General features: G+C 35.8%; 2 protein-coding genes across 5 annotated transcripts in view; one reads left to right on the top strand and one right to left on the bottom strand.

Moving 5' to 3' along the window:
* The window catches only part of SNRPG (small nuclear ribonucleoprotein G), a 4,889-nt gene extending 1,140 nt beyond the window's left edge, over positions 1–3,749 (top strand). Inside the window, exons 2-3 of the mRNA XM_088238166.1 lie at positions 138–285; positions 3,621–3,749. Of these exons, the coding sequence (XP_088094292.1) occupies positions 138–285; positions 3,621–3,674 (202 nt within the window). The 3' untranslated portion in view covers positions 3,675–3,749. The remainder of the gene's footprint in view (positions 1–137; positions 286–3,620) is intronic.
* Positions 3,750–18,200: 14,451 nt separating this feature from the next.
* Positions 18,201–71,729, bottom strand: Tdg (Thymine DNA glycosylase). 4 transcript variants are annotated; one of them, XM_088238045.1, is made up of 9 exons: positions 70,983–71,729; positions 45,080–46,195; positions 39,150–39,309; positions 32,637–32,768; positions 31,431–31,661; positions 29,135–29,328; positions 22,765–24,816; positions 20,352–20,443; positions 18,201–19,735 (listed from the first exon to the last, which is right to left on the bottom strand). In XM_088238045.1, the coding sequence occupies exons 1-9, from the start codon at positions 71,033–71,035 to the stop codon at positions 19,191–19,193; spliced, it is 4,575 nt and encodes a 1,524-aa protein (XP_088094171.1). In that variant the 5' UTR covers positions 71,036–71,729; the 3' UTR covers positions 18,201–19,190. The 4 variants fall into 4 exon arrangements, with proteins under 4 accessions (XP_088094171.1, XP_088094179.1, XP_088094188.1 ...); XM_088238053.1 differs by having other exon boundaries at positions 22,765–24,804; XM_088238062.1 differs by lacking the exon at positions 70,983–71,729 and adding an exon at positions 69,983–70,900.
* Positions 71,730–72,089: the final 360 nt, after the last annotated feature.

The following is a 72,089-nucleotide window of genomic DNA, read 5'->3' as shown; positions in this document are numbered from 1 at the left end:
GTTTTTTTTAAATATTTTATATTCAGAACCTCGGAATTCACACGTGATTTATAATAATGTCAACATTGCAAATACTCGTTCAGCGTAGATTCTATAATATTTCCCACATTTGTTTTGCTAACCTCAAATTTTTCCAGGTTCATGGACAAAAAATTGTCTTTGAAGCTGAATGGCGGAAGAGCTGTAAATGGTATTTTGCGAGGATTCGATCCTTTCATGAATCTGGTGTTAGATGAGACTATCGAAGAATCTAAAGATGGCAATAAGAACGTCATTGGAATGGTGGTAAGTGAAAAATGGTTGTTGTAATATTTACGAAATAATCAGCATCACCACTTCGTTGCGTATTGTTGTGAAATGTCGAACCCAAGAGAATGAAGAAGTTCTGTGTTTTTTTTTGTTTATCATCTAACAAACTAAGCCCAAAAAATATTTTTAATTCTTTTGTGTATGGTGAATCTGGGTAAGTGTAACTAATATACCTAAGTTTCAGAAGAATATTTTTTTTAAATGCCATCTAGTTACAAAAGGTCATTTTAATAACTTCGACAATAGGTGGCATTTCTGTAGGTCTCAAAATGCTTCATTAGTGCTAGTTTTGCTAGCAAAACCCTAGAAAATATATTTCAATAAAAAAAAAATTGAACCTTGTTTCAAAAGAAAAACGAATGAATTTTCAGAAGTGCTTCATTTAAAATATAAATCAATTTTCATATTTGTTGTAGTCAGTATTTAAAGAAATTTTATATAAGTTACACTTACTGTAAAACAAGGGTAAGTGTGTCCATACGCTTGTTTTTTAAAAAAATATTTTACTGATTTCTCAATATTTTGACAAAATGGTTTAAAAAAATATAAATAAGAACAAACATTATTTATTTAACTTTTTGTTCATAATGTTATTTGTACATTGGTGGGCTTATTGCCAAATGGCAATTTCTTCCAACCAATAAAATAATATTATTTATTGTGTATGCAGACAATTGGTAGAATTCCACGTTTAATTTGGTAATGTATCCAAAATATGTTTGTTTGAAAATGTCCTAACAAGACGAAACGTGTCACAATATACCCTTTGTATATTTTATAAAAAATAAAGTAGAATTACAGTCCAATAAACTTGTTTTATTTTGGATACATTACCAAATCAATAAAATAATAGTTTTATTTTTATAATTCAAGTTACAGAACATATTCAATAGAAAATAAAGATTAAAAAGCTAAAGATTTATAAAAATAGAAATAAACATATTTGTTTATAAATTACCATAAATCAAAACTATTACTCAGTATGAAAAAAGAAGAAAGAGTAATGGAGTAGAGATTAAGGAAGAGAAAAGAGATGTTTCTTCAGACGTGATTTAAACAGAGATAATGTAGTAACATCTTTGATGGTGGATGGGAGATAATTCCATGATATTAGATTTGGAGTCGATATATTATAATATCGTTTTAAAATTTTGTAAAATTATTTTTAATGTAATTTTAATTTCATCTCTTCTATTTATTGCCACACTTACCTTGATTCACCTTATCGTCGCTATGATTTTTCAAAGTTTTGTAGTTCCGAAATTACTGTGCCCATGACGTCACGAGTTGTCGTCTGTGAGTTGTGCTATTATTTAAAAGTAGAACTCAAAGACACCTACACTAGAACGACATTAGCTGTCAAAATACACTGAATATTGAAATTTATTGCTACCTGGAAACAACATATAACTACGCTATAATTTGTTGGGTTTTATTCACAAGAACGACGTGTTAAAGTGCACTCACAATGCGGCACGTTGAATAAAAATCTTCAGTATAAAATATATCAATGTAAAAACTACCCTGTTCCCTTGTCCTAAATGCAGTATTTTTTCAATGCACGGGCAATGCACACGACATCTGTCTATTAATTTAGTTCCACTCCTTCAGACAATACAAACTGCAAGCAAAAAACATCCTTATTTCAATGTACATAAGGTTATATCAGGTTGGGGAAAAAGTAATTTCGTATTTCGCGCTGTTTTTTTTTTTTAACTAAGTATATCTCATTAATTATTGGTCACATCGGATCATACGATACGGCGTTGCAAAGGTGTGAGTGTATACTACAAACGCTTCTTTGACAGTATTGCGCTTGGTGGGTTCAGTCGTGAACTATCATGCGTCTAGTATGGAGGTCTCCAAGGAAGAAATTCGCCATATTTTACATTTTTACTACCTGAAAGGTAAAAATGCGCCGAAAGCGACCAAAATTTTTTGCGTAGTATACGGGGCCGATACTCTTCTGGTTCGTGCTGCGCAACAGTGGTTTGACCAATTTCGTTCTGATGTAGTGGAGGTGAATGATGCACCACGCTCTGGCAGGCCTGTCGTCGAAAATGTCGATAATATCATGGAAAACATCAAAATAGACCGCCATGTTAGCAGTCGTAACATCGCCCATGAGCTGAATATCGATCATAAAACTGTTTTGAACCATTTGCAGAAGGCTGGATTTTAAAAAAAATCTATGTTTGGGTGCCACACGAGCTGATGCGTAAAAACCTCATGGACCAAATTTCCATCTGCTAAATCGCTGCTGAATCGCAACAAAATCCACACATTTCTGAACCGGATGATGACTGGTGACGAAAAGCCAACGAAGCGGCCCAGACCGTGGCCAAGCCAGGACTGACAGCTAGTAAGGTGTTGTTGTTTGTTTGGTGGGATTGGCAGGGAATACTCTACTATGAGCTGCCCCCTATGGCCAAACCCTCAATTCTGCCCTCTGCTGTGAACAACTCGACCGTTTGAAGCTGGCGATCGAACAGAAGCGGCCGCCCGCATTGGTGAATAGGAGAGGAATCGTGTTTCATCAGGACAACGCCAGGCCGCACACATCTTTGATGACGCGCCAGAAGCTCCGGAAGCTCAGATTGGAAGTTCTTATGCATCCACCCTGTAGTCCGGACCTGTCACCGAGTGTCTACCACCCGTTCCTGTCTATGGCCAACGCGCTTGGGGGGTACAAATTTGACCTCGACAGGGGCCAGTGAAAATTGGTTGTCCAAGTTTTTTCCCAATGGGGACAAGGGCTTTTACAAGAAAGGCATTATGAAGTTGGATTCTCGTTAGCAACAAGTCATCAAACAGAACGGCGCGTATTTGACTTAAATCGGACGATTGTAACACTTATTATAAAGCATTGAATTAAGCGAAAAATACAAAATTACTCATCTCCAACTTATTATTTGGAGTACATTAATATCGGTTTGGCGGAAAGTAAACAAGCCTCAAAAGTTGAGAGTAAACATACTTAAAGGAAGGGAGCAGCATTGAGTTTGTATGTACCCAGTAATTTTATCAAAACTCAAAAAAACATACCCACGCTAGTTCTTATTACTGTTTTTTTTTTTTTAATTCAGTATCGTAGTAATCAATATTGATTATTAAAGTCTAGCAGTATTGGAGTATGAAATATATTGAAGCTTCCATAGAAATTTAGTACTCTGGTACTTTCGGTTCTGACCACCACTGCCCTACACAATCAGTCAATGGTAACTTGTACCTCTTCACCTAAATGCCAAAGAAATATGAATTTTTAATTTTATCATGGAATATTCCACTAAAATGTGTATTTTCTATTGCAGGTCATCAGAGGGAATAGCATCATAATGCTGGAGTCATTAGATCGAATAACATAGCATTAATTCAACTAGTTTGTTTACATACTTATTATCTCTTTGTGATTTACCCAAATGCATCTCTTTCTTCATTAATAGATTTTTTTCTAAACCTTATCCATGTCAGTTCATCGTCATCTCCCTGTCCGCACCCTTCTTGTGCCAGTCCAGTTGCTCGAACACAATGTCCGCACTTGTCGGTGATAACCGTCGCGGTAAACATTTATCTCCGTAATTGTTTATCATTTTAGCGATTCCAATGGAACATCGATTAAAATTTATCAATCGGGATTATTATCCTTTTATATTATTGCCACACTTTAACCTGTTGCATGGAAACACCGAATATGCTACTAAAAAAATACAAATCCTATAGACCCACTACAAATCTTATATCAGGTTCCAGATACGAAATCCCTATTTTGTTATGGATCCCAACTTGTCGGAAAGAGTTCAAAGACGAGCTACAAAGTTGTCGCCGAGCCTAAAACGGCTTCTATATGCGGAGACTGGAAACTGTCGGTCTCACAACGTTCCAGGATCGACGAGAAAGGAGTGAACTGATAGAGACATACAAGATACTCAACAGTCACTATAGCTGCCCAAATTTGGATCCCACATTCAAGTTTATACAAGACGCTAGTCTTCGAGGCCAGTCCCAGACTGGACATAACCAGCTTCTGACTTAATCCACAGAGCAATATGATTGTTGATGATTGGAATAAGCTGCCACAAGAGCTGATCTCAACATGTAGCCTCGATGGGTTCAAAATTAGGACTAGATTTGTTTTGGAAAAGTAAAGTGTGCCAACAACTGACTTACGTGAAAATGGATTTGAGCTGCTTACTTAAAATTAATACAATAATAATATTTTTATATAATTTGGCACCATTGAATTATTTATATTCATTTAAGAAGAATGTTTTTTATCAAATCGTAATTGTGTGTGCACAATTCATCGCGGTCACACGGCGTTTGGCCACATGATCGGTCAAGTTTTTTAAGGACTTTATAACAATGTCGGTAAACATATGTGATTGAACAACAGGGACAGTGGAATATTGCCGTGTTAAACCAACTTTATAAACAAATATTTCACTTCAACCCTGCCAGGAATCAAACTCAAGACCTTAGGCATGGTAGGCGAACACGCCAACCACTACACTAAATGGATTCGATTTCTTTTATTATTGGAGAAAACACCCAACTGTTCTGGTTATTAAAAAAAAAAAGAAACAATTATTTTTTAAATAAATTACAACTGAGATAAAGAATATTTTATTGAGGGGAATATAGAAGTCTAGGCATTTACGAGGCTTATGACCTGCCATTGGCTGGTTTAAGTGGCTACTTTACACACTGTAACATTCACCATTCCGCTTATGTTTGAACATCTCTATTCCTCCAATTCTTCCATTTGTTGATCTTTGTCTAGTTAAAGAGCCGCAACCTTTATTGATGCGGGTGAGATTCTGACTAAATTATTTCACCTACATGTCGAGGCTATACTGACAATGCATTAAGTCAACAGTCTTTATATATTCAAAGTATTATGAAATATAGGTGCAAGATGTTGATTTAAAATTTTATGCTATGCCTAGAATAAAGATTACTCTTTCGAAGCTTTAAAAAAAAACAAATAATTGTGGGAGAAATAATACATTGAAATAGAAAATCTTTTAATGTGATTACCTTGAAACTAGTTTTAATGACTCAATGCATTTTGTCAGTAAAGCCTCGATATTAGGCAACCTATCCCAGGGGGGGTATTCTGAATCTTTTGTTCTAGCTGGAGAACGGTTCATTTGGGGATAATTTTTTTTATGTGACTACACTTTGCGTCAAATAATGGCCACACACTGATACGTCAAATGATGCATAAAAATGTTTAAAAAAATGGAAAACAACAAATATGATTTGGCCAATTCAGCCTTATTAAGTTTTTTGCCTCTTAAGGCCGCGATAATATTCTAAATGAAAATCATTGTTTGATTTCATGTTTCCATATTTGTTAAATGACGTTAAATCATCAGTGTGGCCATACATGAAGCAAACTGTAAACGCGTGCAAAAAATATCCAAATTAATCACTCTGGGGTAGAAAAGATTCAAAATATCAGCCCAGCTGGTTTTGTCAACAATATTTTGAGTTTGTCCAAATTGATATTAATATAGAAGACATTGGCACATTAAAATACATTTTTAGAACGACTAAAATCTTAAAAAATAAAATATAGAAAAAAAACAAATGGGAGCTTACTTCTGCAGGGGAGAAACGAGGAGAGGGGAGTCTGATGGACCGTCAACCGCATGGCCGCGCCCCCCTTGCTTCTCCCCTGCAGAAGTTAGCAACCATTTGTTATTTTTAATATTTTATTTTTACAAATTTTCTTTGTTCTAAATATTTTTTTAAATATGCCAATATGTCTTCTTGCCCATATTGATCATCGTGGTTTCGGATGTGACAGGGTTTAAAGAACACCCGTATATTAAATAAATAATGATACCCTAAGTAGGTTGAACCCAGTTCTAGAGCATGAAAGTTTTGACTATCTCAAAATATTAAATTATTTTTTTAGTGAGAGGGTTTTTCAAGAAAATAAAATAAAACACAGATTGGCATAATACAAATGACTTTAATAAGTCATACAATTTAAATTTATTTTACATCACTTATCTAAAAAAAAATGTTTTCATTCATCATTCATATATTATCATTATTATTATTACTATAATATAGAAATTCAATCCTTACACAAATATGTAAGATGTAAATTTTTAAACATAGAAAATTATATTTTATTACACCAAAGTAGAATGCTAACCTCCGAAAAGTTCGTTAAAATTTCTTAGTTTATTTTATTCGCTAACTTAACAATAAGTACTGTACAGTAAATTACTGTTCGGGCTCCAATTTTTAAATTTGTGTTGAACCAAAAATTCAACATTGTACTTTTCATATTATCTTGTAATTGAATGTCCTAAATAAAAAAAACAAATCGGACAAGGGAAACATGCATTACGTTCACAACACATTTCACATTCAAGTATAATAAAACAACCACGAAGTGATTTGGGTTAATTTACAAACACGTGACACGCAATTTCATTTATTCAATAGCCAGAAAAAATATTAAAAACGAAATTCCGATTTAATAAAATGGCAACACATTTTATACGAAAAGAAAATGGCTGCAAATTAACAGCTGAGAACTGTTAAGCATATATTTATATATTTTGTTGATAAACAATTTCAAAGTTACATATGACAATATGTAAATCAAGCTCTTTAAAACCATAAAAGTGTGCGCAGAGCCGGACAGATAGGTTCAGTTAGCACAAAAGAATCGGACACTCGCCTACAAGGGGGAGAGAATTATATGATCATATTATTTTACGAACATGTATATTCCCGACCCTTTTCAGTAAGTCACGGGTGCTAGCACCCCCTAAATCCAGCAATGAGTGTGCTTTAACTTGTTGAATGTTCGATAAATCTATTAATTTTATTATGACTCAAATGAGAATCGAAAGGTCACAACATAAGATTATTTACAATATTAATTTAAATATTGATCAGTTATTTTTACAGTGTATGCAGACAAAAATATGTTTTTATTTTATACAAATTTCCATGATCAATTAGATTTCAAAGGTGATTTAAGCCAGTGGGGTTTGAGATTTTAATACAGTGTAAATTTAAAAATACGGTAATAGATACAAAGTCAAAAAATCACAATTATTAAAATGGTTAAAACATCACACTAATGACAAGATTGATCCATCATACATTTAAATGGCAAATATAATAATATATTAGTCAACATTTTTACCTACAACTTAAAGTAATACATTCTTTAAAATGCCCTGTAATTCTAACGAAAAATAATTCATGTAAAAACCATAATGTATATGTTGTCACATAATACCATAACCATAATAATACAAATAAAATTGCTGACATGTAACATTTAACAGAAGACGTCGAAGTAGTGTGTGAGATATCTTACTTGCTTTACTGAAATTTGCAAAAAAATATGTTAACAAACAACCGTTTGACGTACCGTCTGACAATACAATCTGGGTGTACCAAAAATTTATTTTTGTTCGACTTTCGTCATGATCAGACGTGAAGCCATGCAGAAATTCGCCATTGTATAATACAATTTATGGAATTAGCAGATTATTAACTATATTTCTAGATTTTGACAGCTGCCAGCTAGTGTTGTTTCTATGGTAATGAGTTAAACATAAATAAATATGAACTGAGGAATTGGACGATGACAGATGCCGGAGATGCCAGATATGGTAGTGGACTGAAATCAGGAGTGTCGGGGATTGTTCCAGGTGGAGGAGGATGAAGCCCGCTCCACGGTGGACAGGGAGGACCCGATGGGTACTTAAAGAAGAAGCAGGAAAATGAAAGATTGCACGAGTATTGTGATTTGCTATCTCCTTTTTGGTGATACTGTAGTACCGCCATAACTATCAAATATTTTTTTTGGCAGGGAAACCTAGAAAGCGTTCTGTTAATACATTGCTTACGATTTTAATCAACCAAAATTACCGCTATCAGAAAAATTATCATTATTTAATGTAATAATAGCAATAATTTTACTTAGTCCCTGTATCAAATTTATTGCTGTAAAACATTATTGTAAAAAAAATGAATTATCACTGATGGATATCTTAGATGTAGCTAGTACAGGAATAAATTGTACATTTACTAAACATCATTGAATAGCTACGTTATGAAGTTGATTTAGTGCCATTTTAATACCGGTTCTGACTTTCAACCTCAATATCTCAATTTATGTTTTTAGCAGGTTTATGATTTTGGCATTGACCTGACAATATCATAATCTCTGTAACTACTGATTACGGAAATACAATGTTGAGATGATTGGTGCACCAATGTCGATATCTGTGCAGAATTGTCAAAATTAAGACATGGCACAAAACAGTCCAAGAAATTGTTAAAAGGCATCGTTTGCATAAAGACACACAAATGTAAAGATATTTCATAACTGTGAAATGTATTTCACTTTGAAAAACGGCTAAATTTTTTATTAGATTTGGGCCCATGTAGCATGAAAATGTTTGATCCTAACAATTAAAAAGCTTAACTAATATTTCATAGTTACAGACCAATTTAGTTGTTTTATAATACCAATAAATTTTACGTATAAAAAAACTGCAAGACTTTTATTTATAAAAAATGGGTAAGCAAATTTTCTGGTTCATCTAAAATCAAAATATATCAAAAATGTTCGGTCATTCAAAAATGTTATACTAATTTGTTCAAAATACGAACACATAATCGAACAATTTATACATTAATAACCATAGATGAGTTTGCTCACAAATTCCTTATGTATTGAAATCTAGTCTGGTTAGACTGTTTGAATGAGTTTGTTATCTATTTGACCATGTTACCTGTATAATAATTATTAAATATTCTAAACATCAAACTTGTCATTATCTTTAAATGTTACATATGCGCAATTTTTACAGTGTAACAATTCAGTATGTTTTTAGATATGTTATCTATTGCAAAAATTAACTTATATTCTGACAACAGCTTGTGTACAATTGGCGAAAAGTCATTATTTCGTTAGTAATATTGTGTTACGGATATCATTGTAATTTTTTAGATTAAAATAAAACAATTTTTAGAAAAATCTTCAAATAAATTACAGTTGAAATCACAACAAGTTAAATCGTGAGCATAGATGAAAACTTGTCTACTCGGAATTCTTGTTTGCTGGCAAATCAAGATTTAAGTTTTTACTACTATTTAGTACACTTATGATTTTTAGTTTTTTTTTTGCTTTACATAGTACAAAGCATTAGCAATGTATCGTTGTAAGTATGGAAATTTTCGATTTTGTCAACATTTCCTGGAGCAGATGTTCATAGACTGACTCAATCAACATACAATTATGAATTTTGTATGACATAAGTGGACTTGCTTTTTTTCAGTAAAAGATACCATCCAGCACTAAAACATAATTTAAAAATTGCAAAATTTGGATTGGTCACTTTTCTCTGTATGCTCACGGAATATCATTATCATTAATATGATTTTCAGGGCACAATTGTTTAAATAGAAGGCATAGGGAGATTTACGAGCGAAATAATAAATTTCACTATTCTTTAGTACAGATTTATAATATCATTAACCATACAATCAAAATCGTTCCAACTTCACAAAAGAATAGGCATTGTAATTTTGGAGTGTTTTTTTCTCAAAAGAACTTACTTTTTGACAAAGTAAATGAAATTTTGATTTCGGACAATTTTATCTGTACAGCGATATTATTATTCGATGACGGTTAATTTTTAGTACATTGCATTAGTTGTAAACTAAATAAAATTGCCGTATGATATCTACACTCTAACAATGACATTTGATGGTGGAAATGTAATAAAAGTTTAATATAAATCCAATTTGTCTAAATAACAGTTATGCATGTAGTAAAATAGTGAATACTTCTATTTAAATACAAAAAGCACCATAAGATAAATAAAATGCAATAAAAGAATGTGTCAATTGACTATATTATCTACAATTAGGCCTGGCGGAGTTGTAACTCGAAAACTTATCAACAAATGATCAATTAACAAAGGCTGTGTTAATTTTTCTACAATAATTCAAGTCACGAAAAACAAAACTGATTTTCAGATAAAATACATCTTAGTGTTGCGCATATACAAATGGATACATTCTGAACATAATATTTAAAGTATATTTTACATACTTGGAGTTACTAACCGATAAGTAATTGAGTGGAACTTTCTAGATGTACTAAGAAAAAAGTTACATGAGAAATTGAAAAAGATAAGAGTTGCAAAATCATTGATATTTTTAATTACTGCAATGCTTGTAATCTGTTATGAAATGATTTGATAGTTTAGTAGTACTTTATGGTAATACTGCCTTTAGACATATTCAGTTATTTAAATTTCAACTAGAGCCAGAGTATATTTTAGATCTTCTGTCAAAAAGTCTTATTTTGCAAATGAAATACTTGAATAATCTTTGTTTGAATTTTAGTCAACACCTAAATATCATAACATCATTATTTTTGCCATATGACAGTGAAAGATGTTAAATCTTTTCTTTACATGTCAAAAGCGGAAAAATCGTTATCTGTTATGTTTTCTAATACATAACAATTTTCATTCACAATACGTATCGTACCTGAGCAATAATAATGGCACAAGTCCAACATTCTCATTTTTAAATCAAGTATACAGAAATGTTCCTGAATATATTTTTTATCGACACAATTAACAGCATAATTTTTTTTAAATCATGTGGCCTTAAGTACAAAAAGATCAATGTTAATCCATAACTTTTTACTCAAATTTAAGAAATAATAATGGCACAATAATCAATAATAGAGCGGGTATGTTTATAACTGCTCTCCTGTAAAACGGAGTTTTTTTTATTGGTGCCACTGTTATTTCCGTGGTGTGATGTGTACGATTTCATTTTTATCTCAATTTCCAAAGAATTAAATAACTCCAAGTTATTATTTACAAATTAATTTCTTGATCAGGGTTGATAATGTACACGAGATTAGTTGCAGACGTTAGACATGATTACCATAAAGTAAATTTAAAATACAAATCAACTTGGCGGAATAACAAAATATAAAAATCATAATATTAACAAGTCTATTAGGTAAACAAAACTGTAACAAGTCTTCCTAATTGAGAAATTGGCGTGGCAGCTTGTTATAATTAAATAATATTTCTTATGCACCATTGTAAATCAGTCCGAAATAAGTGGTAACAAAATTGTAGGTAAAACAGATCTCTACAATAACAAGTGCAAAAATATACACCATTTGAATACAACGAATTAAGGGTTATTTAACTTTTTACCTATTCAGAAATTGGTTTAAATTATTTTTGCAATATGTTTTTGAAGTCTGACTGTGATTCTGACTTATTATTTGATTTTTCATACGATTTTTCTTTGCCCACCAATTTTTACTTTTACTAGAAGATTATTAAAAAATGGCTAACGCAGCAGTTTAAAACTGCCGCTCTAAAACTGCCTTTAACTGTATATTTTTACAAATGGCACCATAAAAAAATGACTGACAAAAATGTTTTTTTTTAGAAACCGAATAGTTTGAAAATTATTACTATAAAATCTGGAAAAATCTTTATTTTTAATCAGCTTCTTTGGGAAAGTACTGTTAAAAATATTTCCATAGACTCGTTCTTGCCCATGGACAGTGCTGTCTCAAGGTTGCTTGGGTGATTTCTTTTTTATAATTTGCATATTTAAATAGACGAGAGAATACTTCCCAACATTTTAAAAGTTCTTTCCTATTTTTTTTGGCCATTTTTGCATTCAAATACTTTATTGCACACAACATAATCGATTATGGTGCATAAAATTCAACACAAATTAAAAGTAACAAGCTTTTCTGTTATATTTTACATAATAATAATTATAATTTAAGTTTAAAATATTGCAGCGATACGTAATTTCTTATTAGGAACAAAAATGTTTTTTCTCTCTATATTTGTATACATAAATTTGAGCAAATTTTTATTTACATGTTTTTATTGACAATTTCAAAATAGGGTTTTTAATATATATGATTATTATGACTGATGTTTTAATACAATAACTACGAAAGATTTACTAAATCCCCTTTTGAAATATTACAATGATTTAAATTTGATAAATTAATGGAGGAAACATAATAGTTTTAATTGACAACTGTTTAAATAAATATTTACATTGATAAAACGTTTCATTAGATTGTAAAATTTAAGTACTTTATATTAAAATCAAAATGTTAGTAAATAAGAAAAAAAAATTCCCAATATAACTTTCCGTTTGCCAGGTATACAAAAATAAACCACCACTTTTTAAAAAAATCCTGCCGGGGATGTTTTCCATCGTTTTGCCATGTGGTTAAAAAATTCCAATTATAAATGAAACTAACAAAAATAGATTTAGCCAAAACAAATTTATTGATTTTTACATTTATAAATATTACAAATACAGTACAATATAATATATAATAATGTAAGGAAATATCATTTAAGTTCTCTTCCTGTTGATTGACGGATGTAATTCAATAAAAAAAAAACATTTATATTAAATACAGAAAAATACAAATGAACATATTATTCGAAGATTATTAGTACGCAGCAGCCTTAAACATTTAATTCTCGCGAATCGTTCCAACGGAGAACTCAAACAGGGAATTTTTTTTAAAGACTTTTGAGCGATTGTCTTTCCTCCACGACCGGCGGCGTTTTTTTCTCTTAACTACGAGGGAACTACTTGATGGACCTAGCGCTTGCCAAATGCAACAATCACATTATATTATTGTAAAATAAAATAAATACAGCCTCGAGACGACCGCGTCGTGGGGGAAAAAGAAAGAAAACGCGTATTTGTGCGACATTTTCTCCTCCGCTGGTAATTAGTACTTTTAATTTACGTTTAGGAAATTATTGAAATAGTTATGTACACAACTTACGCGCCTATTCATTTCACACAGTTACGAGTAATTTTTACAGTAAAACAATCCAATTATTATATAATAGTTTTAATTTCTTCATTATTTGTGATAAAATGTTAACCTAGCTTCGTTGACTTGTTTGAAATGTACATTATATTTTACTCCTTTTGATTTCCTCATCAAGTCTTTTACTAAACGGAGATTTTCATTTTCTTAACCTACGCGCATTTTATTTTCTTCCCAAAAGACTATCCGATTACAACGGCTATACGCCGCGGGCCCGGTTCCCAGTGGAGACATTCGGGACAATCTTATAAAAAAAATATCAACGCCTTTCATTGCACATTTTAATTCGGACACAGTTCATTAAATATAATGATAACTCTCCACTTGACATACGGGAGAAGGATCCGATGCACTCCGCTGGCAAGCTCGGGACCGGGGCTGACTTTACGGGGTATTTCTCTAAATCCGCTATTGACATAAAATGGACACAAGACATAGTTTTACGCGAATTACCTAATAATTTTTATATCAATTCATTTACTTCTGTCTCCTCGTTACAGGAGAATCCACCGTTCCTAGAAAATATAGTTCCCGCAGTAAAATGTATCATAGAAATTTACAAAGACGTTTACCATTAGTTTTTTTTGTTTCCTAGCTTAAAAAGAATATCGCAAAATTACGTATTTCGTTTTTCGTGTACACCGCACGAAATTAAGTTTTTTTCTGTCTTTCGATTTCATCGTGAAAAATATTAATTAAAAAGATACTAATTTTATAATTTAAGCAGCTATAATCCAACTTAGTACAAATCATTGAAAATAAAGCGTCGCTTTTATATCAAATATCGATACTAGAAATATTTGTGAAATTAATTCTGCAATTCTTATTACGAACTATTAAAAAAAAGTATATTTTTGGTAAAGCTTATAAAGAAATCTAAATTTTGACAGTAAATTTATATAACTTTAAAAGATCTTTAACTTAGGGCTAGAATCAGGCATTCGAGATCATTTTAATTTTTAATTATTTAAAGAGAATTTTGAGCTTTTTTATTTAGGGATAATATTTTTATGATGATGCAACGGGCCAGTGAAAACGCGCAATGGACCAACCAAACTTATTAAACTGTAATTTACAGATTAGTATATAAAAATAATATTGCATAGCCTAGCGCATGCCGTATAAGGAAAATATATCAGGCGGTTCAAATTGGAAGTTGTAATTGTCGTAGGGAAATAACCAGTTTCACTTTGAATTGATAAAATTTCATTTATCTATTGATTTCTAATATCTGTTACATGAATATTAGAATAAATCTATTTTAATATAAAAATCAATTAGAAAATTAAACTAAAAAAAAACATGATTTAATTAACACTTGTGAATTTTATATGGAAACTGGTAGATTTGTGATTTTAACGTAACATGATTTATCATTTTAAGTTTATTATTAGAAAAACGCATAAATTAAATTGCAGAATTCAGACTTATTATTTTATGTTTATAGACATTTTATAATTAAAACATGTTTATTTTAATTTAATTATAAACTGCGGGTTATAGACATCTAATTGTTTCAAAAAAACACACAATATTCACCACAATTTTACAATACAAGTTTCAAAGGATTTCGGTAGACCATTTTAACGTTTTATCACAAATTCTACAGGTAATCATTTCAAAACTCGTTCATTGTAAAATTTGATGGAATATGCACTATAATACAAGTAAAATAAATGGATAAACAAATAATTATTTAACAGGTATCTCTCAAATTTAAAACAATGCAAATAACGAGGATTTTTAAATCAAAGAGTGGTGTAAATATATGGTACGCTAGAACGATAAAACAATATGGCATGTAGGCACCTTCCACAACCATTCAAAACATATTTTAGAAACTGGTAAATTGTAATATCGAAAGTGATATCAATCATTGTTAAAACAATTTTTACATATTTCAATGTTGGGTTAATTCATGTATAAGCCCAAATCAATTTAATAAACTGGTAAATTTGTATAAATGATTTTAAATGACCAGACAGCGTAGTTGCCAAGAAGAACCGAGATAAGTTGAGCCGCTTTCCGCAAGCAAAAGTACACGTTTGAAAATAAACTAGGCCCAGTATACTTAAAAAAGTCGGTGAATATTGCCATTGACTAGAAACCATGCCTGTGACACAGAAAAGTAGCCAGAAACTGAAGTGCACGCAATGATCCATGAAAAGACAGACGCTCGGTACATGTCTAAGAAACAGAATCAGAAATGACGAAATTAGGTGCCGAACCGGAGTCGTGTCGAGTTATGGCAGTGAGCAGGACATTCGGCGAGACAAAATGATGACATGTGGACACCCAGAATAATAAAGTGGAGACCGTGGGCAAACGAGGTGTTGGGAGGGCACAAAGGAGTTGGGCTGATGACATTGCCCCGCCCCGATAGCAGGTAGAGCGTGGATGAAAAAAGCAGTGGACAGAAAGAGGAAGAGGTGGAAAAAGCAAGGCTGAAGAAGTGAAAGAAGATTTCAAAACAAAGACAAACTACAAAATTATTATTTTGGGTCAGTGAATTCGTACGGTATCTCTTTGATTCAAAAATCCTTCGCAGATATAAAATATGTTATTAAGCTGCTTATGATCATCTCAAGCAACAGAATCTAAACACACATCAACGAGTTAATATTTAAGTACAGTTGGTGAAAACGGTATTATGCTAATAAAAATTCACTGTATTAAAAAATTAATTCAAAACTTATATTTAACAATAAAATAAATGTGTCAAAATGCATATTAAAAAGTGTTGGAGATATTATTTAATGTGCTATATATATTTATTTATTCGTATGTAGTTAGTTTAATAGTAATGCTCGATAATTAGAATAATATATATATGTTATGTAAAAGAAAATATTGCTAATGAACGTAACATCTAACAATAATAGCAAATAATGTTACTTAAGTATTTACACTCAACAGTTCTATATAAACGGTACCCTGTGACATCGATTTAATCAAAAATGATCTTTTTAACATCTCTATTTCAGCTACTGATCGCTTCATTTCTAGCTGCGGAATATATCCATGACCCTCGACAGACCTTAAACTGTCTCTTTTTCACAGCATTCAAATTCATATTCAATAATATTATACATGTTCAATTATTATGTATCTTTTTCATCCGCATGGACACGGAGACAATATGTGTTTCACACTCGATGGCTGCTCTCAAGTAAAAGTCCTTTAGGATTGATACAGTATTAAAGATAAATATTTTCATGTCCATAAGAAATTATTTTGAGTAACTGCCGTGGATGTATTCCACAGTTTTGATCAGAGAACGGTTTAGGAAGAGGGATAATTATCATTCGGAAATGTAAACGTTTGAATAAGGTTACATATGACCGTATCAGAGTAAATCACAATAACTATTTTTACAACGTATGTTATTTACAGAAGGAATTATCTGGTGTCAATCACAGAGATACTATTGACTTAAATATTTGACATTTTTAATCAATATGGCTAATTATTTTTTTTTAAATATGCATTATTTCCTAAGGGCATTAGGGAAAATAAGGTCTTTTCACATTTTTAAATAATTATTATTTTCAAATAAGCAAAAAATTACGCTGGTAATGGTGTAATTTTTATGCGTGAAATTGGTTTAATTTTCTAGAATAGGTTAAAATACGCATATTTTGAATTACCTGAAAACGAGGCATTTTACGCCCTACGGGATAGATATATGCAATATTTATTGAACGCCTGTGAAAATCTAAAAAATAAAATTGTTAGGAAATTCAACAAGTGTTGAAAATTGCACTTAAGCCACTTTCCTAGGTAGTACTTGATTGCAAACATAAAAATAGTTTAAATTGAACACATCAACGGAATTATTAGTCATAATGCCATATGATATCTCTGTTTTGTTAATGACGATTCCATTTCCGCAATAAAAAAATAACACTATTATAAAAACACAGTAATTGAGTTTTTAGAAAATTATTAAGTAGCAATTTAATAAATGCGGTAGTTATCGTGTTTTACTCTGAGCCAGTCATTTTTGCTCTATGATTTCTATAATAATCTATTCGGATATCACTTTTTTATTTTAAAAAAAAAAAGGAGTTTATACATTTTGAACAACTTTGAAAATATCACAGCAATAAAAAAAATGTACAAGATTTTAAGTACATTATTCAGTAAAGCAGATTTCGTAAGCGTTAAAAAACCAAATATTTGTAGGCACGGACTGGATCCCACCCTCTAGGATTGGCATATATTACACCAGAGATGGAGAGCATCTTATTAAGGAAATTAGACCATCCAATGACAGGTAATAAGCCCCCGTAATTGGCTAGGCTTTCATGTTCCCATCTCAAAGAGGTTCTTCGTCATTGTTAAAAAAGATTTAAGAAAATTAAATCCAATAGAAAAAATGTCTTTTATACTCTAAAATATTTTTTAAATTATAGACTTATGAAACTAATGCATTATAAAAATTTGCCAAATAAATCATGATTTAACAAGGTAAAAACATAATTTTTCTAAAGCAATTTGATTTGAGTATTTCATAAATCAAAACACATCATTACAACTCTAAAGAAAAGCTGTGACACATTCAAACAGTCAAAATGTATTCATTAATTGAGTTCCCACTAGATTACACTTTGACTACTTTATAATTAAGTTTAAATCCACCTAATTAATAACTTTATCCAAAAGAGAATTTTGTACATTTGTATTGTAAGTTAAATCTGTCGTGTTTGGAAGTAGGGGGAAGATATTCATGGAAAGAAACACAAAATAATAATATTACTAAATACATCCGAGGGACGATGGGGTAAATCGATAGATTGATCAAAATTTTCGACTAGTTTCAATTTCATACAAGACTCGGTGACCGAATTCACAATAATTACTAATAATAATCACCGCGCGCATTGACGCCTAAACGATTAACAAATATATCGCACCCCAGAAGTACACTGCCGTGAGTCTAAATTTGGCCGTTTCGAGTTATGAATGCAGTTTGACCACGTTTTTATTTTTATTTTCTTAGGAAAACAGTGACGCATCTCTACGATTTTTTATGAGCGAGATACACTACAAACATAATTATTCTTTGAATTCAATAGAGTATCAAGAATAACAAACAAATGATCAAATACCGGGCATTACAATGTCAATATGCATATATTAATTTACAAGAATTAATATTCCGACGTATGAGATATATTACTCAGCTTCCTAAATTTTCTTGCACCACAACAGGCGCCAGGAGACCCAATTACAGCGGTGAATGAAGAAGTTCAGTGTCTTTTATTTTTCAAAAAAATATTAAACTAAGCCAAATTTCTTTTATGTTTATTTTTATATATCGTATTACAGCGCTACGATTTTTTTAAGTTTTGTATTTCTGAAATAACTCCGAGTGCGACATCAGAGGTTGTTTTGTGACAGTTCTTCCGATCGGTTCCTTTGCGGTGACCAAACCGGACATCCTTCAGAGCTCTCATATCATCGGATGGTTCGTATGAACCAATGACGTCATTCAAAGTAGTGCGTTTTTATTGAAATATTTTTTATTATTTTTTGTACATTTTCAAGAAATTTTGCTCTACAATTTAATGCTTTAATTTTTACCGTGCGCAAGAAAACTTTTTTGTATCTAATTTTCCGTAGGGCTGAAGTTCCTCATTAAAGCACAGAACACCCGGGCTTAAGAAAAATCGGTTGAACTCGGAACCTTCCGTGCGTGAGTTAAGCGTCTTAAACCACTACACCACCAATATTTTTAAAAAGGTTTTTTTCTCTCATGCAAAATGGCAGACTTGTGCTTACTGTAGTGTGCTTCTGGGGGTGTGATATTTCTATAATAACAGTAGAAAGAATAATTATAAAGTTTTAAAAATCACCGCACGGGTAAAATGTTAATGTTATCACATCGCGTCGGTTCAGCAGAAGCCGACGCGTTCCTGTGGATAAAATCACCGCACGGTCAGTGTCAAAGTCGTCACATCGCGTCGGTTTAGCAGAAGCCGCCGAAGCTGACGGACGACGCGTCCGCCGCCGCGTTCTTGTGAATGTGGTCGAGCACGTGCGAGGTGAGGTACGTGGGCATGTTGGCGGCGGCGTTCGGGATCGCCGGCGGGTACCCGTTGTAGTAGGAGTAGTTGGGCGCGGGCGCCGCGGGCCCCGGCGCCGCGTACGCGTACTGGCCCGGGTAGCCGGGGTGGTACGCCCCCAGCGCCTCGGGCAGGTAGCCCGGCGTGGGGCGCATCAGCTGGCCGTAGCCCCCCGGGTAGCCGACGAAGCCGCCGCCCGCGTAGCCCGCGTTGGCGGCGGGCGGCGCGTAGGGCGCCGGCTGGTAGGGGTAGGGGCTGTACAGGGGCGCGTACGGGCCGTCCAGCGCGGGCGGCGCGGGGGGCTCCGGCGCCGGCGCGGGCCCGCCCTCCGCGATGGAGGGAATCTGGTCCACGAGGGACTCCAGCCCCGACAGGCTCTTGGAGGACACGTCCTGCTGCTTGGTGGTGCCGGGGGAGGGTTTCACCGGAGATCCGTAGTCCACGGGACCTGAAATACATTTATATCATTAAAAAAAAATATTAGTAATTACATTACATTACATTTTTTTTGCACCACAACAGGCCAGGAGGCCTAATTACAGTGGTGAATTACATCACAGAGCACCCAGGCTTGAGAAAAATCACATTTTTAATTTTTGTGTTCTCACCGGGAATCGAACCCGGAACCTTCCGTGCGTGAGTCAAGCGTCTTGACCACTACACCACGGAGGCCGAGTAATAAATTCCTTAACAATATTGTTATTAACCACAATGTTTTATTTTATTATTAAATAATATGGTTTTCTATTTTCATTCAATCATTAAAACTGTAACATTCCAAAAAAGAGACTAGCTCTTTTGCTAGGATTGCTCCAAGGTTTCCAATTCCTTATTATATGTTAAGGCTAGTAATATTATTATCGACAACTTATATAGCACCATTTTTGTAAAAATCAGGCCTCAAGGCCGCTTTACAAAGTAATTCTATTAATATTGATTTTAATTAGACTTAAAATTTAATCTATAATGTTTATTTTGTCATCACATGCTACATACAGACAGATTTTTTACAATGGCCAAAGTTAATGTTTCCTCGTAACTTATTCTTCCGGATTAATGTTTACCTTGTTGGGGTGACGAGTGGTCCAGCGGCAGTCCCCTGAAGGCTCCGCCCCCTTGGGAGAAGGGAGGCTGGGAGGGGGGAGTGGACCCCATTCTGAAACACAAAGTTGCATGTTTAAGATTATCATCGAAGATAAGAGAGCGAGCTATCCAACAATTTTTCAATTTAAGGCCAGTTGTAGTAAAATCGATTCAGTTAAGTTGTACCAAAAAAGATTCATTTAAACTGGGCACAACAATCATCTAAATTTAAACCCTTTTAATATATCAAGCCATAATCGGCAGAACAACGCAAGCGACATTTTTGGCGAAATGCGTTTTTTAAAGGAAAAGTGTTCCTTATTGCCCCCTGCACAAGTGTTAAAATCATCATAGCTTTATAAATTCTCTTGCCACATTTAAGGATATTTATTTTTATTTATTAAAAGAAAACCACAGCCATTATAATTTTAAAAAATACAATATTTACAAATAAACCAAAATTATAAGCCAATTATAGTTTTCTATATATTACTCCGCATCATTCCACTCGTAAAAAAAAAATCTGTGGCTTTTAGTGTTTAAACTTGTTGACATATTATTTTTAAGCTCGGCAAAACAGTGTAACCGACGACAATGTAGGCGTTTACACTAGCTTGCACAACTGTCAGAGTTATAGGCAAAACAGCGTTAAACCAAAAGTGTTATCGTTTGAGGGCACTGATTTATAAAAGATTGCTGCAACGAAAGCTCAGATAAAAAAGCCCAAATTCCATACGTCATACCGCACTGAAATTTCTCATTTTTGAGGTTTAAATGCTAAAAAATCACATTTAACACAAGCTTAAAAATGTTTTTAAAAAACGCATAAAAATTATTTAAAAAAACATTTTAAAAACCCAGTTTTTCAAGCAAAGTGAAATTTTCATCTCTTTTTTTTTATTTTTTATTTAAATCTTAAAGTAGGGCACACATATCATACATATTGTTATGTGTGTTCTAATAATAACATTGCAAATATATTTAATTTATAAATTGTTTATCACATATGTCTTGACCATTATTTTTTTTCTTCATAAATATTTTTTTCCATTTCGTAATACTTTTTAATTGCTTTAAATAAAATTGAGTTTTGTGACTTTGCCTTTTTCCTAAATGGAAGTCTAATTTTGTTCTTTTCTCTTGTATTGTGATCGTGTTCATGCTGGTTCCGATCAATTTTTTTCCAAAATTCTGTTTTTTTATTAGAGTTTATAATTTTATGAACAAATATCATTGTATTGTAAAATATTCTTTCTCTAAACTACAGTATTTGCACATAACCTCGAGGTGCAATATTATAAATAATATGCCAGAGGTATTAAAAAATAATCAATATTTTTTTCCTAATTATCAGCAAAACAGCTTCATTATAATTTTTCTAAAATATTTTAAGGTTACACACAGCGAAAACGAAAACATATAACGAATTCTACGGGAAGGCAAAAAGATAAAAATCTTATTTGTGGGACAATTCAATAAAAAAACGTTTATAATTAATGTAAAAGACATTATTACGTACATAAAATCACAGAAAAAACTAGCAAAAATACCTTAAATTAAAAAAAAATAACTCTCGGGCATTGGAAGGAAGCAAAGATAGCAACCTAAAAAAAAATTTTTTTTTGTTATGATGTCATTCTGAAGTTTACTTCCGTGGTGTAGTGGTTAAGACGCTTGACTCACACACGGAAGGTTCCGGGTTCGATTCCCGGTGAGAACATAAAAATTAAATGTGATTTTTTGCAAGCCTGGGTGTTCTGTGATGTATTCACCACTGTAATTGGGCCTCCTGGCCTGTTGTGGTGCAAAATATTAATAAAAAAAATATTTTGATAAAAATCATGAGTTGAGTTGCAAATATAGTTTAAAATCATACTTCTGATGGTTTGAAAATAGTGTTAAGCAAACATAGCAATATCTATCAGCCATTTTATTCGACCAATGACAGGCTTGAGATTTAAATTTACAAAATAGCCGTACCATGCAAATATTAAGAAAGGTTTTTGAATTCGTGTTCCTATTAAAGCTAATTTATTTGCATCTTAAAGTTTAAGATCAGTGAAAATAATATTTCTAACATTAAGACTCTCTTTGGCATAAGTGTAGCAGTTTTTGTTATTTTTCTCAAAAACACCAAAACGAGAGTTTGCTATCTTTACTTTCAAAGCCCTCAATTGTCTTATTTTATAATTTTTTTTGCCATCCATGACCCCAAACTAGTTTCATACAATTTGTAAGAGTGAGCCTAATTTTGCTGGTTTTGAATATTACATTCTATAGAACTAATTTAGTGGAAAAAAATGTAATGTAATGAGCCCGTGTTAGCAGTGTACCTTAATTTTATATGTAAAAAAAACATATTTATTATATTGATATTAGAAATCTGTAAATTACCTGCTGAACGGGTTGGAGTGGTACATGGAGGCTGCGTGGTGCGCCAACAGGCCCCCGCTGTCGGGCTGGCGGGGGCTGCCTGCGCCCTCCGCGTACGCTCCCAGCGCATAGTTCCCGCCTAGCCGCTCCTGCGATGCCACACTCGCGACGCTCGCGTTGTCCACCTCGCGCGGGGAGTGCCGAGTGACGCCGGACAAGTCGGCCGCCGTGCCGTAGGAAGAATTGGCGGAACCGCTCGGCGTCGGGACCTGGAAGCCGAGCCGCTGCTCGTTCGACACGGGAGACTGCGCCTCGTTCGACCCCGGCTGGTTGTACATCGCCCCGTACACCTGCTGCGAGGATCGCGACATGTCCACGCCCGGTTTCGTCGCGTCCGGGATCGGCGACGACGTGTTTGAGGAAGATGACGGCCCGATTAGATTCAACGCTGAATGCCGATTCTGGTTGCCGATTTGGCGGTTCGATGACATCTGCATCATGGAGTTGGCGCAAGAGTCCATGAGGTCGTTGCTGTCGTGCGACGAAGCGTGGCTCATGTCGCCCATCGCATTGAGCGCGTCTAAGTTGGCGGGGTTCTGTTGCGAGCTCAGCTGTTCGCCGCCGGGACTAGTGCGCTGGCTGACACTCCTGCTCGAGCTATTGTCGGCTTCTCGAGCCGCGATTTGTCCATCGAGGATGGGCGGTTCGAAGTCTATGTGGCCTATGCCGGGGCTGGCGGGGCCCGGGGAGGAGATGGCGGCGGAGATCTCGCTGGAGAGGTCCGAGTGGTACTGGCGTTGCTGCGAAAGGCTCGGGTTAGGCAGGCTCTGCCCCCGCGGGGGGCTCTGGCCGTACGCGCCCGGGCGCGACTGCGGCTGGTGCGCCGGGCTCTGGCCGTAGCCCCCGTGCGAATATGGCGCCCCCTGCCCGTAGCCCTGGGGCTGCGGGGCCGGGGACATGATCTGCGGGTGGGCGTAGATATTCGAGTTCTGCGGTATCGGGGATTGCGAGTACGGGTGCGACTGGTTCCCTCGGGGACTCAGCTGGGGGTAGGGGGTGCCCTGGGGCAAGGGCGATGAAGGGTACGAGTGCCCCATGGGCCCGGGGGACCGACAGGCGTATGCCATATTCTGCGAGACGGGGCTCGGTTGCGAGTACCTCTGGTTCTGCGGGACCGGGCTCTGCGAGTACGGGTGGGGCATTGCGGGACTCTGGGCGAACATGGGACTCTGTTGCGAGTAGTTAGAGGGATTGTTCTGGGGGACGGGAGACCGCGAGTAGGGGTGGCCGGGGACCGGGCTCTGCTGCGAGTAGTTGTGGTTCTGGCTGTGCGGTCGCAGCGGCGGGCTCTGGCTGTAGTGGGCGCTCTGCGGCACGGGCGACTGCGAGAACGGAAGGCTCTGCGGGTGCGCGGGGGAATTGGAGTAGCCCATCTGGTGGCGCTGCGGGCTCTGCGAGTAGCCGGCCGGCCGGGGACTGGAGCTGTAGCCGCCCTGAGGCCGGGGGCTCTGCGAGAAGGGACCAGGGCTCTGGCCGTAGCCGGGCTGCGAGCGCACGCCCCCGAGCGAGCCCTGATCGTCCTGGGAGAAGTAGGGCGAGGTGGCGGGGACGTTGACGGGCACGGAGTTCCCTCCGCTCATGGACTGGTTGCCTTGGTACATCATGCCGCCCTCCATGCCCAGAGCGGACTGGGAGTAATCTCTGCTGCCCAGCAGCCCTTGGGGGTATGTGTCCATGCCCTGCCCGAGGTTTAGCTGCTGATTGAGCGGCATATTAGGGAGCGGTTGGGTAACGAGAGGCACCGGGTTCTGACCCTGGAACTGCTCTTCGGGACGCACTTTCTTCGGCCGTCCGCGCTTCTTCTTCGGGGGCTGCTCCCCGTTGAGTCCCTCGGCTGGGGGCTGCGGCTGGCGGGGCGCGCGGGGGGCACGAGGCGCCGGGGGCGCGACCTCCCCATTCTCCAATTTGACCTTTTTCGGCCGCCCGCGCTTTTTCTTGACGGGGACCTCCGTCCCGTCCTCCAGGACCATCATCTCGCACGGCGTGTCTGGCCCGAGCAGCCTGCAATTATTTCTACATCGCGTTAGTACTTCATAGGACAAATCACGGGTTACCCGTCTTAAGGTTAAAAATGTTTTAGTTTTGAAAATTTATTTCATTTAAAAAAAAAATTTACATAACAAAATAATTAATCATATACAACTTATAATATAACAAAAAATGTAAATGTAATACATATTATTCAAAATATATCTACTTTTGAATATTAGTCACACAGTTGCACATATTATGCAACTATAGTTGACCATACAGTGTACATTTATTATGTGCCTACATACAGAACTGCACATAACCTAACATCATAAATAGATTATTTTGTAAATTTCATTTTTAAATTAAGTTAAAGATATGTTATATATATCAATACCATTTAATTGATGATTACACATACTGCAGGTTCTATTTACAAATGAATTTTGAAAACAATGTTTGATTACTATCTGGTAAAAGAAGAAGTATAAAAATTGGAAAATTGTTTTCAGGCGTTGCCTAGTAGGTGATTTGGTTCAGCCGGATGAATCTCACCCACGTGACAAAGGTTTCAGCTCTTTTGCTTCACAAAAGTCAACAGATGGAAGAGTTGAGGAAATGTGGATGTTCAAACATGGGCAGAATGGTGAATGTTACACAGTGTGTAAAGTGGCCACTTAGACCAGCCAATGCCAGGTCATAAGACTTCCATATTCCCTTCTCAAAAATGTTTTACCTCTCTGTTGACATAAATTTGAATTTTGAAAAGATTAAGTGGAACATTTAGAAATTTTAAATACAGATTGGTTTCTGTTCTGCGTTCCTGGGACTCTAAAATTATACGTGATAGAATCTCAGGGCGATCTATAGTGTTATTTGAAATTTTATACATAAAAAGGCATCAGCCATGTCACGTTCTAACCATTTGTCGAGAATCAGATCGCCATTGGAACTTCGAGTCTCGTAATGATGAGAAACTGATGGGTGTGTGTCTATATGTATTTGGAGAAACCGATACCCCCATTTAAATGAAGGAATTATTAGGGAATGTGGAAATGTCATCATGTCTGGATTTATCACTTTACACACTGTGCAACTTTTAGCATTCTGCTCAATGTATGTGATTTCTACATCTCCGCGTTTTGGGAAGCTGTATGTAAATAGTTAAATATAAAACCAATCACATTATTTAAAATTTCCTCATAAGTGACATTTTGATTAATAGCAATACTAGCTTTTACCAGTGGCTTTGCTCGCGTGGTAGTGTTAGGGAGAAATGAATTAGTTTTGACGTTTAGCAAAAAGAATTTTCCCAATGGAATTATATACTTTTTGGGGTAAGAAGTAGCCTGATCCATTGCCGGTCCTCATCACTATGCAAAAAAAAACAACGATTCGTTAGTCTCTGATGACAAAGCATGTAGCATCATTATTATGTTTTGGTATCAATTTATTTTCCACTTAGAATTAATTGAATTTTTCAGGGTTAAAATTGTCATATCAATTGGTCGCTCCGTTGCCATGAGAGGAGAATTCTTTTTCCACCAAGAATTTTCAAGATATTTTTTTTTTAGATGATTAGTAGCCTATTTCACATCTCAGCTCTGAGGGCTATTCCTATGAAATCACACCAATCGGTCGCTCTATTACGACGTGTAATAATAATAATAATAATAATGCTTGGATAATTTATAAAGCGCCATTTTTGTGAAAATCACTTCAAGGGCGCTGTACAACAAATAAATATCCCAGCAAGTCTTGCAGCTACAGAGCGCATGGACGGTTGGGATTCTAGTTCCTCGTCTCCAATTATGATATATTACAATGATAGTATATAGGAGCTAGATAACAGTACGTCTTGCAGCTACAGAACGCATGGACAGTAAGAAATCTAGCCCCTATTTACATTTTTATTTTTAAACATTTTATTTGACAATGAAGTTTAGAGTTTAATACCCGTATGCAGAGACGAAACTCAAAAGTACATTCTATTGTCTTCACCTTCGGGTTTTTCTTCGCATTTGAGATTTGAATGTACTATCCTCACCTTAAGTTTTGTCTCTGCATACGGGTATAAGTGATATTTTAAAAAACGAAATAAAAAGCAAATTTATAAAAATATAAGTTAGATTACAACAAGTCTTGCAGCTACTGAGCGCATGGACGGTTGAAATTTTGGACCCCATTTACTAAATTTAGATATTTGATAGTAAACACGAACAAAAAAACACTTTCGCGTACCATGGAATTATCTAATGCTAATTTCTATTTTTTCCAATTTATTGTCCACGGGTAGTGGAGCATTAAGAAAATAATTTTCAACTATTTATTACTATTTATTTATTTACTTATAAAACAGTTTATTACACATAAGTCCCAACACTATGGGACTAAAAGTCCTGCGTTGAGTTGGGGCGAGTAATTTAATAATAATAATTGAGACAATAATTTTATAACAATTATAAAAAAAGAGGTTGAGATGAAAAAATAATTATTGTCATGATTCCGAGTTCAGAAAAATTTTGGTTTTCGTATAAATAAAAAACTGAAAATAATAAGACATGAATATATTTTTGTTAATAAACAACATGTAAAATTTTTAAAAAATAAATGGATGGATAACATGTGGATAACATGTGCTTCATTTTTTCTTGAGTTTAAATATGACGGTTGAAGTTTTGCTGGAGGGTGAATTGATGAAGAAGTGGCTGAAAAAGATGTGAAATGATAAAAAAAATATTTTAAAAATAAAAATAAATAAATTGCGCAGTTCAAAAATGATTTTTTTTTTTTAATTATAAAAAGAATTATCTAACATCCATATTATTACCATAACTGTTCAGAGTGAAAGCGCCCACCTCTTTCCCGAAACTGTTCTTAAGACCTGTGTCTTTCTTCAGTTAATTCAATATTAATTTATTTATAATAAAACTGCAAAAATAAAATAAAAAACAGAGAAACTTTAAAAGCATTCATTGTAGCCCTAATGTAGATCTTTGCCATGAGCATATTTATAGCTCTTAAAATCTTCAATTTATTAAATAGAAAAAAAGTTAGGAGCATAAATGTTCACTACAGTAAAGTCACCTTTTCCAGTTTCCGTATGTGAGGGCGAAGGAATACTGTGTTAGTTCCAAACTGTGACAGCAGCCATACCTGTCAGATCATTCATCACATCAGGGGTAATTACTTCAGCTAGGGTGGGTGCTTTATGTAGTAATTGGGCGTGCTACCGTAATTGGACATTCTAAATCTAATGGTTAAAAATAAACAAATGTAATGCGTTCATTTTGAGAAAAAAACACACAAAAAAATGTCTATTTTATGGTGGAGATAAATTCTTTCCTTTACTTATTTTTTACCATTAAATTTAAAGTGTCCAATTACTATAGCATGTCCAATTACCATAGCATGTCCAATTAATATAGCGCCTAGATATACACGTGTTTGGCGCATCGTTTGCCAAATTGAATTGGCTGAAAGGAGACGTCATTTGCTATCTCATCAGCCCCAGAAAAAAATTACGTGCCAGTCTAGATGAAGATGTCGAGCGTGCATACGCAACAGAGGGCAAAAATTTAAACAATGATTGTAATTTTTAAATAAATGTTTAATTAAACAGAATTTTGATTTTTAATTTCTAGTCTTAGGAATGTTAGTACCATATGTAAGATATAATAATTTTTTTACTGCACAAGAATCGAATAGCGGTTCCTACCCATTAACACGTGTAATTTATGCGAAAACTTGTGTTTTATAGCAATATCGAATATCAGACAGATGTGTCCCGTTACATGATTTTAGCTAATTAATGAAGTTATTATAAGGTTTTTATAGTATATTGCACACCGTTGCAAAGAAAATAAACCACAGAACTTTTAAAAAGAATTCAAAGATCATGATCGCTTTTGGTTTTTTAAAATTGCAATTGAAATTTGAGTTATAAGTTTATTTTTACCACTTCCAAAAACTTTGCGAGTTATTAAAAAAAAACTAGACATTACTGGCACGTTATTTTGAATTCGTAGAACCGTACAAGAGTGCACATTAAATTTGAAATAAAACTTCTAGCTTGTAACCAAAACTTCTTTTTAAATTAAAATTTTAATGACTAATTTTTTGATTTTCGATAATGTAAAAATTAAAATAAAAAAATACGTGTGGCCTAGAATTTTTTTCTGGGGCTAATGAGATAGCAAATGACCTCTCCTTTCAGACAATTCAATTTAGCCCCAAACACCCTGTATATTATTGGATATTAAATTTAATTTTCACTTCACTAGCCACGGGACCACAACGGTTTTCTTAGCGATTGATCCGAGGCGACGTTCGCACGCGGGAGAAATAAAACATATCCAACCTTCGTATCTCGTTCTCCTCGCGCTCGCGCCGGCACGTGGTGTCGGGGAACACGAGCTCGGCGTCGTCGACGTGCGCGAGCGTGCCGTTGAGGTAGTCGCGGAAACGCCGCAGCGCCGAGTAGAAGGGCACCTTGTCTGCGGCGCGAGGCAGCTGCGCACAGCGCGCGCTTGATGACGGCATCACCCACATATACTGGAAATAAAATATAGTCAAATTATATATTTACACGCAGAGACTGGAAACTCTCGGTCTCACAACGCTGCAGGAACGGGAACGAGAAAGGGGTGACCTGATAGACATACAAGATACTCAACAGTCACTATAGCTGCCTAAATTTGGATCCCATGTTCAAGCTTAAACAAGATGCTTGTCTTCGAGGCCATAGTCTCAGGCTGGAGAAAACGAGATTCAATCTAAATCCACGGAAGCATTTCCTGAGCAATAGAGTTGTCGATGGTTAGAATAAGCTGCCACAAGAGCTGATCTCAATGTGTAGTCTCAATGGGTTCAAAAATGGACTAGATTGGTTTGGGAAAAGTTAAAGTGCGCCACAACTAACTTTTGTTAAAATAGATTTAAGCATATCAGCTTTCAGCTGCTCGCTTAAAATTATTAATAATAATAATAATTTTATTATATTTTTCTATACATCTATCACCGCCAATAACCGAATGAATCTCTTTTACACAAACACCGGCCACGGAACAGCGCCTCTGTTGTCCTTGTTTTGAACTCTATCTTCGTGCTCTTTCTTATAAAGATTTATTGCTGTATTGGAGGACATTCATTCTTCGCACGTAGCAAGGATAAAAAAAATTGTATTAAAATCCAGCATAGTTATACAAATTTTACTTTCCAAATCCGGTGTGAAAATGTTCATTTGGAGATTACAAAAATACAACTCATCAGTTAAAAAAATAAGAGAGATATATCAAGTCTTGTATCCCATGTCGAGTGTGACATCACAGCCACACAAGAGTTAAAAAATGCTTCGATATGACCCGGAACGACCCACACAGAGATGAATCCACACTTCACCGAGCAACTTTTGTTGATTTCGCCTCCTGCAATGAGCATTTGTTCTTCTTCTTCTTAGTTCTTTTATTGGCTTTTTTCACCCCTAACTGGGGTGTTCTAGCCAGTGTCAAGTTTGAGATTGACATACACTTTACATAATATATAACTTATTTACAACTTAATACCATTTATAACTACATATTTACATAAAGTTTTAAATATATGTTTATCGGGTGGGGACAAAAGAGTTAAAATATTAGAAGGGAATGGGACGCTGATTTTGGAGAGGTCAGATAGGAACTCAGGATAACAATAATTTATGGGGCATCCAAAGAAAATATGATTTAGATCTTCCTCCTCAAGCTGACATTCGCACATGGCTGAGTCCCGGACATGGATTCTAAACAAATGAGAACTATTACAAAAATGTCCAATGCGCGTTCTACATATAGATGTCTCAAATTTGTTCAGAATCACTTTGGAAAACCAAGGATTTTCTGTTACATTTGGTTTCAATTGGAAAAGGTGTCTTCCCTTGGCTTGGGAGGAGGCTACCCAATATTCTTGCCATGTGCGAAGTTGCTTCTCCTTTGTCATAACGAGGAGATCACCTAGTGGTAGGAAATTACTGTAGGCAGGACCCCTGGAATGGACCGCCTCCTTTGCCAACTCGTCCACCCTCTCGTTACCGGGAATACCACAATGGCTAGGGATCCAAGACATAAAAATGCTTTTATTGGATGCCTCTGATAAAGAAAAAAGAAATCGAGTTTCCACACAGAGTTCGTCCTCGGGGTAAGAGGATGGGGGGGATTTGATTTTTTGTAAGGCACTCAGAGAATCCGACAGGATAAGAAACTTGCTATATTGTGAGCTTAAAGCGTACTTGACAGCTTCTCTGATTGCAATGCATTCCGCTGTAAATACAGATGCATTATTGTGCAATTTGTACAATCTCTGGGAGTTGTCGTCTTCACAATATATGGCCGCGCCCGTGTGGGATGGAATCTGACCGAGATCCATCAGTGTAGATAATTTTCCAACCTATCCATCGTGACGACCGAATGCGGTTGAATGTACACCGGGGCTGTAGGTGGCTTTCAACTCCGAATGTGAGTTCAATATTTGGGGCGTATACAGAAACATTAAATGGAAAACGATAAAGGGGAAGAAGGTCTTTAGGGTTGATGTTAGTCATTAATTTGTTATACTGTATTGCCAAGGTTGATTTCACAATACTAATGATAATTATCCTGCCATTAATTAATTGTATATACCGTATTAGTCCCATGCACGGTGTCCGGTTGCCTTCCAAAGCAGAAGTCCTTCTTGCCACTGAAGACCTCGTAGATGAGCTTCCCGTTGAAGACGGCGATCTTGGGCCGGTACGTCTGCAGCTTCTCCAGCAGGATCTGGCTCCCCTCCTTGATCTCCTTCCTCGTCAGGTCGGCCGAGCCTTTGGTCGCGCGCTGCACCATGTTGGTGAAGCCGATGCCAAAGTGCAGCAACTACAATCAAAGAGAAACGATAAAAAAGAATAAAAAAAAATTACAACTGTTCATTTAATAGGGAGGTTATACAACTGCTAAATTATAAAAGTTACAGGGAATTTTAATTGAGTACATTTATTTATTTATAAACGCCCAGAGGGCTCTACGATATTTAGTTAAGAAGTACATAAAGTATCACAGCAATTGACATAAAATAGAATCATAATTATTTCACTAATATGTTAATAATTACAGTAAAATAACCATAATTTGAGCAAACGTCTCACTCCTGTATTTAACTCAGTATTTTTAATATTGTTTGGTAACATATTAAATATTTTAGGTATACTGTATTGCAGTGTCCTTTTGCCATATTTATTGCAGTATCTAGGAACAGCTAGCCCTTCCATACTAGTAAACCTGGTGTTGTAATCATGTACCAACTTGAGTTTATACTCGGAGTGCGACGCATGCTGACAAATTCATTTGTACCAAAGTAGAGCCCTAACAGATAATTTATTTACAGATTTATACATTAATGATATTGAAATATTGTGTCTCTGGCGGTATACATCTTTATGTAGTAGCAATTTGATCATAGAATTTTGCAAGGTTTGAATAAAATTAATATATGAGTTGTTTTTAGTGATGCCATAGAAAAAAAGTGATACCGTATAATTATCAATTAAATTTTCAAGTTCATTCGTTGGTCGGCAGGGGAGTCTAGATGCTTGCTCAATAAAGTTGCACAGCAGCAAGCGAGGATAGGCCATAACATAAGACACTCAGGAATGCTTCTTACGGTTGCGGAGGGCATGTGCGAAGGCTCAAATTACAGAGGACGACCCCATTTAAGCTACATGGACCAGATTATCTCCGACATGCGTTGTAGCGGGTACGCCGAGTTGAAGAGACAAGCGGAGACTGAACATGCATAAAGCAAACCAACCCACGAAGAGACTATGAGTTCATTAAACCTGGTAGTTACAGTACCTTGTAGTCTTCATCGGCGCTCATCTGCTCCTGCGTGAGGCCAGACAGGTAGAGACATTTCCAGAAGTGGTTGCCCGGGCCGGCGTAGTGGTGCCCCTTATACGCGGCAAACAGCCCCGGGTTTATTCCGATCTAGGGACAAAATGAGGCGTGTATATACTTGAGTAAACCAATTGTATCGTACATGAAAAATGTCTAGAAAAAAAACAGGGTATTCCCAGTTAGGCGGATAAAAAGAAACAAGATTGAGTACGGGAGTTGTTTATAATATTATCTTAACATCTGCAGTTTAACATGACGGGGGATGCGTTCTACGCAGTGTGGTGTAAAAGAAGTACACTTAATTGTCTGCTATTTATTGTTCCTTAATTTTATTTAAAAAATAAAACGTGGCTAGCAAAATATTTTTAAAATCATAAGAGAGATTATTCACTAGCATTCTTCCTCTACACTTATGGTCCTTATCATATAGCTTGATTAGAATGACATTTGTCAGGAAAAGTGACGACATAACTTTGTAGTAACGCCTAAGGAGTGATTTTTATTGACACACAAAAAATCATTTGTATCTGACATGTTAATTTATTTTTTTAATACAATGCTTGACATATAAATAAACATAAATATACAAAATCTAATTATTAACTAATTAAATAAAATAAACCTAATTATTAACGACGTTCTCACAAGGTTACATCAATTAGCAAAAACATTAGAGATGGGACAAACTGATCAATGTATATTGATCGAAAAAAAAAATTAGTTCAATGTTGTTCATGAAAAAAGTATAAATGTCTTATTTTTTACAATATTCGAGTTTGTCCAAATGTAAGAATATACGCCCGTTGTACACACTCCTTACGTCTCACTCTCGGTACCACATATTGACGGGCGAGAGAAAGACAATTTAGTTGTGTTCTTTCCTTAGAAAAGTAAGTGACGCTCTTACTTACACTGCATGTCCAGTCACGTAGTCCAATACTAGCTACTTAATAGCTCTTGGGAAGTTGGCGCGGGTGCACGTTTCGCCCGAGTCGTTAGCGATACCCAATGGTTTATTCATGTTTTCAGCAGTTAGATTTGAAATATTATCATCTTTGAATTAAATTATGGTTTATTAAAGCCATTCCTTATAAATATTCCATTTTTCCCTTTTTAAATCTCTTATTTTTTTAATGTGTAGTGACTACACAGCACCGTAACTCGCGGGTGTTTTTAGGACAGTAAGGGAACGTTTGAACATGTTTTTGTAAATACCCATTCATATTAGACTTAGTGGGTAACAAATTCCTGTAGGTATTTTTCAAATTATAAAAAAAACGCTGCTCTGCAGCACTGAAACTGTACATATTATGTACATTGTAATTGGGAGTCGTACTGTATTGTACATTTAAATAAAATAAATATATTATATTATTGTTATCAAAAACATTTTTCACTTTGTCGTATGACATTTTACACTTATTTGTTTATTAAATTGTATAAACCACTTTAATTTTTTTAATCTGAGTAATAATAATTTTTCAGAGTTCGCAAATCATCTTATATCCGAAAATCATGAATTTAATCAAGAAACGGGTGTAGAAATTTTGCATGTCAATAAAAATGGTTTTCGTTTAGATAATTTAGAACGATTAGAAATTAGAAAAGCCATTAATCAAAAACTTCAAATAATAAATAATCAATTAAATTTAACTTCGAGTCCTCTTTTAAAACTATTCCCGTTATGATTTATTTTATCTTCTTTCTCTCTCTTTCTTTCAATTTTCTGTCTCTTTCATACAATATTTTACTATATAAATAGCAACGCGTGTAATTATAAGTTAGTTAAATTCCTGACGATGAGGTAGTAACCTCGAAACCGGTCGAAGTGTAATTAAAAAAATTAAAGTGGTTTACGCAAATTTATAAACAAATAAGTGTAAATAAATTATAATTATTACTTATTACATAAAATAAAATGATTAGGTTGGTACTGTGAATTTACACCTCGGGGCTATCTTCATATGCCACACTGCTTGAAGGCTACAATCGGGCGAGTGTGGCTGATAACACACCGTGTTAGTGTGTTAAAACACGTTTGTAGTGTCCTCACAATAAAGTGTGCGTGGCGCTTACTTAAAACACACTGTAGTACTACAATTGCATAATACGCACGGTGTGGTCTCAGCGCTAATGATTATTGTTTTCGTCAAATCCTCCAGTGCGAATTACTCAAAATGGCATCCAGTTATGAAGCTTATTAGTGTTTAGTAGCAACATTAAAAAAAATTATAAGATGAGAAAATATTAATGTAGATAAACCTATGAACGATAAATAATATTAAATTGGCTCTCATAACATGGCTCTTAAATCTTTGTAAAGTTATTTATTTCATTCAGAAATACAGTCAAACTTGGTTATTACAAGGAAAACGGGACTGTCTGAATTATCTCGTCATAAGCATTACTCGTTATACCAGAGGAAGGTTTTTTAAATCCAATCGCCATTGCATATATGAATCAGATTGCGGTCCGGTGGCTAATGTCGCGGACTCACGAATCAAAGGTCCATGGTTCGAATCTCGCTCTACCCCAACTTGATCCCCATTTTCTAATAGTGAGTTATTTAAAACTCGTTGAAAATGGCCTTCAAAATGAAATATTCGGGTAAATTATAAGAACTAAAATATTTTTATTTTTTTTAAATTAAAATAAATGCTTACAAACATACCACTTTCTGAATTTCAACTGCAGATTAATAAACATTTGTATTTTTTCACAATGTCGACACTGTGGATCTTAAGGATAAAGAAAACTTTTTACACATTTTTCTCGCAACGTTCTATTTTACAAACAATTACCACTTTTTCACAAAACAATCAGCTTTAAAACTAAAAAAAACTAAAATAAACCTAATTATTAATGACGTTCTTACAAGGTTACGCCATTTTGAAAAAATTTTAGAGATGGGACCAATTGATCAATGTAAATCGATTGAATAAAAAATAATTTATTTGTTGTTGTTCATAAAAAAAAAAGTATTTAATGCCTTATTTTTTTTGGTAAATAATTGTCTTAAACACACTTATAATAGGCTTGTTTTTGTGTTTTTATATCAATTTTCGGAAACAGAGAGAGATGTTTGCATGAAAAAACTGATAAAATCGATTTGATCGGTACATGATCAGTAATTTCGCATCACTAGTGACATTAGTTTAGCAGCTGTCATTTTAATCGAGCTATATTTTAAGGACTACAGGTTCTTATTTAAAAAAATATGTTTTCAAACGATTTAAGAGTTTTTGCTCAACTGTTGACCATATTTGTTCCGAGAAGCTCATTATAAAAGTGAAAACCACAAACTAAAATGTCAACTAATGTTTCCTCATTATATCTGAGATCTCGTTACTTCCATTATCATTATTTATTTATTTTTTACGGACATTGTCCATTTATACAATTTATAAGGATGAATATTACAATATACTAATTACTATGGAACAAATCCACTACATGTCTTTGTTCAACTTTTTGAATTTACCCACTCTGCAGAATCACAGGAAAATAACTGACCTAATATTTTTATATAAAATCATTAATTCGAAATTCGATTGTTGCGAACTCCCGGATTTAATAAATATAAATAAATAAATACCAATACGTAAAACTAGACAAAATAGTCTATATTATTTTCACCCTTCTCAAACTAACTATCTTTGTAACTCGCCTATACTGCATATACACAGACTAGGAAACGAATGTACCTCTCATATCGATATTTTCAACTCGAATCTCTGTGGATTCAAATTTATTTATTTATTCAATTCAATTCAATTTATATATTCAATTTATTTATTTTAAATATAACATATACATTACAAAAATATATTCAATACGTACATATTATAAAAAAGAAAAAAAAATACACGAAAGAGACTCATGTCAAAGTAGTCGAAGAATCCTGCTCCGGAAAACCCCTTCGGATACATGGAACAGATCAATATCCAGAGCGATGTTGTTCAGCATAGCGGTAGCCCTTCCAACAGGCATAACCATAGGCAGGTTGGTCCTGAATATCGGAATATGAAACAATCTATGCTGACGCTGTCTTAGGTAATTATCAGGAACATACAAACCAATGCTCATCATAATTTCAGAATTATCGATCATACCGCGCAACAATCGATAAAAATGTGTGGTCAAATACACATTCCTCTCTAAACTGTTGTAGCCAAGCATACCCTGGAGAAACTCGGTCGGGTAGAGCCAAGGATAATACCCGCACTCTCTCATGTAGAGATATCTCAGAAACTTCTTTTGGATTTTCTCTATCATAAGAGAGTACTTCAGTTCATGTGGCCCCCAAATCATCGAGCCACTCTCGAGTCTACTTCGCACCAAGGAGTTGTAAAGAGTTCTCAGTACGCGGGTATTTTCGAAAACCCTGGCAGTACGCAGAACAAATCCTAACATCTTCAATGCATCACCACTGATTGTCTCTATGTGTTCATGAAATGTCAGAGTGCTTACAAATCTAACGCCCAGATCCTTAACATTCGATGTTCGTATCAGATTCTGGTCATTCATTTTGTAGCGAAAAAAAAGAGTTTCTTTATAAATATTTTATGATGTTCTATAGTGACGATTGACGAATTATTTACAAAATCTACTTATGCCAATGACCCGGTGTTTATTAATTTTATATACAGTGGTGCCTCGCATAACGAACGCCTCGCACAGCGAACGCTGCACACAACGAACTTCCTTTTCGTTCATTTCACGATTCATACAACGAACTTCGCTTCACACAACGAACTTCGCTTCACACAACGAAGTCGCCCACTTCACACGATCACTGCCGATTTATTGCATCCTTCCGCGCAGGCAGTCGTTAGTCACTGAGCAGTACGCTTAACTTACGCACGTGTCGCAGCAATCGTTGAAGAGGATGTAGAGGAGCTTATTGAGGAACACAAAGAAGAGCTGACAACTGAAGAGCTCCAAACACTTCTGGCCCAACAACAGGACAATGCTCAAAGGGAAGCGTCATCTGATAACGAGGAGCAACAATCAAACAATCAACCAATTCCAACTGCTGACATCAAGAACATCCTGGTCAAATGGAAAGCAGTTCAGGAGTTTACCAATGCCCACTATCCGGATTCCGCTGAAGCAAACAGGATCAACGACCTGTACTCCGATACTCTTGTCCGTTATTTCCGGCAGATGTTGAAGAAAAGAGAGAAACAAACGACTTTGGACAGGTTTTTCACTGCACCATCGGCCAAAAAGCGGAAAATGGATGAAGATGTGCAAGATTCGATTATTTCTTAAAATTAAAAAATGTGTGTTTTTTTCATTATGTTTTTAGATGTATCTAAATAAAAATAATGACAAAAAAATTATCTTTTTTTTATGTCATCTTACCATATTTTATGCTACAGAACGAATTTTTTTTTTTAATATGTATTGTTATGGGAAAACGCGTTTCACATAACGAACTTTTCGCATAACGAACTTGCTCCTGGAACGAATTAAGTTCGTTGTGTGAGGCACCACTGTATTTTGTATGCTGACATACATACATGTACTCGGTACTGGCTACCAATCATTGTTGGGGAGAAGGAATATTCATTTGGGTGTTCACTTTTTTCAACTCATTGGTGGTCGCATACATAATTCTGATATTCTGAACCAATTCGGTCTATTTGTCCCTGATAATTATCTTCGACAAAGGCAACACAGGTTGTTCTATCTACCACGATGCAGAACGAACCAACCTGCCAATGGTTATGCCGGTAGGTAAAGCAATCGTGTTATTCAATCGTATCGCCTCGGATGTCGATATATTTCATGACAGTGGGATTACTCTTAGGAGGGCAATTTCAAAATTGTAATATGTATGTCAATTTTAGATGACAATTAACATTTTTTTTTCTCTTTTCTATTTAATAAATCTGATATGTATATTTTGTAATGTGTTGAGAATTAATTGGATACTCTGTAATGTTTTGAATGTAACTAAAAAAAAAAAAATTAAATTAAATGAAATATATATATATATATTTCTTGTTATTTTTATTTTATTTTTATACCCATGTTTTAATATTGTTTTTAAATTTTTGTATATCTAACTAACTCGTTATTTTATATATTTTATACTGTAAAAGAGACTTGTGCTGTATAGTAAATAAATAAATTAATTAAAATAAATAAATATAAGAATAGTCAAAAACATTCTAAAAGAATAAAAGAAGCATTGACAAACATAAGGGACATCGAGACAAGATCTAGACTATTTATTGTGTGTTCATTTTTATTATAACCAAGTTCGACTGTATAATAATTTGATGATTAAATATTAATTTTGTAAATAAAATATCAAGAAAAAATATGTTTTTCTGATGGCCAAATTTGTCTCAGGTTTCAAGTTGTACTATTTCGCAAACATAAGTTATTTCTTCATACACCTGGACACAGAGTCTACGATAATGTTCCTAAATAATAGATATTAAGCGGATCTTTACTCACAATGATGATGTCCAGGTTCTGGGCGAGGTGATCCGGGAGCGTCCTCCGGCAGACCTCCTCCTCCGGCATCCCGTTGAAGCGGTCGTGCTTCTTCCTCTCCTTCACGGGCTTCACGGCGCCCAGCTGGCCTTCCAGGCAAGCCTCCTGCTTTATGTCCGGGCTGCAAGACATATTTATCATGTATTTATTTATTACATATCTATTTAGAGTCCATTAATGATTTAAAAAAAAATTATAAATAAAGTTATCAAAGAAACTTCTTGGTTTAGTTTTACTTTTTTTATTATTTTGACTAACGAGCGCTTTTGCCTAAGTAGGCATCTTCAAGACTGGTGAATTGTTTACAGCTTTTATAATTTCTTCCTAAGGTTCCAATAATATACTATTTATTTTTTTAAAACATAACAATAGGGACACGCCAATGGTAAATATCTATAATGTGTAAAAAAAATCAGTACTCTAGGCCATAATTATTATTGACTTTTTTTAAAGAAATATTTGCGTTTTTACGATTTACCCAAATATTTCAACTTCAGGGGGTCATTTTCAACGAGTTGTAAATAACTCACTATTAGAAAATGGGAACCAAGTTGTGGTTAAGCGGGGTGCGAATTTCGGACCTCGGACCTCTGTGAGTCTGTGACACTAGCCACGGGACCACAACCCGGGACCAGGGAGAAAATACAACAATATATTTGTATGAAGAATAGTCAGACCGTGGTTCCTCTTAAGATTTGAAGATTCGAGGTACAGCGTACGCGTCAGATCATTTGACGTTTAAGATGAAACATGTGCCACATAAAAACTCCTTGGATTTATTGACAGAAGCACAACTGACTTCAAAAATATCGATATCCTTAAAACTCTCTTTGTTCTTAAAACCCGCACCTAGAGTATTCCTCTTTTACATGGTCTCCATATTATGATGTTCACATCAAGAATATAGTATCAGTTCAACATCGATTTTTGAGAAAGATAGGCTGGAGGTTGGGCTTATCCAGAGACCTATATACATATAATGAGTTGTAGTAACCGTCGAAATAAATCCGACCTTCTGGTCCCATTTAAAATTCTCAACTCACTCTTTGACGCGCCTGAACTACTGAGCTCAATAAAATTAAATATCCCAACTAGAAACCTCAGACGAAACTTACTCTTTCATACCGATAACCATAGAACTAACTATGGTTTTCATTCCCCTAGCCCAGAATTCTTAGGTCTGCCAACAAACATACCAGTCTTGATTTCTTTGATAAAAAGTTGTCTTCTTTAAAACGATCACTGAATCAAATTAAATTATAAACACCTCTCTCCCGCTTCCACTCCCACAAAGTCTACTATATACCAGTGAGTCTTTCTACTTTTTTAATAATAATTTTCTATGCATAAATATGTCACTAAAAATGCCCATTGGGCGTATATATAAATAAATTTAAAAAAATAAAATATACTAATATTTCATTTATTTCCATCAATTATAATAATCTTCCTCAGTGGATAGATAGTAGAAAAGTTTATTACAGTGTCTCGATACACACTGATGAAAATAGCGTTTGTAATCGCCTCCCTGTTCGGGATCATTTGTCGGGACATCATTTACAAATGTTACTTCGAATAATTTTAAGCTAGAAACTGATTTACAAAATCTACTCCAAGACAGCAGATCTAGCTACAAAAACTTATTATATCAATTAATAGTGTTAGTTGCTAATCGGAACAGCAAAAAAACATTGTCACTATCCAATGTATTAGTTTCAGTAATAAATCTAAATTAGTTATAAATCTTAGTAATTTGCCAATCGGGAATAATTATTATCTGTCAAAAACTGTACAATAAACAAATTTGAGAAAAAAAGATGCGAGGCCATCAGTTCGAAACCGGTTGACTCTCGTTCTGATAGTGATAATTCACAATAATAAGCTAAATTGTGATATCACATATCAAAAATTTTCAACTGCCTTGGAATAACGGTGCACGGGAGATCACAGAATCAGACAAACATAATAGGGTATTTTCACAAGTCGCGAATAATGTTTAAATATAATATTTATTTAGAGTAGGTTTTTACACATCCAATGATATAACTCGATGTATTCAAGACAGTTGTGATTTTCGGGTTAAAAAATGAGCACATACGTGTCGTATTGACATCACGCGTTATGGCCGCCGACAGCACTTCTAACAAACATTGCGTACAAGTATGGCGTGGTCATGTAATACGTGGCGTTTGTCCCAAAGGATGCATATTTTAAACCTTTGTGGAAAATTTATCTAACATTGCATGGAAAAATAATACAAACCTAATTGTTTTCATTTCATTACTGCCATTCCAAAACCTAATGGTGCATAGAGCACTGCATTGGTACACCAACCGCAACGTATCAGGTAGATCAGATATAATGAAATATCGCAGTTAAAAAATCTTTTAAATCAATGCTTCACGTCCATCCTGCCGGGACTCGAACCCGGGACCTCAAGAATGGTAAGCGAACGCATCAACCGCTACACAACCAGGTGAACTTATCTCTCAATTTCCTTATTCAGGATTTTACCCGAGAGCAGCCATCGAGTCGAAAACACCCATCTAGGGTTCTCATTCTAAATCACGTACGTAACTGTATTTTTCATCCGTCTGTTCACAGAGAATAATTGAATAGTTAATTTTGAGAACAACCAAAGCATGAAATCCATGATTTTATAGGAGAAAGAAAAAAAACATACTCCTGGAAAAAAATCTATACGAATTGATATTTCATTGTCAGAGTATCAAAACTATAAAAATAAAACTAGTTTGACTTGCATGTACTAAATTTTACTCTCGACTTCCACACAGTAGCCAGGCTCTTTATAGACCTGGGCTTGGCGGCTGAGAACTATCTATTGTGACAGGGACCCGTACAAGCTTTGCTGGACAGTATTCAAATCGCTTCATGAAATGGCTCCAAGATACCTATCGGACCTTTGTATTAAGGAAAATACATGTAAAAGATAATCTACTCTTAGGTCAGCATTAGATTCAGGCAAGAGGCAAACTTGTCGAAATCCGGCACTCCCCAAACAATAGATTCGGAGATCGTGCTTTTGCCGTTGCCGGCCTCTCTGCCTGGAACCGATTGCCTTTAAACTTACGAATCATCGATAGTCGCAGTCAGTTCAGATCCCAACTAAAATCTCACTTCTTTAGGTTATCATACCCTGAATTTAAAATCAAGTATGTCACTTTAGCTTAGTTTGAATGTAAGTTTAAATATACAATTGTAAAGCGCCCTTGAGGCGATTTTTCACAAAAATCAGCCAAATATTATTATTATAATTACAATAATATTAATAACACATCAAATAAAAATTGAAAAAAACAACAGCCCTGTTCTCAAATTGATGGCACCAAACAATATGAAAATAATGGATAAACTCCTAACGCATTATGTGCCTGTAATTGCAGAATATAGGACAAAAATGTGCCAAAAGCGGAATAACCAGCCATCCCCAAACGCAAGGAAACACTGAATGACTTGTGGATGCAACGTCCATAGATCGATGACACACACGCACCATATCTTTTTATCAAAAATCTAGAGCGTTGATGTTAGCATTTTCTGTGTATAACACAATACATTATATTGTGCAAGACTAGCAGTATTACACACAGAATGTTAACTCGTAATGACGAAATCGGGTGACTTCATCCCCGCCATAGACGTCGAGAACAGAAGAACACGGGGCGTGGTAATGCCAGTCAGTTCCAGTCCGGTACAATTCAATTCATTAATCGCATACTCTCGCACTTCGTAACCAAATTCTATTTTTTATTTAACTACACAGATACAAATAAATACACAGTTAAGCATTTCATTGTTTCTTCTGTTATCTCTAACTGGTGCAAGAGTCCCTAACAACAACCGAAGTCCGAGAACGAACGCAGCAGCCTCCTATAACGAGCGACTTGAGGATGCGGCGGTGGACCTGGCTGCGCATGCCTCGGGAGAGCCTAAACCCAAGTCGCCTCTTTTTCAAATCTGCAGGCTCGCGCCGTCCTGGAAGGCCGTCGATGACGATCTTTCGACTTTATTTGGCGGAACTAAGGGGCGCTGGATCGATGTGGGAGGAGACTAGTGCTGGCTGGCGAGAGAGTCTCCTGGAGGGAACTGATGATGTCTACGTGCTCCACTTAGGAGCAGATGTGGAAAAAAAGAAGAAAAACAACCAACAAAATCCTACAGATTTAACTCTTAAAAGACTGTGTTAAAAAGTCCCTTTGCAAACGGTGCTGTAATGTTGTATAACATTAAACAAAAAAAGAGATAATTCGAAACACGGCTATTTAACTCTTTTGTTTAAATATGAACTCATTTTAAGATTTTTTTACTCTCGTACCTATGGGAAATCAAAAGCAGCGAGTAAATTTTTTACTCTGGAACCTATCTATATTAAATAGGTGCGAAGGTTTTCAATTCAAATTCAAATTATTTATTCACAAAGTAACATAACAAATAACAAAGGATTTAAGACGTTAAATTGGAAGTTTATATCAAACCATGAACCCTTGAGCAATGGTTCGACATTATTAAGGTATAATACTCTCTAATAGCAAGAGTATTTGCCTCTTAAACATAGTTTCACTAATGTGAAAGATGTCGATCTCCAAAGTGATAATGTTCAGCTGCTTGACTGCTCTTCCAATCGGCATGACCACGGTCACTGTTATAAATATGTTTCTTTTTTGGGTGATATACATACTTTTTTCTACAAAAAACTCAGTTTATCCTGAACATGGCTCCTGCAATGGTAGCCGAGACGTCGGAACAAATCCAACACACACGGTATCACCCAAAAAAGAAACATATTTACTATCTATATTGGTACATATCGATATTTTTTGTATACCTAGGTAATCAGCATTACATATAAAAGTTCGTTTTTAACTTTGACAGGTGGCTTCTGGCTGGTTTGTTTGTTTTGGAGTGGAATTCCTGTCGTCCTTGTAAATAATATGTGAGGCAAGTTTTAAACATATTTCAGTAAAATTATATTACTTTGACTGAATAAACATATATTGTATATAAAAAATGAACGTTTGATAATGTCTGAAGTATAAAAGATCAAAAAACATTACAAATTACAAAAATTTTCAGCTAACCGACTGAGATACTTTAAATTTACATATAAATAAATTTTTGTATATAAATATCGATTTTACTTCATACCGCCTCGATATGTATCCTTGAAGATACTGTTTGTAATTGCGGTCCAGTTAATTGCAAAATTCCTGCCCTGACACAGGGGCTTACTGAGGCAGATTACAAAACTAACACATTATTGTAATTATCATCATAAGACCCCGATGGTGCAGACGTTTTTAGTCAATAATTAATGTCGTCCTTCCCAGGAATCTAACCCAGGACCTCGAGCATGGTAGACGATTGCGCCAACCATTACACTTGGAGGCGCACTCGACTCCACTCGAAAGCTATTTTCGAAAACTATTTTCAAGAAAAGAGTTAAGACTGAATTTTGGACTTGGACCTTAGTGGGAGGGATTCGAGTAGGAAACTCCTTGATGATTTTCCGAATGTTTGAGTTTACAGTTTACCATATTAATGTGCTAAATACATGTTTTTTAAAAAAATATATTTTTTATGTTTCTGATCCTATATTTGTGATGATATACTCATGTGTCTGTGTCAACTAATTGCTCGTCCCATCTCAACACAGGACTTTTAGTCCCATGGAGTTGGGACTTATGTCTCAAATAATTTACATTAAACTTATGTATGTAAATAAATAAATCAAATTTCCTTAGTCCAGATTTTTCATCGAAAGCACTCATCCAGGATTCCGGTTCTATTTCACACACAGAACTGTATTCTTAATTTGCCCAGACACAGAGCTAAGCGTATAAAATGAATAAATAATATAAAATCCATCTTACCACTCGTCTTTGATTTTCTTCTTCCTGCCTCTCTTCTTGGGCGCACTCTGCATCAAGTGCTGCTGCAGCATATCAGGATGCAGAGGATTGCCAGGGTTCCCCATAGCCGGGTTGCCCTGCTGGCCGAGCATGGCGCACACGGCCGCCTCTTCATCCACAAAACTGTACGGATCTTCCGAACACTCGCGCTTAATGCCATTATAGCCTAAAACATCGGGATCGTGTTCACGTTTTAAGCCAAATTGTCCACTGGCGTTATAGTATGGATTCATGTCTCGCTTGATCCCGAACCCACTGTACGGCATCTCTTCTTTATAACTGTTCATGAACATTTCTTCGGGGCGTTTGTACTGGTTTCGGTACGGATCAATGTTTTCTCTGGAGTACGGGTCGTTCTCTCGTTTGTAGTGCGCGTACGGGTCGTGCTCGGCTGTCGACATGTCGTACGGTTCTCGTTTTAACGCCCCGAAGGGCATTTCCGGTCCGCGCACGGGCATGTATTGCTGCGGCATCCTCTGCTTCATGTCGTAAGGGTTCATCTGGTGTTCCATGGTGGCGTTTATGGGATAGCTCTGCGACTGGGACGAGCTGTCTTCGCGATCTTCCTGCACGGGCATCGTGGAGAGATTCGCAGACAGGTCTACGCCGTCTCTGTAGGGTATTTGTTGTCTTCCTAGGGATGAGTTTGAACGTGAATTTGAAGCGCACGGTGACGAAGGTATATTGTCTCGGATCGACGCACTCGAGTCTTCGTTTAAGACGTCATTTGGAACTGTTTTGGGGGAATTTGACGCCGACGGCGTCTCTTTATCTACTTTTTCTAAGTGTCCGTCGACTTCGTCCAATCTTTCTTCTTCCTTCTCCGGTTCGTCCGGCTTAGGCTCACTGTTTTCCGGTTGTTCAGCGGGCGGGGGGGCCGGCTCCCCCTGGGGGGGCTCGTCGCTGTCCATGGCGGGAGGCGCGGCGCTGGGGGAGGGCGGCGCGGCTAGGGGCGAGGGCGCGGGCGGGGGGGGAGCGGCCGGAGGAGGGGCAGGCTGGCCCTCGCCCCCATTGCTGGTCTCGTAGCCGTCGTCCTGGGCCTCCGCGGTCCTCACATCGCCCGCAGCGGGTGCTCCACTGTCAAACAGAGAATGAACCATTACAATGAGATACAACTTTTGTTAAATCGGTCGGCAATGGTAAGTGCTTTTTCCCTAGGAATTCAACCTACCATAAACCACCGTAAAACTAACATTATATTTTGAAACGGGGGTCAGTGCTTTATAAGCTCCTGATGCCACTCCGACCTGTGAAGATCCATAGTGACATTAAACAGACATTATTTATTTATTAACAGACATTGTCCATTTATGCAATTTATAGGGTTTAAATATTACAATATTACCGTGTACAATATACCGTGTAAACCGTGTAGAGTGCAAGTACTAATATTTTTGCTCTCGCTTTAAATTCAGTTAGTAAAGCTTAAAGGTGCATATTTACGATTGTTTTTAAACATACGTATTTATAAGGAATCGATCTTTGCCTGGTGAGATATTTTACAACTAGTTTACTTGTAATCTCGAAGGATTTGAAATTTTATGCGAAAAAAATCTGTGTTGAGTCTACCTACATTAGAATAAATCATATTGTCCCGGCTGAGGTCTACTTGACAGCGCCGCATTGAGTAGGTACTTGCTAGCTAAGTCCGCTACAAACTCAGGCGAACACAGCAGTGCCATTTTTCAATTAAAAAAAAAACGAAAAAGTAAATATGGAAGCTCAATCTTTCGTTGAATATGCTAAGCGTGCTATAAATGCATTGACTACACTGCTAATGGATCCTAATAATAAATTTACAAAAGAACAACTCGGGAAAGTAGTCCCAAAAACCAACGAAATTTTGTGCACAATAGGACAAATGGCAGTAAAGATGAGCGCATTAGAGACTGAGGTTGCTACGATTAAGAAGTATTCCTCTTCAACTAATATCGACGTCTTTAATATCTGTGATCTAGTATCCGAAGTCCAAGATAGAAGTTACAGGGAGAAAAATATTGTTTTATGTAACTTACCTGAGAGTCAATCTACGACCCGAGCCACAGCTATTAAGGAAGATGATTCTGCTGTCAAGAAAATACTGTCTGAGCTTGATTCCTCTGTTCAAAGTCAAGAAATAAAAATATACCGACTTGGAAGAAATACTGGAGAGAGGCCTCGAGCAATTAAAGTTGAATTTTTGGAGGTCAAATGGTCACGACTACTACTGAGTAGGAAGCACCTTTTAAAAAATAATATTCGCATGTACCAGGATCAGTCTTCATTACAAAGGAAACAGCTTATCGAACTTCGTAATGAACTTGATAGTAGGAAAGCAAGCGGCGAGACTGATATCACAATAAAGTACATAAATAACAATCCTAAAATAGTAAAAATGTTTACAAAAAACGACAATCCATCAAACTCTACTATCAAAATGTAAGGGGGGTGAGAACAAAACTACAGACACTTAAAACTGCATTACCAACAACGGATTTCGACATTTACTCATTTACAGAAACATGGTTGAACAACAACATCGACAATACCGAACTTGGTTTTAGCAACCACCTAATATATAGAAATGATCGGGATAAACTTGCTTCTAACAGATCTCGTGGAGGAGGAGTTTTGATTGCAGTATCGACTAAGTTCTCATCACGAATGCTCAAATGTAAAAAACAAAATTTTGAACAAATTTTTGTAATGATTTCATCAAAACGAGAAAAAATAATAATAGGCTGTGTGTATATTCCCCCTTCGTCTGATACGCAAACCTACAAAGATCATTATTTGGAAGTGGAATGTCTACGAAGGCGGTATCCTGAGGCCGCTATAGTTTTGACGGGTGACTACAACTTACCCAATATACAGTGGGATCCAGATGGTATCAACACTAAATCTAGTGATGGCATAGACCATGGGTCAAGTGAGATAATTGAAATGTCAATGTTTTTAAATCTCCGTCAAGCAAATTATGTTTATAATTGTCTTACTCGTCTCTTGGATCTTGTTTTTTCTAATTCAGATAACATTTCAGTGCAACTTGCAAATGAAAATATTTTACCAATTGATAGATACCATCCACCTTTATGCATTAATTTTGGAACCCTTATTTTAGCAAAGTACAAAACCTCTGATGTTAGATTAAATTTTTTTAAAGCAGATTTTCCTGCCATTAACTCATTTATCCTTAGCAGTGATTGGAACTTTTTAAATCAAAATTTAAATGTAGACGATATAATTGCACAATTTTATCATATCCTTGATACTGCCATTGAGTCATCTGTGCCTAAAACTACATTCATAGCAAGTCATTTTCCTAAATGGTTTAGTAAAAAACTTATTGAAGTTATACTACATAAAAAGATTGCTCATAGTAATTTTAAAAGGTCTCGAGACATTAAAGATTATGAAGAATTTTCGAAATTGAGAATTTTGTCTAAGCAGCTTTCTAAAACCTGTTATCAAGACTGTGTAAGTAAATTTGAAGTCGAGGCTGCATCTAAGCCGCAACATATTTTTAAATTTTCCAAGATTCTTAACAGTAGGGAATCTGGAATTCCGTCCACAGTGTATTACAAACGCAAAATGGCAGACACACCACAGGAAGTTGCCAATTTATTTGCTGATTACTTTAGCAGTGTTTATAGTTCTACTTCTAATTCTAGGTTACACAGTATTGATAATACAGATTTAATTGATTTTAACGACTGTGTATCTACTGATTCTGATGTAAAAAAGGGGATTTGTGCCTTAGATCCAAAAAAAAGCGCTGGGCCAGACAATATCCCTACACTTCTTCTTATACAATGTTGTCCCTCTTTAACTGGTCCACTTACAAAAATTTTTAACTTGTCCTTGAAAACTGGAAACTTTCCCAAGAAATGGAAGATCTCATACTTAACCCCCATTTATAAAAAAGGAGATAAAACTGACGTCTCCAATTACCGACCCATTTGTATTCAGTCAGCCATTCCAAAGTTACTGGAATCTGTTTTGCTAACTAAGTTCACCAATGAAATTAGTAAAGTTATCACTCCGTTACAACATGGTTTCATAACTGGTAGATCAACTCTTACAAACCTTATGTTGCATCAGAATCGGTTGATCACATCAATGGAGAGACGTCATCAGACTGATACAATTTATACTGACTTTAGTAAAGCGTTCGACAAGGTTTCTCATACAATTTTAATACACAAACTTAGTTCACTGGGAATTACTGGTAATATCTTGGAATGGTTTAAAAGCTACCTGTCATCAAGGAAAATCTTAGTAAAAGTATTCGGTTATAACTCGTATCAGTTTGAGGCATCTAGTGGGGTACCCCAAGGCTCCCACCTGGGACCAGTACTGTTTTCTTTGTTTGTTAATGACATTGTGTCGATATTTGAGAAAGTAGACATTCTTCTCTTTGCCGACGATCTTAAAATTTCAAAAACTGTTACCTCTGATACCGATTGTGGAGTTCTTCAGTCTAATTTGGTAAGGCTGTACAACTGGTGCCAGAAAAATGAACTTTATTTAAATGTCGACAAGTGTTGTGTAATATCATTTACAAGAAGTAAAAAACCCATAATATTCGATTACAACATTAATAATATCAATCTGGGAAGAGTTACACAAATAAAGGATTTGGGGATAGTTTTTGACGAAAAATTGACATTTATTCCTCACATTGATACCATCACTAATAAGGCAATGAAATGTCTCGGATATTTGCAGCGAACTGTAAAGGATTTTAATTCCATCACTACCCTCAAAGTGCTATTTACTGCCTTGGTTAGAAGTAATTTAGAATTCAATTCAACAATTTGGTCACCTTATTACAATGTTCATATTTTAAAGTTAGAAAGAGTACAACGTAAATTCCTTAGATTCATCAATTACAAACTTAATATACCCGCTGAAAATATTGATTATGATAATTTATTATGTACACTAAATATGTCAACTCTATGTAAAAGAAGAATTATAAATGACTTATTAAATTTATATAAAATAGCGAATGGCGTATTGGACGTCCCGGAATTAACTAGTGTTATCAGCTTGAAAGTACCTCTTCGAAATACTCGGCAGCTAACGTTATTTTTTGAATCTCCTGGCAGTCACAATTATTATTACAATTCACCAATACCTAGACTACACCGGTTAGGTAACGAGTATGGTGAAGTTGATATATTTTGTCTGTCTTTATATAAATATAGGTTAAGTATTCAAAAGGTTATAAATTAATTTATGTAAAATTTCTTAATATTTTTCTTTATTTACTATTTCTTTTTCTCATGTATCTCTTTAATAATGTATAAACTTATATGTATGTATATGTATGCGTGTATGTTTTCATATGTAAATTTTAAAAATATTTTTCTATGTACCATATACCTATGTTGGTACATTTCCTGATTTTTACCTATTATTGTATCTTTTAGCTTTTCTTATGTTATCTTTTATTTTTACCAAACTTACATACTTATGTTTCACTGCTGCACTTAAATGTAATTTCTAAAATATGTAAAAGCCCATTGGGCGTGTAAATCAATAAATAAATAAAAATAAAATAAATAAATATTATAGACATGGGATGACCAAATCCAACAAATACTTAAAGATGGACATGTCAAAAGTCAGAATAATCGGCGCGCGTGCATGAGAAGATTTATGAATGTAGAGGAAGCGAGATCTGTATGCAAAGATAGAGTGTTATGGCGTTCTATCCTCTCTGACGGGGAAATGGCGTGATAATTTGTTTTGTTTTTTTTTTTTTTTTTAATATTACAATAAAAGAATACTTAAAAACATTTTTTTTTAAATAAAGAAGCATTGACAAATATAAGGGACATCAAGACAAGATCTGGACTATTTATTTAGTCATTGTTTAAATCGCTGTAAACTTGAACCAAAAAAGTCTAGATCTCGTCTTGAGTTTAGAATTAAGGGGCATAGTTTGTGAGAAACTTAATATTAAATCAATCACCGATTTGAGTCAATGTATTTTTTTTTATTGATAAAATCATTTTCAAACTCATGCTCATACAACAATAACTTTTCATGAGTGCGTTATGTATTTTTTTAGCTTAGAAACGCACAAAATTGGTTAAAAAGTTACGTAAGGTTTTAGTGATTAAAACACAAACTCTACATGTGTGATCTTTTGTAATGTTTCTTAAGAGATTGTGATCCTCTATTGTCTAAATAATCAAATTGTTCAAACTACAACATATTACAATATGTTGTATATTGAACTATAATAAAATAAGATTGTGGAGGTTGTGCCATTTCCTGAGATAGTCTGCCCGTCTATCTCAGAGGCAATGTCTCGTGTCATTGTTTTGTCCTACAAATTGCCGTTTACACATGGACAATGGTTGAGTGCTGGGACAAAACCATTGTACTGTCCACGTGTAAGCGGCCTTTCAATATTAAGCTCCTAACTTCAATAGAGAGCTAGAGAAATGCTAGCTTAATAAATAAGACATTAAATAATTATAATTATTCGTTATGGGCTCATCAGCCTATATCTCGTGTACTGCATTCTTCCTTCAAAAGGGCATCTAGCAAGGGCTGGTATTTCAAACGCTCTCGTGGCCATGTTATCTTGTGCATTTACATACGAAATACACGAGAAAAACTGTTTTCTCATGCCGCGAGAGTGGTTCAGAGTTCAGAATAGCGCCCCAGGGTAAATGGTATACTAAGATCAATCTTGGGAAATACATGTTGGTCGCAGGAGGCAAAATTATTTGTTCGCAATGGCGTTTTAATAACGTATGGTATTGGAAGATTAGTTTAAAATTTGAAAAACAAGGATGAAAGAAAGTTAAATGCAGTTTTTATCTTTATATATAATTCTTCTGTACGTGTGATGTCACTGAACTTCTCCTAAACGGCTTAACCAAGCAAGCCAACGTTCGAGCAGGACAACGTCTGTCGGGTCCGCTAGTTTATTATATATATGCACCCATTTACAATGACAATATATTTTATTATTATTATTATTCGTTATAGGCAGGCAGCCTTTGCTGATGTGCCTATATCTCGTGTACTGCTTTTCGTCTGCGTTTCGACCGAAATGGAATGGACAACTAGACTTGGCAATTTATTCCAGTCTGAAACTACCCTGCTGGAAAGGAAGTTTATCTCGGGATTGAGGTAGAATTGGGGACGACAGAGCTTCCAGTTATGACCCTGTAAATTTGTGTTGGGATTTAATTGATGCATCTCACGCAGGGGACAATCTTAGTAATTATTGAGTATCTTATAAGTTTCTATTAAGTCACTTTTCCTCTGTCGTTTTTCCAATGATTCCTATAGTCCTTAAAATATAGCTTGATTAGAATGACAGTATTCAAATCCCTCCATGAAATGGCTCCAAAATACCTATCGGACCTTTGTATTAGGGAAAATACATGTCGAAGAAAATCTACTCTTAGGTCAGCATTTGATTCAGGAAGAGGAAAACTTGTTGAAATCCGGCGCTCCCCAAACACTAGATTTGGAGATCGTGCTTTTGCCGCCGCCGGCTCCTCTGCCTGGAACCAATTGCCTTCAAACTTACGAATCATTGACAGTCCCAGTCAGTTCAGATCCCAACTAAAATCCCACTTCTTTAAACTATCATACCCTCAATTTTAAATCTAGAAATATAATGTATCACTTAAGTTTAGTTAGAATGTAAGTTTAGATATACAATTGTAAAGCGCCCTTGAGGTGATTTTTTACAAAAATGGCGCTATATAAATCAGCCAAATATTATTATTATTATATTATTATTATTATCTAAGCATGGTAATACCTTTAGATATAATTACTCAAGCATCTGGTATTGCTTATCAAGTGACAGTATGTAAAATTAGACCAAAGAAAGTCGACTCTTGTAATGTCTCGTCTACATACTAGAAGCATGGATCTGTTTGATGTCCATCAAAATTCGGAGAATTGTTATGCAATATTCTACAATAAATATAATACACGGGTGCTTTGAAAATAGAATGTATATCATGGCCTGAATATGGTTCACAAAGGAGTTAACCTGAGATGTGGTTTTTACAGTACATATAAAGTTTTATGGGATACATTCAAATTCATTACAAATAAAATAACATATTTAAGGCGTTCAATTAGGACAGTATATCAGATTAGGAACCGTTGAGGAATGGCTCGATTTTATAAAGGCATAATACTCTCCCATAGAATTAAGAACAGTCCAGAAACCGCATACACGCATACATCAAACAGAAGGCGGCTAAACTGCTCTTAAAGGAGTAGTTTTACATTTTGACCCATTAGTTTCTTTGTAGACGTCACTCAGCACGCAACTTAACTAAATTAAACTATACCGTGTTGTGTCGTTTTAAAGTGTAGAAATACTGTTGGGGTCAAAAAGAAAAAGGGAAATTACTGATCACTGATCATAATCTGATCTGATCCGATCAAATCGATTTTATCAGTTTTTCACGCAAACGTGAAACTCTGTTTCTGAAAATTGATATAAAAACGCAAAAACAAGCCTATTATAGTGTTTTATTATATAAATAAAAGACGAGTGATACTTTAATCCACAAATTTGGAATATCCAGTGACCGGTTTCATCGCTTTCGCGACATCTTCGAGACTGGTATCTTAAATTATCACTCGTGATTTATTTATATAATAAATTACAATGAACTTCCATCAAGAATTTTCACTTACAAACATAAATCTATTATAGTGTGTTTAATACAATTATTCACCAAAAAGTAAAACATTTATACTTTTTTCTTGAACATTATCAAATGAATTATTTTTTTATTCGACCAATTTACATTGATCAATTTCTCAATGTCCATCTCTAACGTTTTTGCAAAATGATGTAACCTTGTAAGAATGTCATTAATTTAATTAAAGGTTTATTTTAGTTTTAAAGCTGATTTTATATATTTATGTTGATTTATATGTCAAGCATTGTATTAAAAAAATAAATTAACATACCAAATACGGATGATTTTTTGTGTGTCAATATAAATCACTCCTTAGACGTCACTACAAAGTTATGTTGTCACTTTTTCTGAAAACTGTCATTCTAATCATGCTTTATTTTAAGGACTATAGTACACACTATTTATTTCATTGTGCTTTGAAATTATCCAAACGAAATTCACATTAGTTGGCTATTGTAGAATGGACAAACATGTTAGGAAAACTATTTCAGTTGGAAACCACTAGACAGGAATTGTTTCTTACTCTAGTGGATGGAGGATCAGTGCTAAACAAGCTCCTGACGTCACTACGACCTGTGTAAATCTACCGAGACGTTTCTCGTAGGATCGATGTTGAATTTACATCCATCGGAGTGGATGAGTGTTTTCCACTTTTAAAATAAGCCTGCCCCAAAGCGTAGTGGTTGACGCAATGTTGTCACGAAGTAATGAACAATGGGACAATTCCTGGCGAGATCAACATAAAATATTTGTTTAAAAGGTAATTTTAAACTGCAATATTTTACGGTCGCTGGACTGGCACCCGAAGTGTACAACTGATCACCTTATCTCGTAACAGATGGTCGAGATGCACAGCATTTCGTGTACAAACCCGTCCCATTATCAGAAAAAGATTAACCCATGGTAGTTTATTAAGTAAAAAAAATAATCTGATGGTAGCGTCTAGTAGCGCGGCAATGACGACATATCTAGCGGATTGGAGTGCCCTTGAAATGGAAGAAGTTAATGTCTAACAGGATTAAGAGGATGATATATTTTCTAGCGGAATCATTGTTCAAGAAAATAACAAAGTAATTCTTGAAATCACTGAAATAATAGGGAGTCCAGAGATGCATTATTTTATCGCACTGGCAATGTCTCCAGCGAACATGTATTTAGACTAACTGTAATGTGCATTAAATTATTGTCTTAAATGTAAACAATTTTTTTAGTCTGTGCATGAGTGTCAATTTCTGTACATACTCATTGTTTACCCAATAAAATAAATTAATAGATAAACCAAAATCTCAAGTCTGGTCATGTCAAAAGCACATAACCGAAGAAGAACTGCAGAAGAAGCTAGGATAGGATAGGCGGTCAATCCTCTCTCCCTACCCTTAATGAGGGGAAATGGCGTGATGGTAGGAGTAGTAGTCCTGGCTTTCATATTCTGAGATATTGAGTGGAGACTAGCGGGCTCTCCTTTCTCCTAATGCGTACGTATTATATGTGTATATAAGTGTGCTAGACCCACAGTGTACTGCGTATTGTAAATGCTAACTCTGGCACAGTGCCACTTTTCACCAAAAGAATCGGTGTATTTAGGTTTTCTGTGTAAATTTGTGCATAGAGACACATGTTGGTACAATCTAGTCCAAAATTACTTCCCCTTGTGTTTTTTTTTTTACATATATGAAAAAATAAATATGATTAATTTGAAAGGTAACTGTCCGACCCCTGTGTGCAATATAGTGACGGACCGAAGTTTTGATTTCCGTTTTGGTTGAAAAAAAGAGTTTCGGCTGCGGTTTCAGTTTCGGTCAGAAACCGTCCGAAACATGGCTCGGCCGAAACCTGCGGTCGGGATGTGTCGGATTATGTTCGACTGTACTCGGGAGCATCTTATGGCTCGTGACTCGGCCGCGTGACCTGTGACCTTTAGTTTATTTCGGCTTCTTACAAGAACTGTTACATATAAGTTATATTTATAACAGAACAACGAACCAAAAAGCACTAAAAATAAACAAATTTACTCGTAAAATTTACCCCTTTTATTTCATTATGTATTTTATTCAACACTTATTTTAATGAACAGGTACAGTTTAACAATAAAAACGCCTAATTTTGGGTGTTTTTAAGTGACTTTTAACGTATTTAAATAGGTGTCGGTTTTGGTTGAAAATCTTGTTTCGGTCACTAGAAATAAGTGTTATGTCAACACGTTCATTCCGATAAAATGGCTGTTAAACATTTCAATCTACCACTAATATAATATAAAAATAAGTAATAAAATAATACTTTTATTATAACTTTTCTCATTTTTAGCAATAAAAAAAATGTGTTCTAATATTAGCATCATGTTTTAACTTTTTGATATCTATCGTATTCTTCCAGTAGACTTTATTTCAACTCCCCACCCAATAAACATGTATTTAAAATTCTATGTAAATATCTGGTTATAAATGGTGTTAAAATTTAAATATGTATTATTATTATATTAAATACTTATAATAATAAAACATATTTACAGTTTAGCGATCTCTTAGACGAATGTGTGGGAAATCAATGTATGACAGGGTTACGAATTATGAAATCAGGCGAGAGTGTAAATCTGAGACAAGTATAATTGATAAGATTAAGAAAGGGTATCTGAGATGGTTTGGTCACGTAGAACGAATGGACGACGAGAGAATGGTAAAACAAGTATATATGGCGAAAATGAACGGCAACGTTAGACGAGGACGACCAAGGAAGACGTGGCATGATCAGATAAACCAAAATCTTAAGTCTGGTCATGTCAAAAGCAGACAGAACCGAAGGGCATGTATGACAAGATGTATGAATGTGGAAGAGGCTAGGAGTGTATGCCAGGATAGACGTGTGTGGCGGTCCATTCTCTCTGCCTACCCCTACGGGGAAATGGCAGTAGTAGTAGTAGTAGTAGTAGTAGTAGTAGTAGTAGTAGTAGTAGTAGTAGTAGTAGTAGTAGTAGTAGTAGTAGTAGTAGTACAGTTTAACACCATTTATAACTAGATATTATATTCACAGCTCCTCAGGGAGTTGAGTCCAGTTATTGACTGTCAATGGAACATTAGCACGCTTTTAAAAGGAATCACATCAAAGTTTTAAAATATATATATTTTTTTTGTATATATTATATTACTAACACATGTATAAAAATGTATAAAAACAAAAAACTCGACACTGGCCAGAACACCCGAGTTGAGAGGTGAAAAGGCCATAAAAAACGAAGAAGAAGAATTTAAAATAAAATGTATACCCACACATGGGCCATGCCTTTGGGGGTTTTTTTTGTGTTAATGTAATAGTTTTTTTGTATTTGTAACTTATGTATACCTATTGTAAAATGCAAAGAACAGAACTAATTTACAAAACAATCATTCTTCCACATATAGATTACTGCTCAACAATATTATTTTTAGCAAACGAAGGAAATTTAAATAAACTAGAAATTTTACAAAATAAAGCGATGAGAATAGTTCTTAAGAAAAATAAATATAGCAATGTAAAAAAAATGAGAGATGAACTAAAATGGTTATCTGTAAGAAGGAGACTTAAATTCAATATGTTGATATTTATACATAAATTTTTTCACGATAAATTACCAAAATATTTTAAGGATAAAGTTGTCTTAAACAAAAATTGTCATGAATATGCTACTAGACAAAAGGATAAAATAAGACTACCATTATTGAAAAGAGCTGAGTCGCAAAATTGTTTGATGTATAAGGGTTTAAAAATGTATGATGAGATGCCTGAATGTATGAAGAATGAAAAGTGTCTGAAAGAATTTAAAAATAAATGTATAAGTTACTGTAAGGAAATGTAAATATATATAGATGATGTAAATGTACATAATAGTTTATATTAGTTATAATATAAGCTAACTTAAGAAATAAATTTAAAAAAAATAAAAAAATAAAATTATAATAAATATAAAAAAAACGTTTTAAAAATAGTGAGCTTTTTTCTGTGTCCAGGCGGATGAAGAATAGCGTTCTGTGTGTGAAATAGAACCAGAACCCTGGACAATTGTTTTCGACTCGGTGGCCGTTCTCAGGTATAGGTCTCGAATAAGAAAATCGAGTGAAGATAAGTCCACCAAGTGGTGTAATGGTTGGTGAATGCGGCTCGGCTTCCAATCACCGGATTTCGGAATTCGGATTACCAATCAACAAATCACTCAAAAACGACAAAATGTGAGTTGCAGCGGTTTAGGCTCTGCACGGCAATAGTCTTCCTTGTTCTGTTAGCTGTGATGAAATCCAATCCACGGGAAGAATGCCGAAGACGATGTAGTGTGTAATATGATTCGCCATTATCGATTGTCGCCTGCGCTATCTATCAGAACTCGAGGAGACCACAATCTGGGTATAAGATAGTGAGCCTCGATTGCATTGTCTCACTAACACTTCACGCTAGATAAAGAATCTGAAGATGCTATCGATAGTTTGTCAATGCCTCTGGTTGACAAGAAACGGTACATAGCATAAACTGATAAGAATTATTGAATCACTTTTGGTTTGATCCACTTGAACAAGGTCTAACTCAAACGACCATGCACCAGTTTCCGAGTTAAATTCCTGACAGGGTTTGAACGATAGTTTGATACTATCAAAAGGGATTACAACAGAAATATGGAAGTAAACTAACTATTATATCGTGAACACAGCGATTTTTTGACCAAGTTTAAGTGCTGGATGGTATCTTTTAGAGATGCCATTAATATTTGATATTCGGCCAAATAATGGATACCAACAGACTGGCAAAAATCATGCCTGCGGGTTGTCGCCAACCTGGAAGACCTTCAAAGAGGAGATGAGACAATTATAGTTTGGTGTCCCAGGAGACCTCTTTGTAATTAACAGTTGCCCGGATCTACTACAAGAAGAAGAAGAAGAATTTATGTAAAGTAATCAATGTCCGCCTCTTAAAGAAATTGTCAACGCATTTGTTTACCATGCATGAGGTCTCGGGTTCAATTCCTGACATGTCTAACATGAAATATAAATTTATAAAGGTGTTCTTTCTTAGCAAATTAATGTTTATCGCAAGAGGCAAAATAAGCCGTTCACAATGGAATCCTGGCCTCGACCCTGGTGTATGGGAGCGAAGTATGGACTTGGAAAAACAGGGGTGAAAGTAGGCTGAATGCTGTCGAAAGGCAATCTCTCAGGCGAATGTGGGGTAAAACTGTGTACGATAGATGTGCAAATGTTGAGATGCCTACATTATGTAAGGGTGAGATAAGCATTATCGACAAAATCAAGAAAGGAGCTCTGCGTCGGTTTGGACATGTATGTTGATGGATGCAGAAATAGAGGAAGACCGAGAAAAACATGGCATGACCAAATACAACAAATACTCAAAGATGGACAGGTTAAAAGTTGAAATAATCGGCACGCGTGCATAAGAAGATGTATAAACGTAAAGGAAGCAAGATCTGTATGCAAAGATCGAGTGATGTGGCGTTCTATCCTCTCTGCCTACGCTTACGGGGAAACAGCGTGATGGTTTGTTTGTTTGTTTGTTTGTCTGTCTGTCTGTTTTACACTACAATATTTCACAGTCCCAGGACTGGCGTGACAACCGTTAGACTGATCATTTGACTTTCATCTGACAAAAATGATTAAGATACGCTGCAGTTGGCGTACCAATACCCTATGCACCATTAGGTACGGAAAGGGAATAATTTAATGAATCGGAGGAGACAGGTTATGGTCTCGTGGAAGTCTTGCGTACGCACCGTGAACTTGCGGTTATTAATGACTAAAAGAAAATGACGCAAAAATTGAGGTAAATCATAGAGCAAAGATTAAAAAAAAATGTATTTAATAAGAATTGATTCCACAATCAAAGTGGCTATCGAAGTAAAATAATAATTTAAGGAAATAGAACATGTTTTATCAGAGAATGAATCATACAAGCAGCATATCTACTTGCATTTGGCCAGGATATTTGTGGTCAGGATGTTCCCGATTGATATTTTGCGGCTTACCCACACTTAATATGGTGCATTTTAGTAGCAACACTTCTGACTCGAGATTGTATATCGATCAGGATCAACTGGTCAAGTGTAGCCACTAGGACTGACGATCGCGACAAAGCAAAGAAAAAAGTTACACAAAGAAAATGCAGAATTATGGAAAAAAATTGATCGAAGCCAAAATGAACATGATCACAATACCGGAGAAAAGGTAAAAATCAGACTCCTAATTAGAAGAAAGGCGAAGTCACAAAATTATAGGAGGAACTTCAGCCCTACATTTCCTTAATATTTTCCCTCTTTGTGGCAATAAATTTAAATATGAATAACTCCCTAGGGAAAAAATCCAGCCTGTCTGCAAGCATTTGGACATACTCAAACATTGTCGAATTAGCTACCTGGTAAAAGAAGAAGTATAAAAGAAAATTGTTTTCAGGCGTTGTCTAGTAGGTGATTTGGTTCAGCCGGATGAATCTCACCCACATAATAAAGGTTTCAGCTCCTTTGCTTCACAGAAGTAACAGATGGGAGAGTTGAGGAAATGCGGATGGTTAAACATGGGCAGAATGGTGAATGTTGCACAGTGTGTCAAGTGGCCACTTAAACCAGCCAATGACAGGCCATAAGTCCTGTTTATGCCTAGACTTCCATATTCCCTTCTCAATAATGCTTTCCCTCTCTGTTGCAATAAATTAAAATAGAAATTTTTTAGGTTATAATTTGCTGTGTCGTTTGTAATAAGAATTTTTCCGGCGAAACAATATATTTTATTGGGGTTGGAAGTAGCGTGGTCTTCCAACTATCGCTATAAAAGAAATATGATGATCCGTTGTCAACGGGGTCATAGCATCATAATCCTGTTTACAAATCCAAAATCCTATCTCTATCTGCTATCTCCGAACATTGTCTGCCCTCCAAATTTCTGTACACGAGGACAATATTGTACTGTCCGCGCGTAAACGCTACTTTAGACTGAACTTTGACTAGTGTCAGAAGATTCTTACACCTTGGCACATGATTTACGAGCAATTTTGCAGATCGTTTCTCTAATGATCCGAGTAAATTGTCTACACGGTTGTACATAATTGTAGTATTAGAAACGGCACGTTAGTTATCTTCATGGCCTATTGTTGCACTGTTAAAATCGACGACATTGTTGGTGGAGAAAAATTTTACATGGCATATTAAAAGCAATCGGTTATGATCTATCTCGCGCACGAGGAATCTAAAGTTCTTAAATTAGAAAAGCCGATATTCAACAGCGATCCTGCAAAACATTTCATTAATAGCAGATCTAAAAATGCTTGGAATGGAAGAAATAGTCATGCCACATATTATTTAGACACTTTACATAAGGGCGGATATATTACCTTTTTTTATTTTATTTATTAGAGATATCAACAGTAATACAGTATAAATTAAATATAACAAATAATAAAATATACAGAGAATAAAACCAAGACAGATACCCACAGAAATACATTAAATACTCGTACAATGCGTGCTAGTGTGTTTTTGTTAGTGTAAGTGTGTGAGAGGATGCGTGAGAGGGTGCGTAAGTGGGTGTTATAATGGAATGAGGGTGAACATGTGTGTAAATATTATTGCACAAGTGTCAAAAATATATAAAATATTAAGAATTAGAGATAAAATAAGACTTTATTATAGAAATTAAGTGTAAGACAAAAAAGTTTGTTGTTTGGATATTAAGTGTGTTTAATAGTGATAAATTATGTTAGAATAAGTATAGATGTAAATATTGTGTTGTAAATATATATTAGACTATGTTAATCATAGAACTAAATAAAATAAATTTAAAAAATCAGTATTTTAAATGTTAATTTGTTACAATTAAGGCAATTTTTTCCTAGCTACCGCAACCGTTCGATTTGACAAAATCAGTAGTATATGAACATATCGAGCCATAATCGGCAGAACAACGCAAGCGTCATTTTTGGCGAATTGCATTTTTTTAAAGGAAAAGTGTTCCCTATTGCCTCCTGCACAAGTGATAAATGCAGCATAGCTGTATAAAATTCACTTGCCTCATTTGAGGTTATTTATTTTTATTAATTTTATTTATAAAGTGTAGTATTTAAAAACAAAGTTGTTTTATTTATGGAATTATAGCAACTTAAAATTATATCAATGAATTTACAAAAAATAAACATTGAGCAGAGTAGATAATTAAAAAAAAAAAAAGCACTGTTTAAACAAAATAAAAGAAAATATAATATTTAAATAAAAATATTTGTCAGCACAAATGAGATTATTGTACTTTGTTTTCTTGTATTGTTGTTGATACTCAACAAATTAATCTAATCTCTATGTCTCTAAGTCTACCTTGTTACAAGTAAGTTCATGTCCTGAAGATGATAAAGGGCGCTAGCTCCTCATTACTTACTGAAAAAAGACGGGAATATACAGGTTTGTAAATAAATACGAGCCTTCTATTATATATGTAACACTGTATGTATGTATATAACACTGAATAGGCTACTAAAAATATATAAATCCAATATCAGACCTACTCTCAAAGATGGGTTTCAGATATGGAATCGTTGGAATGAGTTTAAAGACGAGCTACAAAGTTGTCACCAAGCCTGATCGGCAGCTTCCATATGTGGAGAGACTGGAAACTCTCGGTCTCACAATGCTGCAGGAACGGCGAAAAAGGGGTGACCTGATAGAGACATATAAGATACTCAACAGCCTCAAACTACTCAAATTTGGATCCCACGTTCAAGCTCAAACAAGATGCTCGTCTTCGAGGCCAAATTCTCAGGCTGAAGAAAGGCAAGATTCAATCTAAATCCACGGAAGCATTTCCCGAGCAATAGGGTTGTTGATGGGCGGAAAAAACTGCCCCAAGAGCTGATCTCAACGCGTAGTCTCAATGGGTTCAAAAACGGACTAGATTTGTTTGGGAAAAGCTAAAGTGCGCCAACAGCTTACTTTCATTGAAATAGATTTGAGCATATCAGCTTTAAGCTGCTCGCTTAAAATATATATATACATATCAAACCGGAGACCTCTTCTATGGCAAACTATTACAAGGTGAACTAACACCACCTTTACACAGCTGTTGAGTGGGTCAGTAGTCAGCTTGAGGAGGAAGATATAAACCATGTTTTTTTGGATGCGCCATAAATAATTATTATCCTGAGTTCCTATCCGACCTCTCCGATATCAACATCCCGTTCCCTATTCATATTCTTACTCTCCTGTCCCCACCCAATAAACGTGTATTTAAAATTATATGTAAATATCTAGTTATAAATGGTGTTGCGCTGTAAATATGTTATATTATTATATGTTTATACTATATTAAATACTAACTTGTATATATTATATTACTAACACATGTGTAAATATGTAAAAAAAAAAAAAAAAACAATAAACTCGACACTGGCCAGAACACCAAAGTTGGGAGGTGAAAGGGCCATTAAAAAACGAAGAAGAAGAAGAGCTGATCTCAAGGTGTAGTCTTAATGGGTTAAAAAATGGACTAGATTGGTTTTGGAAAAGTCAAAGTGCACCAACAACAAACTTATTTTAAAATAGATTTAAGCATATCAGCTTTAAGCTGCTCGCTTAAAATTAATATAATAATAATATTATTTTCCCTCTCTTGTGAGCAAGTGCCTGGTTCTTTGTGCCAACTGAACCTATGCTAGGTCCAGCACTGGTAAGAATACTGCCTAGCTTTATTCCAACGAGCCAATGGTAGACATATTTTTCAACTCAAATCAAATGCAACGGGAAAATCATAGTTTTCCAAAGCGGTTCTGAACAAGTTTGAGACATCATCTTAATGTTGAATGTGCATTGACCACCTTGGCAAACAAATGTTTGTAGCAGGAGGCAAAATGAACAGTTCACAGTGGAGTTCTAATGAAGTATGGAATTGGAAAAACATGTGGGCTGAATGCTATCTCGAAATGCGATCTCCCAGGCGAGTGTGTACACATATGTCGAGATCTGCGCATTATTGTAAGGCTGAGACAAGCTCTGTCGACGAAATCAAGAAAGGCGTTCTGCGTTGGTTTGGACATATAGAGCGAATGGACAGATAAAGGGATTTATGATGCATGTGGAAGACCGATGAAAACATTGCATTTTATGTATATTTAAACTATATATATTTTTTGCACCACAACAGACCAGGAGGCCCAATTACAGTGGTGAATTACAACACAGAATAAACACCCAGGCTTGAGAAAACCACATTCAATTTTTGTGTTCTCATTGGGAATCGAACTCGAAACCTTCCGTGCGTGAGTCAAGTGTCTTGACCATTACACCACGGAGGCCACCAGCATTATAAGAGAGCCCTTTAAGTGATAATATATAATAAATACATTTTTTTTAATCTGTGTAGTGAATTGAATGGAGATGAAAATTTTACGTAAAACTGTACTGTACTCACATTTTTTTATATTTTTTATTAAAGTTTATTATGAATTGTGACAGCACAGTAAAGTGCAGTAAAGAGTTAAAAATATGGTAAAGCAGTTTAACTGAATGCAGTTTTATTTGTGTACTAGTTTATGAGAAAAAGGAAGAGCATACAGCCGATCCTGGATATAAGAGAGCCTAAGGGCCAAGACATTGTTCTCTTATATCCATGCGTTCTTTTACAGAGGTCTACAAACATAACCAGGGCCCCGATTACAATGGGAAGTTAACAGAGTTACCTTCGACGGTCTGTAAAGAAAAATCGAGGCCCTGGCATCCTATTCTTATTATGTATGCAAAGATCGAAGGACGTAGAGGGGTCGGAAGAAGACAGCTTTCCTGGCTTCGAAACATCCGAGCATGGGCCAGGATTAGAGCTGTGGAGCAGCTGTTTCGCACTGCTCAGGATAGAGAAGCTTTCTCCCAAGTGGTCGTTGAAGAAGATAAAATTGAAGATAAATGTTAACTTCCCATTGTAATCGAGGCCTTGACTTCCTATTCCTATTATGTATGTTTATACACAAGTACAGGAGGTACAAAAAAACGAAAGTACATGACTTATTTACGTACTTTACACACTGTGCAACATTCACCATTTCATTTGAACATTCGTATTTCTTCAATTCTTCCATCTGTTAATTTTAGTGAAGCTAAAGAGCTAAAACCTTTATTGTTGTGAAGAGATTCATCTGATCGAATTATTTCACATACTAGGCAACGCCTGAAAATAATTTACGGATCGGATTCGGATCAGGTAAAGAAGTACATACAGAGATGCACATACAATATATATACATAAAATAAATTGTACCGAGGTTCTGTAAATTTTATCAACTCGCAGTTTTCCGTTTTCATAGGCAGTTAAAATCTTAAATTTATTACTCAACATTAAAATATTCCATTTAGACATCTCGCCGCGAAAAAACGATCTATTGATCACTTACGCTGACTTCCGACGCAGAGACGAATTCGGGTGTACGTACATAACAACCTGTCAGAACTTGTCAGCACGTGCACAAGCCGTGACGCTGCAGCTGCGTCTGCAAACCAAACAGTCTTTCATACCCGTCACGATTTCGGCTCTCTCTTATATAGAAACCAGAATCTGAATAGATAGAATGTCTCTTTTTCAGAGGTTTTCAGGGGTAAAATGACAAGACCCTAATCCTGCTCTCTATTAAAAAGGTTTATCTTATTTCCAGGATCAACTGTATTATGTATCATATAGGAAGTCGAACGCCATATACATCAAGCGAGGTTCAACAAAAAATCAAAATTTTTTGTATCAAACAACATACACCTTAACCTAGCCAGACCGAAGGGGGGATTCTAATCCCCGATTTGGTCAATTTCATTTTATGTACATAAGCATTCAGCAAACTAACAAAAATGAATAAAATACACGAATGAGTAAAATGTGTGTACGCGAAAATATGAACAAATTATTGCACGGTCATAAACACTTCCAACATTTTATTCTCCTGATGCCATATACAAGTAGGCGCTGGGGTCATTTGGTCTCCCCGTTGTAATTTTTGGATGCTTAGTGAGGGAAAGGTTAAGCTCTGTAAGCAACTTGCCAAGACACATGTATGGAGCATATTGATTTACGGCTGTGAGCCTTATCGAAGAGACAGAAAAAGACTAGAGGCCTTTGAGATGTGGTGCTACAGAAGAATATTAAGAATTTCATGGAGAGACCACATCACTAATGACGAGGTTCTCAGTAGAATCGGAGAAGGGAGGCACCTAATCAAAACTATCTCCAAGAGGGTCCTCTGCATGACATAATCTAGGGAATGGCTGAGGGGACATATATTGAGCTGAAGAGGACTGCAGAGAATAGAGCACAGTGGAAGACGAGCTGCGGGACTCTGCTTCAAACCAATCCCCAGGATTAAGACTGCGAAGAAGGATGCATGGTTAAGAAAAGAGACGACTTATATCAGTTTTTTTTTTCTCACTAATAAACTGGACGATTGACATATTATCTTAACTTTTTTTACAAATACGGAAACGACGGTTAGGTTACTTGCGTCACTCTTATTTTATCTTATTTCTCATATGTACACGTGATTCGATTACTTCGATAAAAATAATAATTATTATTACTACACAACTTTGCGGTGCTTAATGCTTGCTTCAGAAGACTTATTCATTTGATGATATATGGTTGTGTACCTACTCAATTCTAAGGGTTATCACTAGAGCCCATAAAGGGCACGGCAGATTGAAAACACACCTTGCTAGAATGAATCTCTTTGAAACTTCTAGCTGTAGGTTCTACAGTGCAGATGATCAAACACCTATACACATTCTATGTGAATGTGTTACTTCTTCGCAGTATTTTAAATAATCCCACTTCACCTGTGTATCTAAGAGAGCTCTTCCAACCTCTATCACATGGGCTATCTCTTGGTTCTAATAACGACAGAACCCTTTTAATACGAATTCACGGATCTAATTTTTTTGCCTTCTCTTATATGGCTCGATTGTGGAATGTGGAATGTCCGAGACACCCCCTCTTTATTTATATTTAAATCAAGATTGAAATGTCACTATCTGAATATTTGAGTTTTTACTTTCTCCTTCTTTCCTTCTAATTCTCCCTCTTCACTTCATAGTATAGTGTAGATTTCTAGTCAATTTTTGTTTCTATAAAAAAGTGTATATTCTTTTTTTCTATTCCCTTTCCGCACCTAATGGTGCATAGGGTACTGCATTGGTACACCAATCGCAGCGTATCTTGATTGTTGCATGAAGGTAAGATGATCAGTCTTACCAGTCCAGGGACTATGAAATTTTCTGGTGAGAAAACACCCTTTTAAATAAATAATTGATATCAACCATGCCGGGAATCGAACGCGAGACCTCTCGCATGGTAGGCAAACACGCTGACTATTACACCACGAGACCGACTTATACATTCATATACCCGGGATATGTCCATATACCTAGTATTTATTTTCTAAAACTTAATAGTTTGGGGTAGCTAGGAAGAAATTGCCTCAAGGCAATATGCCCACTATTACATGTACAAGTGTTTAGTAAATAAATGCAATGCTTTATTATTATAGTTGGATAATTTATATAGTGCCATTTTTGTGAAAACCTCAAGGAAGGCAGGTTATACCACAAAAGAAGACGCATCCTCGGGGGACCACTGATTATACCTGAGGATGTAAGAGTGCTCGCCCCCTACTTAAAGCCTTGAACTTGGAGGAGATTTAGCAAATAGATATGAGAGCATTCGACATTTAGTAGCCGGGCTCTTCGGAGACTTAGGCTCGGAGGGAGAGAATTTATTTATGGGGATTTGTCACAATAGATCAATACGGGTCGCAGTGACATCATGAGCTTGTTTGGCACTGACCCTCATTTGCTAGAAGACAATAGAGTGTCAAAAACTTTGTAGAAAAGGACTGGATTCAACGCTTTGAGGAATTTCATTAGTATTTCGACATGAAATCACATACAATCATGATAAAACGTCTGTCAAATATAGGTTTACAAGGTCATTTACTAGATTGGTTTATAAGCCATTTATGTGGTAGAACACAACAAGTTAAATTGGTAATATTACTAGCAAAAATAAAACATTGATTTTGGTGTACCGCAAGGTAGTGTTTTGGGTCCGATTTTGTTTATTTTATATATTAATGATCTATGTCTGACACACATAAAAAATTGTGATATTATTGCATTTGCAGATGACACTGCTCTCATTTTTAGAAGTGACAAATGGGATGAAACTTATTCTGCGGCTCAAAACGGTGTCAATCTTCACCTTCTATGAAATGCAGAAACTCCTGAACAACAGAGATCTGAGACTAAGCACAAGATGGAGAGCAATAAAATATTATGTATTGCCAGTGTTGCTGTATGGAGCGGAGGGTTGGACTCTTAAAGTTTCAACGATGAACAGAATTGAGGCCTTCGAACTTTGGTGGTGCAGAATAATGCTTCGAATCTCATGGACTGATTGTGTCTCCGATGAAGTGGTTTTAAGCATTATGCACAATGAGAGGGAGTTACTGACCACTGTCAAAAGAAGAAAAGCCTCCTACTTTGGTCACATATTCCGCAATGAGAAGTATGCCCTTCTCCAACTTACTATGGAAGGAAAGATGGAGGGCAGGCGGAGTATGGGGCGGAAAAGAGCATCATGGCTCAGAAATATCAGACAGCAGTTCGGTGTGCCGGACGCAGCAGCGCTAATTAGGCTGGCACAGGATCGTCAGAACAATGGTCGCCAACCTCCGGTAGGAGTGGCAAAAGAAGAAGGTATACCTTAACTAATAAGCAATATACTTACAAAAATAATTTCAAAAACAAAACATTGTTATAAAATCCAGACGCTTTTCGATGGCACTCTATCTGCCTATATGGATGTTTGTTTTTAACAAAAATCATCGCCATCCCACGGAACGATGCGATAGACCCAGTATCCCTAATCTCCGCAGGCAACTCATTAAACATATTAAATCCTTTATGATACAGATTGTTTTGAGTTGCCTGGATTCTTGTTTCAGGGAGTCTGAAACCTTCACTCCCCCTCGTAGGATAGGGATGAATTTCGTTATTACACCGACCATCACAAAACATGTATGCGGGAAATAATTATTTTTTAAACTCAAATATTAATACTTAAGTATTTAAAATTACTCTTTGCTTTACCAAAAGCATGTTTAGTACCGTCAACATATTATGCTGAGTTTTTGTATATCTGCCACATCTCAATATTGTCCTCATTCCCCTATTCTGAGCTTTCTGCTTATAGCTCCCTGGGGATTAAATCCAGTCTTTGTCTACAAAAATTAGGACAAACTCAAAATATGGTTAGTATTTTATTGTTTGCACAACGCAATTTTACAGTCTTTGGAAAGACATCTTGCCTTCATGCAACAAACTATTGATACGAGCCGCAATTGCTCGCAACATACAGTGCCTTATGCACCATAAAATGTAGTATTTGTTATTTTCTAATAGATGTTTGAACTTCGCCAATTACTTATGGATAAGAGACACTTTTCTACTTTTTGTTTTTTTTTCTGCACCACAACAACGTTGGCACGAGTCGAGAACACTCATGGTTCTGGTTCTATTTCACACGCAAAACTGTATTCTTCACCCGCCTGGACACAGACAAGTATTACGGTTTTCATAATAATCATATAAGAGCCTAGTATAGGTACTTTTTACATATATCTGTAGTTACTTATATGTAAATATTTTTATATCTCCAGGGTCATGAGGTTAACAAATACCGGATACTTTTTAACATTGTTTTTATCAGTTTAAATTGGATTTTTCATACAAATTCGAGTTAAGTCTGATGTTTGCAATTTTTCCAATTTATTTCATGCAAACACAACATGTGCTCATTTTGATATGCTGTGTGGACGATTACAGCATGTGCAAAATTCATTTAAGATTTAAAAAATAATTCAAAGTTTCAATTAAACTATTTTAAGTTACTGTCTATGTGATGAGAAAATTCTAAAAAATATTTGATAAAAGAATGGCTGTGGAGTTATTGAGTTCAGCGGTGGTCAATATCCAAGTACTTATTTCTAGTACCTACCTATGTACAAAGGCAAGAACCTACTTCTGCATAATAAATCGTCCGTGTGTATGGGTATATAAATATTATAATGTAGAAATAAGCGAGCGCAGGTGGAGATGTAGGTATAACTCGGAATATACCTACTCAAACAACTTGTCAGACGGAATGATTACCTGTCAAAATGAGTCGGTGACAGGTAGGTTGTTTATCATTACGGAATTTGCATCTTTATTTTACGAAACTTCTCTCGGTAGCGAACGGCGATATATTGTGTGCACGGTAAGTTGATTAACCTTATTTCTGTTGACTCAGCACTCGGCACTAGGCACTGATGCCCGACGATTTCTCGAAACAGAAGCTCGACTTAGACAAGGGACGGGCTTATCAGTAAACTATATTTCTTATCTCTCAGCATTTGCGCTAAAAGATTGCAATGTCAACACATACATCGGACCACAACACATGCGAGAACGTCGTGAAACTCCGCGACCATAATGAACGACTGGCGATGAGCGCCGAGCACTGTAATTCTCACTAGGGTTTCATGCCACACTGCAACGGAAAAAAACACTCAGCTTGACCATGAACGACACCGAACAATATTTACAGGCGAGCCAGAAGGTTATTCGTTCGAGAAATCTTTACATCGCCCGAAAGACGACCCCGCGATGTTTGATTCATAAACGCGAGTTAATTATCTCGGAGGAAAGTAAATACGGCGAAAGAAATCGAAAGTGAATTGTTCGGAAGCCGTATTCAGCCATTACCGAGTCGGGACACGGCGCACGGGACCGCTCGCTCGAGGGACGGAAAAGTATCGCGATGTCGACTCGACGGCCGAAGGTTACATGCGGGAGGAGAGAAATGGACAATTTCCGACGCGACGTAGCTCCGGGGACATCTTTTTCGCGACGCGCCGTACACGGTAGCTATGTTTGTTGTTATAGCTCGCTTCTCGCCACGGCGAACGGCGAGCGTAATGGTGGCGCGGGCAGCAGGCGGCCCCGTGGGCCGGACGGGCGAGTGCGGAGCTCGACTCTCGACTCGGCCGTTTCGCAATATTTGACACGGCCAGCGTACACCATTAGCGCGGACGAAAATAATCACGGACGGCGGGTAACAAGGTGCGCGCGACACCCTATACCCAGTTTGGAAATGCTGCTATCTACTCACAATTTGTAGTGGTAATTGTCATTCTCGATGGAATTGACAACACCGGCATCCATGGTATGGGGGGCTCCTCGGTCGCACCCTGGAGTGCAGGCGAAGGCCTCGCGTGGACGCGGAACTTCACTCCGATACACACAATGCACTCACGCGAAATGCACCCGTCGATCAATTTCTAACATTTTGGCGGTCACGAAGCTCTCACGGAGCGTCACCCTGCACGTATAAACACGACACTGGCGGTGTTTTGTTACACCGAGGAACTTTTCTTTGAAAAATCAATATACATTTCCCCGAGTTTAAGTTCTAGCGAGTCGATGTCCAGCGCAGGCTAAATACATGAAGTTTGCAAGCTTTTTTAGCGCATCAGTGTTGCCACATTTTTTTCAGTTTTTTCGTTCTCAGTGTTGTGATTTTTTTCTCGTGATTTGTGATGCACTTCGTGTGGGTTGGAGAAGTTTTCGGTCATTAGTCAAGTCGCGTGGAAATTACAAGTCTGGCTGAGGGAAATGTAGGGCAAAATTATGTTAATCCGTTTTGAACTTGGGAAAACTTTCAAACTTCACAAATTACTTTGTCCCTGTTTGACACCTTCCTGAAAATGTATTTTGCAGGTTATGTTTAACTCGTGACGTTCGCAGTTTATCTTTGGTTGGGAAATATTTAGAGAAATGTTATGTTTATTGTCTCTTCTTTTTTTCCGCCACATTTATAAATTGTTTTTTCAATAAAGTTTGTCTAATAGGACATGCGATATTATTTATATTTATTTTATTTTAAGCCTTAATTAATTTAGGTGTGTGATCGCATTGTAAATTTAATTTGTTAAAATTACTTATTTAAATATAAAAGCGTTGTTTAGTGTGTCAGCCTAGTGGCGTAGGAGTCAGTGCGTTTTTTTTACTACGCAAGTGGTCTCGGGTTCGATTCTCAACACGGTTGATATGAAATATTTATTTAAAAATGTGTTTTTACACTTGAATAATTCATAGTACCTGGACTGGCATCTGAATCGTACGTAACAAAAAAAAATCACGATACGCTGTGATTGGTGTACCAATACAATGCCCTATGCACCATTAGGTGTGAAAAGAGAATGCTTACTTTAAACTA

The sequence above is a fragment of the Micrasema longulum genome, unplaced genomic scaffold (genome assembly GCF_059751315.1).
Source record: "Micrasema longulum isolate JH-2025_06_02 unplaced genomic scaffold, ASM5975131v1 h1tg000109l, whole genome shotgun sequence".
Lineage (NCBI taxonomy): Eukaryota > Metazoa > Arthropoda > Insecta > Trichoptera > Brachycentridae > Micrasema > Micrasema longulum.
This window is presented reverse-complemented; position numbering and strand designations above follow the sequence as displayed.

What these genes read in the sequence shown, in the direction of transcription:
- Tdg (XM_088238045.1), bottom strand. Translation starts at nt 71,035, where the DNA reads ATGGATGCCGGTGTTGTCAATTCCATCGAGAATGACAATTACCACTAC. An exon ending in GCGCCGATGAAGACTACAAG is followed by an intron (nt 31,662 to 32,636) that starts GTACTGTAACTA and finishes CTTTGATTGTAG; the next exon opens with TTGCTGCACTTTGGCATCGG. An exon ending in CCACTCGTCACCCCAACAAG is followed by an intron (nt 19,736 to 20,351) that starts GTAAACATTAAT and finishes AATGTATTTCAG; the next exon opens with GTCCCGTGGACTACGGATCT.